Source organism: Brachionichthys hirsutus, chromosome 3, assembly GCF_040956055.1.
Source record: "Brachionichthys hirsutus isolate HB-005 chromosome 3, CSIRO-AGI_Bhir_v1, whole genome shotgun sequence".
NCBI lineage: Eukaryota > Metazoa > Chordata > Actinopteri > Lophiiformes > Brachionichthyidae > Brachionichthys > Brachionichthys hirsutus.
In genome coordinates this window covers 16,870,395-16,942,483 of record NC_090899.1, presented here as the reverse complement: position 1 = coordinate 16,942,483, position 72,089 = coordinate 16,870,395, and the positions used below count along the sequence as shown (strand labels likewise).

Below are 72,089 nucleotides of genomic sequence, written 5' to 3'. Positions count from 1 at the left end.
AGATGTCCCAATTGGGTCTTCTCTCCAAACGTTTCCGTTTCTTGGCGGAGCCAGGGTAAGTACACAGCGACTTTGCCTGTTATTTTAAAAATATGAATTAGAGCCACATGAAAAGACACCTGTGAATTTTAAACCAACTTTTCAGGTTTTCTTTTGACGATGTACAGAAACGTTTAGCTTTTTTTCAATGCAATTCTCGACTCATTGATGTCGCAACTTCACTCACCTTATGCCGAGACATGGCGCCCTCAGTCTCATCCTCCGATGATAGGGCTTTCTTCAGGTCAATGCCGCACTCCTCCCCTTCTTCCAGTTCCTCGTCCGTCTCGGAACACGTCGGCCTCCACATTGATTTGCTTATCTGAATCAAGGTGAAGACATTTGACAGTTTGAATCATTAAGCTCTGATGGTTTTCAGCATCTTTAAACTTAGGCCGGATCATACCAGTCTTTTCAGTCCAGGACGGGAAAAGGACCTTTTTCTTTTCAGCGTTTCCACTTTAACCATGACGCCGTCCTCCCCATCCTGGTCTTGAACGGTGAACCATTCTTCCGCCGAACCATCATCAGACGACGTCAGACTCTATTTTGAGGTAAGGTAAGTTTTAGTTTAGTGATTTTGAATTTAAAGTTTGAATAATGTGTGTAAGCACCGAATAGAATTATTTCTCTCACCATCAGGAAAGAATCAAGATCCGGAAGAGTCACATCCTGTTTGTAAAACATGTCAAAGGAATGTTTACAGCTCGGTCATATGCGGAAGCGTTAAAAATAGTCAAAACTCACCGTTGGTTGGCCCGAAGGTTCCTGTCGTGGCCGAAGCTGGTAGGTCCTTGCTGGCCTGACGGGCTCTTCTTCATCATCCACCTCCTCCTCCTCCTCGCTCACAATCTGTTTTAGGAAGCAATCAAGTGTATCAAGCTCCTTTTAGGGTCACATAATTGAGTTTGTGTCCTTAGCACTGCCGCTACTCATGTCTCACCTGCTGCTCTATCATCTTGCTGCCAGACTGCCTGTCCAGCTCCTCCTGGCCCGATGCCGAGTCCTCCTCCTCCTCAGGTACTAGAGCCTCAGAACGCCTTAAAGCCCTATTCCTTTTTCTGGTCCCCGCATAAGCGCTTATAGCGAACATGGCTAACTTTCGGCATTTGAAAGCCTCCTCCGCCGGGTCCTCCGCTGTGAAATGAAATGGGTAAAACAAATAAATACACACGAGTTGCAAGAGACCACAAGATTTACAGGTTCGGCATCGATTGAGCTTGCTTCAGGACCTTGATAAAAGCGTTTCGCCGTGTGCTCATCGTGGCACATGAAAGTGGCGACTTTTTTGTAGGTCTTGCCACCGAGCTGGCGCTTGGCCTGCAGGAATAAGAGTGACATAGAAACACGCACGTCATCAACTCTTCACCGCACCGTGTTGCTTTCCAAAAACCCATCTCGTAGGTACAAGTACGAGACACAACAGAACATGAAACGTTGTCTCACATAGGTCGCCATCGAGGACCGAAGCATATTGAACGTCGGGGCAGTCCCCAGACCCATGCCCTCCCAGGCGGCCTGGAAATATTCGGCAATCTTGTAGAGTGCCCCGCCGGTGGTGTTGTGGAAAAAGTTTTCCGACGCAGCTCCTCCCGCCACCGTTTCTCTCACTATTTGGTAGCGGCGGAACCAGGTGTATTCCGCCTGGTCGAGCGGTATGGCCGCCTCCCCGAAATAGCGCTGGGTCTTGTGCTGTCGGATCTAATAATTCGGGAGAGACGACGTCACACTCTGAGCGAGTCATCGAACAATCATGAACGCCGCTTTCATGACTTATTCTTTTTATTAAACAATATGTTTGCACAGAGGACAAAGCACTCGCTCATTGTGCTTTGTCCTCTGCGCTTCGCTGACCTCCTTCTTGGTCATGTTAATCATGACCCCCTTTCTGTGGCCGGTCGTGGCGACTAAATAGCCCCCCAGCAGTCCAAAAAAAGTTTTCAATACCACCCTGCCGTGCGGATTTTTCTCCAGGTCAGCTGCACAAACAGAGCGAGAAAGAACACTTTGTAGGTGCATGCGCCTATCAAATAAGGACTTGGCCCTACAATGCAAGGACCTGCGGAACGGGATCTTAACCTACAGTTTGAGCTTGTAAACATGGAACAAACGTCCTTTTTTTAAAATAGGATCAATATTCTCAGTAGTGATCATACCCAGTGTGGCACTGATGAGCTTTGGCGCCTTGTCGATGAACGCTGCGTGCTTCCTGACGCTGACCAGATTATCTGAAATATCAAATCGCATTTACTACATGGATCTTTCCTGCATTTAACCATGTGACGTTCATGTTTGTATGTCGGGTGTCGCACGTTAAACCTACCAGATTTAGCTCGCCTCACGCTTTGCTGGTGGCCGACCACATCGCGGTTGATGTCCCGAACACGCGCTTTCATTTCGACCAGCAGGGCGTTCAATGCTTTGGCGCCCAAGCGCACGCACGACGGCGACATGTCTTTGATGTACTTAATGAATGCAATCACATCCATTAAGTACATCCTCTGGGTTGTGGGCTTAAATTGCCTTTTCTGGAGATCTGCAATAAAGCTTGAAAGAGAACAGAAAGAAATAGTCATGCCGTCTACCCGACCGTAACATTGACGCTTCTCTTACAGTGCGACACTTACTGACGGACTCTGGAGTGGTCGGCCAGGAACAGCAGATTGATGTTTGGTGTCATCGTGTCCCCCATGAAAATCAGAAAAGCAATCACGTGATTTGCCCTCTGTCTTGCATTTTCGGCACCTTTCTTGGAGGGATTCACGCCTGCTGTGTGCTCCCGGAATTCCTCCACTAAAGTCACTGAAGAGGAAAGAATGTTTAGCACAGTCTTCATTCCTAAACGTTTGACATTGCACCACCGATTAATAACACATGTCTATCCTTCAAGTTCAATTCTAATACTGCGATTATAACATGAGGGTTTTGTCACCGTAGCCAGAAGCTTTGCTGGGGGAGACAGCCCGTCGTCTGCGCTGGTATTTCTTTATCTGGGGGAGGAAATAACCCAAAAATGCATATATAAAACTGACAACATTTAAGATGTACACCAGAGCAAGAACGCAATACTCACAGATGTTTGAATTTTGGTTGAGTGGAATTGCTCCTCATTCCGACTCCTCTCCTGCTCCAGGAGGGACTTTGTAACTTTCAGCTCGGCGGCCAGTAAGGCACACTTTTCGCACCCAGGTGCAGACGTCCTGTCTAAGGACCGCCTTGTCCCTTGCCCAGCCTGTGGGCGACCTCTGCGTGGGCCACAGGGAGCCCGGCTGGTCGAGGGCGTTTCGGCCTGGTCCGCTGTCCTTTTCCTCAGCAAGCGAGCCCGGCTGGTCGAGGGCGTTTCGGCCCGGTCCGCTGTCCTTTTCCTCAGCAAGCGAGCCCGGCTGGTCGAGGGAGGGCTTCGCGCGTCTGGTGTGCCCTCCATCAACTTCCTCACACCTTGATGAATTGTGCCTTCATCCACCCGGTCAATGTCAATGTCAGACACCATCGGTGGATTTGGCTTAGACGCACGTAGGAGGGCCAGCTCCCGAGTCGTAACCGCGTCCTTTGCAGATTTCAGGCGGCACGCAATTTCAGACTTCTGCAAAAGTGAAAGATCGCTCATTGATTTAGTCATTTCATTCTGCCTGACAAACTTTGAAATCGTGCACCCCATTTGGCATCGTGCTCGAATGTCTAGACACGACTCAACACAGAGAGACCAAGTTCTAATCCTTACCTCCATGTTGTGGACCCGTTTCAAGTGGTTGTCCAGCCTTTTTATTCTTTTGGCGCCACAATCCTTTTCGGGACAGTCCAGGCTTGCTTTGAAACTGTAAATTTAGAAGTACTTTATTCAGTGGAAGGAAATGCATGCAAGAATTGTGTAAATGCAATAAAACACATTTGTAAAAATCGATTATACATCACAGGGTAACACTTACTGACGATGGGCAAGCTGGCTCAAAAGAAGCAGCTCGATGTCATTTCTGACTCTCTCCGTTCCTCTCAGGTGCTGCATAATATCGGCATAAGATATGTGACAAATGGGACACTCATGTTCCCCCTTCACATATCTCTGTGGGAGAGTATTTACAGCGGAGCCCTTCTTCCCCGCTTTTTTCAGCGCCGACTCCACCTCCACCTCCTCGACCGAGTCGGAGCTCTCCTGCCCCGCCTCGCCCCAGTCCGATCCCTCTTCCTCCGCCTCTTCCACGTCGGAGCGCTCCGGCTCCACCTCCTGCTCCACCTCCTCGCCCGAGTCAGAGTCCTTCTGCCCCGCCTCTTCCACGTCGGAGCGCGCCTGCTCCACCTCCCGCTCCAGCTCCTCGTCCGAGTCGGAGCTCTCCTGCCCCGCCTCGTCCCAGTCCGATCCCTCTTCCTCCGCCTCTTCCACGTCGGAGCGCTCCGGCTCCACCTCCTGCTCCACCTCCTCGTCCGAGTCAGAGTCCTTCTGCCCCGCCTCTTCCACGTCGGAGCGCGCCCGCTCCACCTCCTGCTCCACCTCCTCGTCCGAGTCAGAGTCCTTCTGCCCCGCCTCTTCCACGTCGGAGCGCGCCTGCTCCACCTCCTGCTCCACCTCCTCGTCCGAGTCAGAGTCCTTCTGCCCCGCCTCTTCCACGTCGGAGCGCGCCTGCTCCACCTCCTGCTCCACCTCCTCGTCCGAGTCGGAGCTCTCCTGCCCCGCCTCGTCCCAGTCCGATCCCTCTTCCTCCGCCTCTTCCACGTCGGAGCGCTCCGGCTCCACCTCCTGCTCCACCTCCTCGTCCGAGTCAGAGTCCTTCTGCCCCGCCTCTTCCACGTCGGAGCGCGCCTGCTCCACCTCCTGCTCCACCCCCGAGTCAGAGTCCGGCTGCCCCGCCTCTTCCACGTCGGAGCGCGCCTGCTCCACCTCCTGCTCCACCTCCTCGTCCGAGTCCTGCTGCTCCGCCTCTGACTCTGAGTCAGAGCCCTCCTCCTCCTCCTCCTCGTCGGAGCCCTTCAGCTCCACCTCCACCTCAGCCTGATGTAGTTGTACACGGACCAAATAAATTAATGCTCTCCCAAGTCCAGTAGTAGATAATTGTAAAACAGTAGCGTGCATTACAGTACAAGTACAGTCACACAGTAGCGTGTATTACTAATACTTTCTAATACTTTATTAATCTGTCCCCTGGAGGGCAATTTGGCTTACAGCAGTTTGAGCTGCTGCTGGACGCGCCCGGGCAATGTGGGTGAAGTGCCTTGCCTAAGGACACAACGACAGTGTAAACATGCGCCTGAGCTGGGGATCGAAGCGCCAACCTCTCGATCATAGGACGACCCTCTCAACCACTGCGCCACCATCGCCCCTTTTTTTTTTTTTTTCTGTACAAGTGCAGTCAAACAGTAGCATGTATCACAGTGCAAGTACAGTCACACAGTAGCATGTATTACAGTACTAGTACAGTCAAACAGCAGCATGTATTGCAGTACAAGTGCAGTCAAACAGTAGCGTGTATTACAGTACTAGTACAGTCTAACAGTAGCATGTATTACAGTACTAGTACAGTCAAACAGCAGCATGTATTACAGTACTAGTACAGTCTAACAGTAGCATGTATTACAGTACAAGTGCAGTCAAACAGTAGCGTGTATTACAGTACTAGTACAGTCTAACAGTAGCGTGTATTACAGTCTAACAGTAGCATGTATTACAGTACAAGTGCAGTCAAACAGTAGCATGTATTACAGTACAAGTACAGTCTAACAGTAGCGCGTGTTACTTTTTTTCTTAAAGTGCAGTTTAGTAACGCTGACGTCATAAAACAGTAATTAACAGTAATGAACTTACCTGAAGCAAATTGTGTTCTTGAGTCTCTTCCATCTTTGAAGACATTATGCAAAAATATCGTGAGATATAAAGATTTGACTTTATTCGTCGCCGTGCGCTCCTCTCCAATCCAACACTCCGTCGTCGACACTCCTCTCCTCAAAATGGAATCCTGTGGCTTAATTAGCAAGGTGAAGTTGAGGGCTGCTCTGATTGGTTGAAGAATTGCGCGCATCCCCCTGATAGGAGGGATGCGTGTCAGGGGGATGCTTAGTCACGTGTTTATCTTATTACTTATGGGCTTAATTAGGCGCCAATATATCGCGCGTAATAGTCGTGTCCTGCGCTATAGCTGGCCGAGTCAGCGTTCAACTTGGACGTCGAAAAAGGTAAGTTTCACTTGCAGGGCATTGCCCATTCTCTCTGTCTTAAGACACACTGTATTAGGCTTTGTCGGAGTTCGTTTTTCGGGGCTTAATTATGCGCCACTACACCTATAACGCGAGTAATGACCGCTTAGGTGTGGCGTTAGGTTTCTATTTCAAGGTAAGGCAAAAGGTAAGTTTCACATTTCTTTTTTTTGTTATTATAAACTTTATTAAGAAAACTCACCAGTACAAACTCACTGAAAAGATACGAAACAATAGATTTCCTTCTATCTTGACCTCGGAAAATGATAACAGTGAGACATCGCCAATATGTTCCAAAAGGAAGGAAAGAAATTAGCAGGAAAATAAATAAACACAAAAATAAACACAAGAAGCAAAATAAAAAAATATATACATGAAAATACAACATAAAATTACAAGCAAGGGATATGGGAAAGGTTAAATTCTGATATAAATGTTTTCTTTTTTTTTGCCTGGGGATTATTTATTTGTTTTAGTATCTTCTGTAACAGGGAGAGCTCATTCTTTAGAGCAGGCCACGATGGGGGACACACATTGTATTAGGCTGTGTGTTCCACTCACACACACACACGTCTTTAACTTATTTTACTTACCTTTTGTGCACGATATACCGATCTCAAAGTTAAATAGTTTGACCTGTCCTGTATCTTTGTTTACGATGCCCATTCACACTTTGCCTTTTTCCTTCCCTCAGAGACAATGTTCGCTCCATGTCCAATTTGCCAAGCGCAAATATGTTTGATGAATCAGCATCTGAGGGTGATGCATCAAATCTTGAATCGCCAGGAGCGAAGTCACCTGGTACGGCCCGCCAGTTTGTCAGTGAACGTGCGGAAGGAGCCGTGCCCCATACAAGGTTGTCTCCGGGTGACTGCACGCCTTGACATCCACCTGACGAGGCACAGAGAGCTCCATGTGCATGAACAGCTGGAGCTTTTGGATGCTGTGAAGAGGAAGGTGGTCCTGAGAAGACTGGCCAATCTCCGAGCATCCCACCCGGCTATCCCCATGGTGACGTCTTTTGACGTCGAGGAAGACACAGGTAGAGTTGAAACTGTCAGAACAAGTGAGTGTGATTGAACACGCACACAGACACGGCACAGCGTCACAAACAGGCAGCACATAGTCACTATTAATAACTACTTTGTATCTACTACGTAGATACATTAGTTCATTGATGTTATATTTTATTGTTTTAGATTTACTAATGTTGTTGTTTCTGATCTCACCAGCACAGTCTGCAGTTTCCTTCGTATATGAGTCTGCAGTTTCCTTCGTATATGTCTGACTGTTTGATTTGTTGTGTGCGCAAATGCATATTAAATAGATACGACTCACTTTGCAGCTCGTCAAGCCGAAACGCCCTCGACCAGCCGGGCTCGCTTGGAGAGGAAAAGGTCAGCGGACCAGGCCGAAACGCCCTCGACCAGCCGGGCTCGCTTGGAGAGGAAAAGGTCAGCGGACCAGGCCGAAACGCCCTCGACCAGCCGGGCTCCTTGTGGCCCACGCAGAGGCCTCCCACAGGCTGGGCAAGGGACAAGGCGGTCCTTAGAAAGGACGTCTGCACCTGGGTGCGACAAGTGTGCCTTACTGGCTGCCGAGCTGCAGGTAACAAAGTCCCTCCTGGAGCAGGAGAGGAGTAGGAATGAGGAGCAATTCCACTCAACCAAAATTCAAACATCTGTGAGTATTGCGTTCTTGCTCTGGTGTACATCTTAAATGTTGTCAGTTTTATATATGCATTTTTGGGTTATTTCCTCCCCCAGATAAAGAAATACCAGCGCAGACGACGGGCTGTCTCCCCCAGCAAAGCTTCTGGCTACGGTGACAAAACCCTCATGTTGTAATCGCAGTATTAGAATTGAACTTGAAGGATAGACATGTGTTATTAATTGGTGGTCCAATGTCAAACGTTTAGGAATGAAGACTGTGCTAAACATTCTTTCCTCTTCAGTGACTTTGGTGGAGGAATTCAGAGAGCACACAGCGGGCGTGAATCCTTCCAAGAAAGGTGCAGAAAATGCAAGACAGACGGCAAATCACGTGATTGCTTTTCTGATTTTCATGGGGGACACTATAACACCCAACATCAATCTGCTGTTCCTGGCCGACCACTCCAGAGTCCGTCAGTAAGTGTCGCACTGTAAGAGAAGCGTCAATGTTAAGGTCGGGTAGACGGCATGACTATTTGTTTCTGTTCTCTTTCAAGCTTTATTCTAGATCTCCAGAAAAGGCAAATTAAGCCCACAACACAGAGGATGTACTTAATGGATGTGATTGCATTCATTAAATACATCAAAGACATGTCGCCGTCGTGCGTGCGCTTGGGCGCCAAAGCACTGAACGCCCTGCTGGTCGAAATCAAAACGCGTTTTTACGCAGAGGGTCGTGTCGAGGAAAGGCCGCGCTTATGATACGGCCTGAAAAGACAACTTATAGTTTGATGAACTGTATACTGTATTAAAATAGCATCCATAAATTAATACGTGTTTGGGCCAGCCGATGCCTTTAATGCAGGGGTGTCCAAATCTGGGCCGAGGCGTGGCGTCAGGTGTGCCATGTAATTATATATAGCCCGCGAGGCAATATAAAATTCACATCAGCGTTGTGGGGTAATAAATGTTAATGTTTTGGTGAGTTTTGTTAATAAAGTAATAAAAAATTATAGTAGAATACAACATTCACCGCTAATACTGAAATTCCCATAATGATCTGCTCTTATGTTAAAACTTTATGTTATTATTCTAAATTATTATTCTTTTATTTGATCCCTGTATAGCGAATTGCAGAGCCAGAAACCTCAACGGCTCAGGAGCGAGAGGACGCGGACGGCGAAGAGCAAGCTGCTACGGACGGCTCTGCGGAAGCGGTACCTAACCCTGTAGTTGAGCTTCCTCCAGTCCTGCAAAGACAGGTGTGACACTGCCTTAAAGAAAAAATGCAAGGAAGAAGCCATCAGCACTTAATGAAAAAAACTAAAATGTCTTCTACTTCTGGGCAAGAAGAGGATGATTCTGTAGAATGTATTGAGCTGCACATCACTCGGGGTTGGTAAGTGAAGTAAATAATGTCATAGGAAACATCGTTACCTCAAAGCTGCACGCTGCGCACAAAAAAAAAAAATCCAGCCTGAAGTAAATTATCATTCCTTTTTACACTGAACGGCAACGTGGAAGAAAATGTGCTTATTATTTTTTTTAGAATTGTTATTGTTATTGCTTTGCATTTATTAATAAAAGTTGCACAGACGTGATGTGGAGACAAAAATAATGATTTATAAACATGAGTTACACTTCATATTATTAAAGTATTCTGATTCTGATATTGTGTCAATCGCAAGAATGCTTTGGTTTTTTTTAATAAAAAAAAAGCCACAAGACGGATTCAAACCCTAACCTCCGCGATGAGGCGCATGACAGGGGGAGGCACCTGCGTCACCTCTTACAGGTCAACTTTTCAGCCAATCACAGCAGCCCACGGTTAAGCTATATAACGGCGGGGGGGAAGAGCTGTGTTACGGCGAAAAGAAATTCAACTATAGTTCAGGTAAGGTCCATTAGTTACCGTGTAACGTAAGATAACTGTCAATGACTATTTAAAGAACAAACTTTGCGCGCCTGCTAGGTTAACTAGGTACGTGCGTTTTTACGCACCGCCACGTAGCTTTCTCCTAGCTTCCACGCCTCGCGGGCACGCCTCGTCTAATCTAGGCGATATTTATATTTCTCTTTTCTTTTAAGCTTGTCTTGCCTCGAAGCGGGGCGTAGTTTTCTCGTAGCTACCACGCCGCAAGGCTAAAACACCTGCGTAGCACAGGTGTCATGATTATGATGAATATATTTATTCGATAGAATGTTAGAGTACAAGGACAGTAGCATGTATTACAGTACAAATACAGTCAAACATCCTGTCTAAGAGGAGCATTTCAAAAAAGCCCTTGCGGTCTTGTTTCCGTTGAAAGTCCTTAGTACATAGATCATGCGAAGTAATTATATATAGCCCGCCAGGCGCGCGCCCGCGGGCAATATAATGTGTGCGACGCAGGTGTTTTAGCTGGTCTATGATCAAGAGGTTGGCGGTTTGATTCACACGCTATAATCCAAAAACAGCACGTTGGCCGCTAATATTTCAAATCCCATAATGCTCTGCTCTTGTTTTGAATGTCTAAATTATTTTTCTTAATTATTATTCTTTTATTTGGTCGCTGTATAGAAAATTGAAGACATAAAAATGTTTTTTTTTTAAAAATGTTCAAGCTGAGGCGGTGGAGGAAAAGGTTCCTGCCCTTGACAGACAGGTGTGATGCTGCCTATATTTTCAGATGATGTAAGCCATCAGCACTTAATGAGTAAAACTGTAATATGTCTTCACATTTAAACAGATAAGCAGAACACACAACGACCTGACGCTTTTGGTTGCGGCTGCCCAACAAATGTCACCGGCCATTTTTGGGCCTCAAAATCTTGGGCCAACCCTGCTAAGAGAGGTGTGATGCTGATTAAATTTCAATATTCTGTAAGCCATCAGTGCTTGATGAGTAAAACTAATATGTCTTCAACTTGAAACAGGATGTCATTGAGGAAGAGGACCACACCGTGGAGATAGACCTCATTGAGGTTCACATGTCTCAGCATTGGTAAGTGAAGGTGCTTCATCAATGATTAAGGAATGTCATTACAAATGCACTGATGCGGTCTTCGGTCAGTGAAAATCTCTGGTGCGCACAAAAACAAAATCCAACCTGAAGCAACTAATCTTTACTTTTTTCACAGAACAGTTCCGTGGAAGAAAATGTGATCATTATTATTTTTGAATTGTTATTGCTTCGCATTTATTAATAAAAGTGCAAATTGAAAATCCATTGACTTTTGTCTGATTTATACATTGCAATGTTTAACTGGGGGCAAAAGGAGAGATAGTTTGGACATGTCCAGAGGAGACCGGTCGGAGGGTGCTGAGGACGGAAAAGCCAGTGAACTGGGCTTGCACAGACGTGACACGGAGACAAAAAGACTAATAATATGAAGTGTAAATAATGTTTATGAATCAAAGTATTCTGATTCTGAGATTGTGTCAATAGCAAGAATGTTAAGATTTTTTGAAATAAAAAAGGGAGGCCTCAAGTCGGATTCTAACACATGACCTCCGTGCTGCGGGGCAGACACTATGACCACTGTGCCGCCTGGTGTCAAGGGATACCAGAAAAGTACACACAGTAGCGTGTATTAGAGTACAAGTACAGTATAAGTACACAAAATAGAATGTATTACAGTACAAGTACACACCGTGGGGTCACTTTCGGGGCACGCAGAAGGTCGTGCCCGGTGTCAACGGATAGCTGACAGTACACACAATCACTCCCAGCACACGTGTCATGCGTTTCATGTGAACTTTGAGCAGGCCGGGTCAAAACGACACTTCCGGGCGGTCTGAGGTCAGCGGTGACCCGGAGGCCGGTTGGCACAGGGAGGCCCACTGCCTCATCTCGGTTTCCTCTGGAGCGATTGGGCTGAAATTTTAGTATGTTATTGTGCTCCTGAGGAAGACTAGGTCTGAGGTGGTTTGACCCCTCTCGGCCTTTTCGTATGCCCGTGGCGGGGCTTTGCTCTTTCAACTTTTTCATCCCACAGGACCCGCTAAACTCGACCTACGTAGATCCGACCGGGTTCAAACTTAATGCCCCGCCTAATGCCCCTGAACCAGATTCCAGAGTTTGGTGGAGCTGGCCCTCTGTGAAGGGCCCTTCCCGTACTGGAAGGGCCGGCGCCAGGCTTCATCACACGTGACCCCTGCGGGGTCGGGCCCCCAGCTCCCAAACCGTGACACTTTGACAGCTGAAATCGACAGGACGCGTTCCCCAGGCACCCTGCATGAGAATTGGGGGACTTGTTTTAAAATTTTGGGTGCCCGGGTCAACCGGCCACCTGAGGATGGTCTCGTGTGATGCTAGAGTCAGCCGGCATTTTTTGATGGATTTAAGAGTTTAGATTTTTCTTTCCCCTGGAGCGATTGGGCTGAATTTTTTATATGTTATTCTCTGGTGAAGGTGGAGTGGTTGTGCACTGGTTTGACCTCTCTCGGCCTTGTCGTTTGCCCGTGGCGGGCCGTTGAGCGTGGGATTTCCAGCCCATCGGGCCCGCTTAGCTCGGGCCCCGTGACTCCGATCGGGTTCAAACTTTCAGGGACCCCTCGCCCGAGGCCCCTGAACCGGAATCCAGAGTTTGGAGGCGTTGGCACGTAGCCAAAGCTACTTCCTGTACGGAAGGTGCCAGCGACACGCTTCCTCCAGATTCTGATTCCACACGTCAGGAGGACGCCCCAGTGCTGTCTTCAGGCCAGCAGCTGCATGCGAGGCCGAATGAGGCCCAAAAAGCAGACTGCACGCGGCGAGGTCAAAGGTGGTGGAAGGCCTCTAAGCCAGACATTTTGAGGCCGCGCCGACATTGTCCCTCTCACGTGAAAGCACACTGGCTCCGCTGGATCCGGCTCGACGAGCAGATGTCAGCCGATGCCTCGTTTGGCCCCGAAATCAGAGGTCACGTGCCCTAACGACGTGCTATGCTACATGTCACGACGCTAACTTGCCTTTTTCTTTTCCTACTGCGCGGCCGGGCCTTGTTGTACAGACACGGGAGTGGTACCATCGGATTCGTCTCGTTCCCCTGATGTGGATTGATTTGCTGTTTTCCCCGGTACGCGTTTTTAAAGCGCGGGGTGAACTGAGAGAGCGTTAGGCCCAAAGCCTGGGGCCGCTTCCGGTTCTTTGCTCGCCGCGCGGCCGCGCAACGTCGTAGCGCCGCGGGATCGCCACCATCGGATTCATCTCGATCCGCTGATGCGGTTTGACGTGCAGGTTGTCCGGGTTCTCCCTCGCAAAGTGGAACCTTCCTCCAAAACGGACAGGGGCAGGCTGCTAAAAGCCATGCATGCCCAGAAAGGTGCACTGCGCGGGGGGTACTTTTAGGGGCCAGTAGCATCGCTTTGGGGGCACCCAGAAGGTCTTGCCCGGTGTCAACGGATAGCTGACAGTACACACAATCAATCCCAGCACACGTCTCATGCGTTTCATGTGACCTTTGAGCAGGCCGAGTCAAAACGACCATTCCGTACGGTCTGAGGTCAGCGGTGACCCGGAGGCCGGTTGGCACAGGGGGCCCCACTGCCTCATCTCTGTTTCCTCTGGAGCGATTGGGCTGAAATTTTAGTATGTTATTCTACTCTTGAGGAAGACTAGGTCTGAGGTGGTTTGACCCCTCTCTGCCTTTTCGTTTGCCCGTGGCGGGGCATCCCACAGGACCCGCTAAACTCGGCCCACGTAGCTCCGACCGGGTTCAAAATTTCAGGGAGCCCCCGCCTAATGCCCCTGAACCAGATTGCAGAGTTTGGTGGAGCTGGCCCTTTGCGAAAGGCCCTTCCCGTACTGGACGGGCCGGCGCCAGGCTTCATCACACATGACCCCTGTGGGGTCGGGCCCCCAGCTCCTATTCTGTGTGTTAAAGTGTATTCTTACAAACACTCGTACTTCATTTGTGTATAACCAACTGTCTGTAATCTTGCTAGCATAGAATGGTTGTCCAGATTTTGTAGATCGTTCGTGCAGTACCGGACAGCTGTGGACGACCCGTCCTGCATGTGGACGACCTGTCCAGCCTTTGGATGACCCGCCCTGCTGTGGACCCCTCTTGCTGTTGAGAACCCGTCCAGCCTTGGAGTGCCCGTACAGTTCAATATTCTGTGCATTAAAGTTTATTCTTGCAAACACGTGTACTTCATTTGTGTATAACCAACTGTCTGTAATCTTGCTAGGATGTAATTATTGTCCAGATTATGGTTGGTAAGTCGAAGTCGTCGTGGGATTTTTACCCTGAAGGGCCCTGGTCCCAGATTTGTACCCTGCAGGGCACGTGTCGGAGAAAACTACCCCGCACGAAATATGACAATAATCCATATTTCTACTGTATGCAGTGACTCCACAATGCTTAGTTAACCCCCCCGGACCGTCAGCTGTTCGCGGGGACGTTGTCCCGAGGGACTGCGCTGGTTTGAAAATATTGTTTTTAATGTGCAAGTACTAGCGAGAACAGATAATGTACAAGATTGTCCTTAACGTGTACTTACGACCGCGGTATTACTGTATTTTTTTTGCTGTTGTGTCAATAAAAAATTATGATTTATGAATATGATCACGTCTCCCGCCTTCATGCATCCACGGCGCTACGATCAGTGTGAGCAGTTGGATCCACCTTATTTACATCAAGGAAATGAGTTAACATATTTTCAATAAAAAAATATTCAAAGTACAGTACAGATGTATTCATAACACGCACGGCGCAACGAGATCGTTTTTACAAGTACGGTATTTATGTATTTATTTCCCGTTTTTATGGAAACTAGTTACACATTGTCTACAATGTGTAACTAGTTTCCATAAAAGCACCAAATGAAGATCAGCAGATAGATTATTAATAAAATCACATTAAACGGTTGGGGGAGTTAGTGTATAATACTGCTCAATTGCACTTCCTGTGGCGAAGTTGAGTTTTTAATATTTTCATAAGATTTCATTAAAAAAAAATAATGATTCCAATAAGTTAGCATGTTTTGGGTCTGATACTGCAAAGGGGTCTTATGGAGAACGCGTGCTTCATACGCATTACTAATACGCATAATAACGTGTAAACAAAGATTCTTGAAAAAGGCCAGACTCAAATGACCCCTGGTGGACCGAATCAGCCACTGTTTTTAAAAGGTGGAAAGTGTCCACAGGGGAAGTGCTCCACATAGACAATGAATGGAGGCAAAAGACACCATAGTCAATGTAGCGAAGTTGAAACACTTTTGGTGTAAGTGGACGAGAAAAATAGCACTTTAGCGGTGCAAGTCCCCAACCCTCTAACCCGAACCCAACGGATTGAATGAAGCCGAGTGAACGCTGCCGCTGTTGTGCTGTGGAATGATCGTGTGGAGGGGGCCCAGGGTACCAACGACGGTAGCCTGGGCCTTTAACTTCGCGCCTGTCGTTTTTGGATTTGGCATGAATGGGATAAATGGGGGTTTCAAAGCTATGTCTTGTGAGACTGTGCGCTTGTGCAGGTCCGGCTGGATGACAAAATTCTAGAAACAAACAAACTTTTCTAAACCTAACCTGCCCGTGCCACAAGAGCAGCTTCCCCTCACCCAACATGCCATCCTAGGCTCCAGGGGGAGGAACATTTAAAGAGCATCTGGGCCAATCACCGGGCTGTATCATTTTGGCCAAGATCACACACAGGTGTGGCCACTCCCCTGATTATCTGACACTGAGGTGCCTCTTCCTTATATATATACGTTGTTTTGTCAGTCGTCCCCTTGTATGCCTCTGATGAAGCCACAAGAGTGGCGAAAAGTTGGGAAGTACTTTCAAATTGCTTTCGAGTCTTCATGATTTTACTGATTTTTTTTGACAAACAGGACACAAATCCTGCTTTTTGTTAAAACTTTTAATCCTTCCGAAAAAAAACTATTTACTCTCAAACTCCTTTTGGCACTCTGTTACACTTGACCTTTTAATACATAGGAAAAGACTGGGGCTTCAAAGCGGGTACAAAAACTCCTCAGACGACAGTGAATTCATTGCTTTTGCTGTCGGTGTGAAACTTAAGTTTTGAAGTACATTTGATTTTCTTATGGTTTAAAGCTGCATGTTACTCGCATGAGTGTGGAGTTTCCTTTTTTTAATTTTTAATTTATTTATTCATTCATTCTGATTTTCCTTTTATTCCGCATGTTACTCACATGAGTGTGACACGTGTGGAGCCCCCTCCTTTTTATTTTCTATTTATTGAGATTTCTCTTTTTTATCATTACTTCTTTTTCTTCATTTTTCCATCTTTGGAGTTTCTTGGCCAATGTGAGAGCCTCCAGTCTTGCTAATAGACACACAACGGACGGCCATTGTTTTGATATATATATGTTTTAGTTGGGAGCCGCAATCACTAAATTCCTTTTAAAACCTTTATTAAAAATCTAAGGTATTAAAAATGGAATAATAAGGAATACATCATTTTAAAACCTTTAAGAGCAGGTCTTGAAATTGGTTTTGGAATCTTTATTAAAATAAGGCTCCCAAAATGACAATGTGTTAATGGGGAAAATATCAGGAATTTGTTATCCCCCTCCCCTCTGTGTTTTTTGTTTTTTTTTGTTCTTTGTGCACGACTGCCTTTGGTATATAGACCATGGCCTTTAGAAGGTATAGACGGCATAAGGGACAGAGCGCTGTCCCAGTCCAAGACACCATGGTGCCTCTCGGAGACCAAACATCGGACGATAAATTGGAGAAACGCTATTTTAAACTGTTGCAAGCTGTCCATCATGCTGAAATTATTGAAAAACATCAATTGACTGGCGAATGCCCAATCGGAATGGTGAGACAGGTTACAAAACTGTCCTCCTTCATCAAACCCTCCTCTCCTAATGAGGAAACTCGGGAAAGAGTTAGGCAAAACACCAATCGATGGATGCAGGAAATGACCATCCTTAAACAACATTGTGACAGGGTGGTAGCACATGGTATTCGGGATCTCCCCCTGTTTAACCAACTAGCATTAGAGAAGGCTATTGCCTACGGCAAAGTGAGATATAGACATCGACTCACGACAACATCTATTGCAAGTTTAACGTCTCTGGTTGAGGAGTGGACAGATGCCTTGGAGACCGGATCCGAATCCTCTCTGAATTTGGTGAATGGGGGGGTGGGGGGGACTGGCCGCGGTTGGAGTCCAGGACCAGGCCGTGTAGTCACTTACCAACCGACCTTGGGCTTTGCCCCCGTCGGGCCAGCAACCCGCTTCCCATTTGGGCTGATGCACCTGAATGAGTCTAGCTCCTTTCTTGAGCTCTAATCTTAACCAGACCTCTTTCTCTGACCCTGACCTTAACCAGACCCCTTTCCTTGGCCCTAAACATAACCAGGCCCTCTTCCCTGGCCCTAAACCTAACCAGCCCCCCTTCCCTGGCCCTTTCCTCGGCCCTAACCCGACCCCTTTTCTTGGCCCTCTCCCTAGCCCTGGTCCGGCCTCTCTCCTTGGACCTGGCCACAACTCTAACCAGGCCTCTGTTCCTGACCCCAGTTCTGGCTCTGATCAGCGGCTGGTACTGGGTGAATGATCTTGGGCCGGAGTTGTGGCGGGGGGTGTTGGCTCTCGGGGGGGGGGGGGGGTTTGGTCGGGTTACTGGGGGGCCCTGGAGAGAGTGGGGACATCGGTCTGGGTAGATACCCGCAGCCCCATTCTTTACGAGTGGAGTTGAGCAAAGATGCTGTCCAAAACCATCATAGGCCTCGGTTTGACGCTTTAGGTATAGGGGGTCCAGTTTTCTTGCCCTTCTTTTGATCTAGGCACGATAGATGATTCAGCACCAGAGGTACAGCTTGACGAGAATACGGACGTTACACACATTGGAGCAGCTCCATCCAATGTGGTGGTATTCATGTCGGACTCCATCTCTTCCTCTTTGGGGGATGATGGCCCCATAAAGACAACAGGGGATGACCTGGAGGTCAGGGACAGTGATGAAAATGTGTCTCACTCAGAGGGGACCTCCCCTGTCCCATTGAATACACAGTCATCCCTCTCCTGGGGCAGTCTCCAAGATCCTCCGACTGGAACCAACCCGCCACCCAATGACCGCTAAAAAAATAAAACATTGGACATTGGAAGTGAGGGAGCCGGTCTTGATATTGGGGGAATCTAACTTGTCCAGAATTCCCTCTCATGGCTATCCAGTGGTCCAAATTGACAGCTTTCCTGAAGGCCAAATACACCATCTGAAGGGTGTTCTGGAGAAGTTGAAGCCCCATGCCTCCACTCAAAGTGGTGCTCTCGGTGGGTCTCAATAACTGCCTGAGAGAAAACATGTTTGAGACCGTCAAAAAACAGTCCAACAGCTGGTTGCTTTGACGCAAAGGGTTTTTCCCACTGCGCAGGTCTTTGTGCCTTTGATCCAGCACTCAAACAGACTCCCAAGCACTGATAGAGCAGACCAGTCTCTTTCCGGTGCAACAGTTTTGAACGTTGCATCTACTGGAGGCGCACCTCTTTAATGTAAGCCGTCATGACCCGGTGCATTGGACAGACAGGACGGCATCTGGTATCTTGGACTCATGGATGAGACGGCTAAACTAACAGTGGGGGGACTGACATCGCACACCCCCACACATTCTAATATACTTAATTTATCTCTCACTTATGAGTTGAATGAGGCAGAATACGCTCTTTTAGAGAAGGGCCTCTTTTTTTGTTCCGACGCCACTAAAGGTGGATAAAAATGAATTGAGGAGAGACCTACATGAATACCATAGACGTCTGAAATTATTGAACCATTTTAATCTAGAGCCATCTTAATAGACAAGGGCTCAAATATAGTTATTTTGGATCGTTCCCAGTATCTCAGAGGCCTGGAGAGAGCTAAACAACGCGTCTCATTACAGGCCCCTGATGCACTCGGTACAGCTGGATACAGAAGGACATCAGGAGAATTGTGGCCCGCTTGTACGAGGAAAAATACATCTCGGCCAAACAAAAGTACCATCTGTTTGGTCCGGATCTCCCCCGACCACAGAAGTTCTATCTCCTCCCTAAAATCCACAAGGACCCTAATACTTGGACGGTCCCACACGAGATTCCTCCTGGCCGACCAATTGTGTCGGATTACGGGAGTGAGTCATATGAAGTTGCAAAATTCATTGACTATTTTTAGAAACCCTTGTCTCATAAACATCCAAGCTATGTAAAGGATACGTATGAATTTGTTAATACAATCCAAACAATGCATATGCCACCTGGAGCACACTCAGTTGGGTCTCAAATCAATACGGCAGATCTTTGAAAAATATCCAGATGCAACCAGACCGGATGCGGACCTCCCGTCACTCTTGGAACAAAGCATGAGGATGTTCAGTTGGCCACAGGAGTACTCTTTAAAGCCTTGAGGGACAGAGGTTACAGCAGAACCTTTCTTCGGACGATTAAAGCGGAGGCGCAATGTGAACTTCTGAATAGATGGGATGATAGCACCAGAGTGGACAAAAATGAAAACATTGTCCCCCTGGTGACTTTTTTCTCCCCAGCCTCCGTCAAATTAAATACAGTTGCAAAAAACACTTTAAAAGCCTACAGGATGCTACAGACCTCTGACAGGATACCGAGTTACATCAGCATTTAAACGGAACAAAAATTTGAGTGACTTATTGGTGCACGCCTCTTTGAAAACAATAAACATATAAAAACAACTAAACAATGCACACTTCCGATCCATAAGCTACATCAATAACCGTTACATGGACTCAGGGGCTCCTGTTTGGCAGAGGTTCCAGCTGGAGTCCTCAAACCTGGTCTATGTAATCGAATGTAGTTTTTGCAAAAAAATATACGTAGGGCAGACAAAAAACCAACTGAAAGTCCGTCTGCAACAACATCTCAACCACGTGGATCAGCAGGATAAAGCAACAGAACTCTATGTGCATTTTAATTTACATGGGCGACAGAATCTGGTCGTTGCAGGCCTGGAGTCAGGAACAACTTGGTCGACAGCGCAGAGGATGGCAGCAGAAAGGCGTTGGATAAGGAAACTAAAAACCCAGGCGCCCAACGGATTGAATGAAGCCGAGTGAACGCTGCCGCTGTTGTGCTGTGGAATGATCATGTGGAGGGGGCCCAGGATACCATCGATGGTAGCCTGGGCCTTTGACTTCGAGCCTGTCATTTTTGGATTTGGCATGGATGGGATAAATGGGGTTTTCAAAGCTATGTCTTGTGAGCCTGTGCTCTTGTGCAGGTCCGGCTGGACGACAAAACTCTAAAACAAACAAACGTTTCTAACCCTAACCCGAACCCATTCTGGGTAACGGTGTACTTAGATAGCCGTAGCGACTTCCGTTGTAAACAAGCCATCGCTCGTCAAAACGGAGCTTTTATTGTTAGATTTTCTGAATTATCTCGATAATAAAGACGGTCCCTGTGTGTGTGTGTGTGTGTTGACTATACAGAAAACATAGTATTTATAGGTTTGTCACAACTAATGGACAATCAGTCGTCAAGTGCTGAATTCCATGATCGCATTCATCCCAGGTTGACTTTTTTTTTAAATACAACATTCTGACCAATTGTAAAAGCTCGCAGCGCCTGGTATTCCAAGTTAGTCTCCTGTACATGTACTAACCAGGCCCTTGCCTGCTTGGCTTCCAAGATCTGATGAGATTGGACTTTTTTTTTTTATCGTTATCAAAATTTCATATTTACATTTGTACAATATATACAGTGATAAAAAGATTGTGTAAGCACTTCATCGCGTACTCCAAACCGGCACCGAAATCATAAAATCATAAACACAGCAAAACATAAGGGTGAGTAGGCACGAGGCCCCTCACCAAATCATAAACTCAGGAAACATAATGGTGGACGTCTGTCCACCTCCCACCAAATCAAAACAAATCAATAAAACCTAACATCAGCAATTCATTCAAAATTAAATTTTAGTTCATCACCGTGTCCTCACAGTCCTCCTCACCATGTTCATAAACAGCTTCCAGACATCCGTTACATTATTTTTGTAGTGGGCCAGATTCCTCCTGAATTTGACGGCGTATCTCGCATGGCTCAGGACTAGGTTTAACAGATTGATGTTCTCCCCCTTCTTCTTCCCAGTCACTCCAAACAGCCACAACGCCTTCCACTCCATCTCCACCACATACCGTCCTCTCCAGCATCTGTCAATCATCTCCCTCATCCTCTCAAAATACCCCTGAAGCTCTCTGCATTCAACAAACTCATGCATACACGTTTCTACACTCACACTACACACATCACATTCTTTCTTCACATTCGCATCAAACCTACTAATTATTAAATTATTGAACACCCTCTTGTGACGTAAAAGAAAATCAGAATCCTCACATTCATGGCTGTTCCATTTCACCCTCAGGTTCTTCCATATTGTTTCCACCCTCACTTCGTTCACTACTCTCACCCACACTCTCTCCGCAGCCGGTCTCCTCACCTCATTGGCCCTCAAGCATTTATACACCATTCTCGTCTTGACATTCTCCAGCCTCACCCTCACCCACATACATCTCGATCTCTCCTTCTTCACACGCTCCAGCCTCCTCCTCAATCATTCTCACCCATTCGCACGGCATTCCACTCTTCATTCTCTCCATCACTCCTTCCGCCGTGCCCCGCCAAATCTCTCCCTCCCTTTCCCTCACCTCATCCACTATCACCTGTGCCCTCATGAACCCCGGTACATGTTCATAGACTATATCCCTGATCTTCCTAAACCCCGCCTTCCACATGACCCTGTTGTACATTGTGTTCCCCTTGTGTGTTATTTGTGGGTTAAAGAACAGTGGTTGCTCCCATACTTGCTTCACATTTGCACACTCATACTTCACAAACTCTCCCCATGCTGCCAGTACTTCCTTATAATACTCACTCACTCCATCCATCCTTGCCTTTTTCATCGCCATGTACACTCCACTCTCGCCGCACCCCCCGCATTTATTTATGGCCTCCCTTAGAAAAACCTTCCACCCGTGATCCCTACTCTTATCCAAGTATCTAATCACCGTTTTAACTCTCAGTGCCTTCACCTTATCCCGTAGATTAATCAGCTTCAATCCCCCGTCCTCATACTCGTTCTCCAGTACCTCTCTAGCTATCCTGACTCCCTTCCATCCCCACAGAAAATCTTTGACCAGCCCATCCGCCCCTCTCATCACCCTCTCCGGCACATCCAACACAGTCATCGCATACACAAATTTACTCAACGCATTCACAACAACCACTTTCCCCTCAGTTTCAACCCTCTCCTCTTCCAGAGCCCTAACGCTCTCCTAATGCTGTTTACTATCCCCTCGTACTGCATATCTCTCCCTACTCTATCTTCTATCCCTCGGTTGATCCCTAACACCCTGAAGTAATCCTTCCTCTCTATCAGCCCTATGTCCACCCTCCCTATCCTGTCTGCTCCTACATACATTATTTCTGACTTCTCAATATTGACCCTAGCCCCCGACGCCCTGCCATACAGTTCTACACTCCCCAGCACCTCTACCACGCGCTCCCTGTCCCTCACTGTAACCATTGTGTCGTCTGCATACTGGTACAATAAACTAATCTGTCCTCCTGGCACCTCTACACCCCTAATCTTGTCATTGTGCTGCATCAGCGCCACTAACGGTTCTGCCGACAATGCGTACAGCACAGCCGATAGCGGGCAGCCTTGCCTAACTGACCTCTTGTTAGGGATAAAGTCTCTAACATTGTGATATTAATTTACAAACGCATCGAAATGAATCAGGCAGAAGCACGGATCTTTTTTCTCTTGCACAGCCAAGACCGGGTGGTCTGGCGCGCTCCTCAAAACCAACTCCGTTCCGCTTTCCGGAACTGTTTATTTATCACCTTCGTAGCTCCACCTCTTGACCCAGTGACATCACAATACCTTTAGGGCGCAAACATCGCTGCCCACCAGATGGGACTGTTCTTTACCTAACAGTTACATTAAACAATATGAAAATAAGCAAAATAACTCTAACAGTCCCTCCTGTATTTTCATTGTAAAACTGTAACATTCTTCTGGTCTCTACAAAACATTCAGTGTTAACTAAACATGCTTGAACTAAACTATCAGAAAACAATCACAGAACAAAATCAATACAATCAAGATCAATACCTGAGTTATTACATTCAAGATCTGAGTTCTTACATTCAAGATCTGACCTGAATCAGGGAGGAAGGCGAAAAACCCGTAGTTTGCAGATTCCATCTTCATATAGCATACATCTTTCAAACGGGAAAATTCCTTCCACAATCCAGCTGCACCTGCGATTATCTTAACGACCCCCAATTCAGGCATTTTAACAATCCTCCTAATACAATGTCAAACATCTCATTCATAGTCAACAAGGAAAACAAACATGAAAAAACATAAAATCCAATCAGTACAAAAACAAACAACATTCATTTCCACAATCTAAATGTTACTGTCAAACCCTTTATTCACAAATCCTACGTTAGCGCATTACGGATATTTCTCCTAGTTTGAATTACTTTAATATTTTACCAGCATTATCTTTTCTATACTGTAATTTGAAAACAGTGACATGATTATTTTATCTTTATTGCTCCAAAGTTTTAACACATCTGGAACATTCTGAACTCTAAATTAAATTATTACAATGTCTATATCATGGATGGAGAACATGACTAATAGTTGAATAACTTTTACTGTCACTCTAATTTTGCTACATTTACTTACTCTAATGTTAACAATATCAAAAGTCATATGCCTATAAACCTTTATGTTGTTGTAGACTTATTACTTCTATTTTAGTATAATTGTTAACCTATCTTTCTATTAATTTCATGCCTATTGGAATATCAAATAGCAATGGTTTAGTTAAATTTAGTTTATGAATTTAAATCTACATCCTGCTCATTAGTGTTATTTGATCTATTTTAGGATTCTAATTGCATCGTACGCTTCTCCACTTAATCATAAATTTCTGACAGTTGCAATTAATATAGCATAACGATACCAGGTGTTGGTTAACTACTCCTATGAAACTCTCCTAATCTGCATAGATTACTTTATGACGTTCTTCTAGTCACACATCCCTAGACAAACATTCAAACAATTTACACTTTGGGAAATGCAAACTGTTCTCGGTGTTAAGTCAGTCTCGTTGTTGTCGTTCCTTGTCCATCAGCAAATCTTCTTGAAAGTGATTCAGCTTCACTGTCAGTGTTCTTGTCCTGCGTTACACTGTGAGGGTCTCTTCCTCACGGATCTTAAAATGAGTGTGATTCAATCTCTCACCACCTCTCTCTTATCAGACTTCCTGTCTGTATCTCTGGATCAGTTTGGCAGGAGACGTTTCCTTCTGCAGTGCAACGGATGGATTCAGGAGGAACTCTGGATGTTCCCGTCTCGTTGGTGTCGTCAGCATGACCCTGAGTGGTCCTCCGTTCCTCGGTCCGGACCGTCTGCTGCTTCCTGATGGTTTCCATGAAGACGCCGACACCAAACACGCTCTGTAGATTCGCCCTCCTGTCGGGACAAAGAAAAACTTCGGCAGATCATTTGCTCTCTGGACATCGTTCAGAAAAAGTGTGCTTCATCTATTCACTCAACGCTTCCTCTTCACCAAATCGATGTACTGCATCCATGGCTTTTGGTCTCTTCCGTGCATTGGCCAAACCTCATTTTAGCCTTCTCTACACTAGCCTAGCACTCTGATATACAGTGACATCTGATCTGCGTGTTGTTTCACATCTTACCACCTGATTCACAAAATCATTACCGTTATAACTAGTTATTATGGCTACTGGAACAGGATTTAGTGATTCTACACACATATACAGCAAACAATTTTTTTTTTAGTATTATTTTTATTCTTCCAGAGTAATTATTGATTTAATTACTGCTGTGCAATCCCTCCTGTTTGAACTATGAACGTAGTCCATGGTTCAAACTTGCTTCCATTAGTAAATCTAGTCTACTCTATCAGCATTAGTCTAACTTGTTTAATACAATGTCTCAAAATAATTCCTACTCTTACGTCACATTCACAACATATTATATACATCACTCAATTTGGGATGAAATAAGTTCAAAAGAGTTTCCATGTGCCTCTCACCCTATGCTTGTCTGAGATGCTCCTGTTGAGGGTGCCATGCGTTGGCTGGAAGGTTCATCGCCTCCAGTCCGTCAGGCTTCTCCTCTGCTGTTACTTGTCTGAGATGTTCCTTCGACCGTACAGCGCTTCCGTTGGCTGTCGTTTCTGCATCACAGCTTAGCAGTCTCTCCTGGTGTTCCTGGAGCTGCTATCTGCATTCGCAACTCAGAACAAAACACATTTCTTTATTGACACACGATAAAATCTTTGAACCTCTTCCTTCCTTCATTTCACGTTTCACTATTGAGAACCCATATGTTGACTGAGAGATTATCTGCTCCCAGTCCAGTCCGGGACCCTCCTGCTATGGTAGAAAAAGCAATAGCATTAAATTTACATGTTATATTCACAAATGTCAAGTCCCCAATTCACATCTGAATTGATTCAAGTCTGTCTCTAGTCGTCTCATCTTCCTTCAGTCTGAAGTCAGTCTTTAAACTCCGTCAATAGTTGTGATCTGTCTTACAGTCAAAAGTCTTTTTTACAGTGCGTGTGTTTGTGCAATTACCTGTCCGCCGTTGAATCAGCATCCATTATTTTAGATTTTATTTAGATAATCTAATTAAACTGTCTGTCTTTGATGACTCCCTGTGGCTCGCATTCCACAGAGTCATAAAGTGGGGGAATGATCTGGTACATCCCCATTCCTGTGTTTAGCTAAGCAAATGGTGGGGGACGAGTAGCTTCAAACGTGTCCCAAGACTGAGCAGACTTGAGAGGGCCCGTCTCATCTCCACTCAGCCATAAAAAGACAGGCATTCAGTCAGTCGTCCTCCTTGAACCCACCATTTTGTGATTTTACCTCCACTATGCTGATCTGGGATTTTCCTAAAAGGCATTAGATATTTTATTTTTAATTCTGTGCAAGCACTTTGATCTTGTCTTGGTCATCATCCTGGCGCTGTGGCCTGCCTGTGGCCTCCATGCAGTGCCATCCGATGCCATGTGGCATGTCTTTGTCTCTTGTCTGTCTTCACCATCCAGCATTCCTTTGTCTCCTCTTTTTTCTTCTCCTCAGCTTCATCTTCTTACATCTCCTTCAACCTTCTTTGTCTTCCAAAACTTTCTCAAACAAAAGGTGTCTCCAGAAAGATTTGCATAACAATGGCTGTGCCGTAGAGTCAGCTACGCTCTCACAGCACAGGCATGGTTCTGTCATGCTAATTTGGAATTCACAAAGACTTTTCCTGCTTAAACCTCCATTTTGTAGTTGTCCTGGCCTCCATCTTGGAGGTGCCATGTGGTCTTTTTCTCCATGCTGCTCCTTTGTCTCTTCTGAAACGCTCAGAACAATCTTTACACATCATATTTCTTACGTTACATTTCCAACACTTACCACATTCTGGTTTCTTTTCCTCAACTTAGCTGTTCTTCCACACATTCTCAATACTTTCCGTATACTCACCGGTTCCTGCTTCTTCCTTCTGACGTTCTTCTCCACTCCATCCAAGCGACCTTCTCAATCCTTCTTAAATCTCCTCCATCATTAAACATCCTCTCGTACTTTCATTACCAAAACATCACTTTTTCCTTCTTCTCTGCTAGAAATAATCTACTTACAAACAATCTACCTTCCTAGATGTTTATCTTCAACTGGGAAAGTTATCCCCCTTGCACGAATGTCCAGTCGAGGCCTGCAGAACTCACTGAGACATTCTGCAATCCAAGTTATCCTGTTGCTTACGATTTTTATTTTAGTTTTTTATAGCATGCCGTTTTATGTTACGGTTCCCCATGTGCTCCTCTGCTTAAAAGCATTCAAGCATCCATACATCCATACATACACCCACGTTACTTGTCGTTACACTCATGGCCAAATTACATTTTAGCACCCTACTTCACGGGTGGCAAGGTCTATTATTCGTCTTAATAGCCTACAGCCTGCTCTTGGAGCAAACCCAATTAAAGAATCCCTTTAAATTCTCGGCCTTATTACCGTTGTTGTGATAATAACCGGAAAACAGCTCGCACTTGGAGCAAACCCAATTAAAGAATCCCTTTAAATTCTCGGCCTTATTACCGTTGTTGTGATAATAACCGGATCCCAGGCAACGTTTAAAACGGAGCCCGCGCACGCATCGACATACGTGCTTCGCAACAGACAAAAACGCTCGCCGCGCGCGACCTCCATTCTCACTCGTTCACACACATAAACATCTTAAATCCTTACTTACCTTCGTCCATCGATGCGTATTTCCCGCTGTTCCTCCGTCACACGGATTTCCCGTCGGACCGAAACGTGAATGGGGCCTTCTCCGAGGACCCGCTGCGTTGTCGACTCACCATCGCCATGCCTGCGCAAAAACCGCGTGCGTCCGCACTCCTGCCGCACGTTCCGGACCGTGGATTCACGTGATATTGGATTCGCGGCTCGAGGACCAATAAATGTTAGGGATAAAGTCTCTAACATTGTGATATTAAATTTTAAACGCATCGAAATGAAGCAGGCAGAGGCACGGATGCTTTCTCTCTGACGCAGCCAAGACCGGGTGGTCTGGCGCGCTCCTCCAAACCAACTCCGTTCCGCTTTCCGGAACTGTTTATTTATCACCTTCGTAGCTCCACCTCTTGACCCAGTGACATCACAATACCTTTAGGGCGCAAACATCGCTGCCCACCAGATGGGACTGTTCTTTACCTAACAGTTACATTAAACAATATGAAAATAAGCAAAATAACTCTAACACCTCTCCAACCTAAATGTGCTTGTGACTATACCGTTAATCTTCACACCGCTCACTGCCCTGTCATACATCCTCCTTATCCATCCTATCATCCTATGCCCAACGCCTACTCTATCTAGCACCCTGTACAAATATGTGTGATCTACTCTATCAAATGCTTTGTTCAGATCTAAACTCAATATTATCCCTCCTTTGTCCCTCTTCATGTAGTCTATGGTGTCCCTGATGCTGCTGATCGTGTCTGCCATATCCCTACCCGGTATGCTATATGCCTGTGTGCTCCCCACCACTGTCCCTATCACCTCCTTTATCCTGCTCGCTAGAACCCTCGATAATATCTTGTAATCCCCATTTAACATGCTGAGTTGCCTGTAGTTCTCTAACCTGTCCCTACTCCCTTTCTTATAAATGATCGTCATTAGCCCTACCCTGTCGTCATACTTGGTGGCATCTCTCCCTGCTCTTCTATCCTCCTGAACAATCTATCTAGCACTGGCACTAATTCCTCCCTGAATTCTACATAAAATTCCCCTATTATTCCATCTATCCCTGGACTCTTATTCCTCCCCAAACCTGCTATCGCTGCCTCTATCTCTCCTGTCCCTATCTCTCCCTCACACAATTCCCTATGATCTTCACTCAGCCTAACCTTCACCTGCTCCCGTACCTGTTCCATGCTTGCCTCATCTGCCTCTTCTTTCCTGAACAATTCCCTATAAAATTCCTCAACCCTTTCAGCTATCCCTACAAAGTCTGTTATTTACTCCCCGTCCTTTCCCTCAACCTGTTCTATGTAATTTCTCTTCTGTCTCGTCCTTTCCATCCAAGTACCCTGTTGCCCTCTCTCCCTCAATTATGTGTTTCGCCCTACTCCTTACCATGGCTCCCAAACATTTCCTCCGTTCCATCTCCTTCAGTTCACTTTTAATCCTCACATACTCCCCTACATCTCGCCCTATCTCTGTCTGCTCTCTCCATCTCCCTAATCAGTTCGTCCTTTAATCTCCTTTTCCTCCCTCTCGCTAGCCTGTTCTTATCCCTGTTATAACCAATGCTGATCTTCTTTATCTCCTCCTTCAGTCTCTCCCACCACCTCCCCACATCCTCCTCATACATCTTCTCACCCTTTCTCAATCGTATACAATCTCTCACACGCTCCTTATACTTTTCATCCTTCAACATCATTCCATTCATACACCAGACTCCTCCCCCTCTCCTCCCACGTCCCCGCCCCAAGCTAAAACCCAACACCATGTGATCGCTCAGTGCATTCATTTTATACTCAATTTTCCTGATTTCCTCTTCTATGCTCCTTGTGCACAGTACAAAGTCTATCCTGCTCTGCCTCAACCCACCTTTCACCACCTGTGCCTTCGAAAACTCCCTCCCCTTCGGGTTCCTCTCCCTCCACACATCAACCAGATCATTCACTCTCATCACTTCATTCAGCACACCTCTCGTGGAATCACTCTTGAATTCTGCACTCGCACACGCATTCAGTCTCCCCCTCCACACATTACATCACCCACAATCATACAATTATCTCCACACATCCCTCCCAGCCTCTCAAAAAAAGCCCTCCTCACTTTCTCCTCATTCGGCACGTACACATTCACCAGACGCCTGACGTCCTTCATGTTGTCCTCGCCGCTGTCCGTTACTTCTGAAGCCTCAGTGTGACCGGCCCCTTCCTTGTCCTGTGGGGTGGACCTCGCACTCATCGGTGTCCTCCTCCCCACTCCTCCGGCTTTCACACCGCTGCGCCGCTCCTCCGTCTCCAGCGCGCCATCGCGCTCCGCGCCCTCAACTGCTCCGCCGTCTGCTCCTTCCCCATTCTCCGCTCCTCCATCTCCGCCTCCTCTTCTCCCTCTCTCCTCTCCTCTGCTCCTCCGTCCGTCCGCTCCCGCCGCCTTCTCCGTCCGTCCAGCCCCCTCGCGTTGCCGCTCCTCCACTCGCTCCGCCGCCTTCTCCGTCTCCGCTCACGTCTCCTTCCTCCTCCATCGGCTCCATTCCTACTCCTTCGTCGCTCTCCCCTGCCGAATGCTCCTCCGCGCTTCCTTTCTCCGCGTCTCTTTTTTCTTTCTCTCCCTCTCGCCGCCCCCTCTCCTCGCCACGGTCCCGTGCGTAATGTCCGTTCTGGGGGCAGTCCCTGAAGATGTGCCCCGGCTTGATGCAAAGTCTGCACACCCGTGTCTGTCGGTCGTGTATCACCCTGAAGTGCTCTGTGCCCCCCCGCGTGTTGAATTTGTAGAATACGGCAGCGATCTCACTTCCTCGGTGAACCTGACCTGGAGGAAGAGTGTGCCGTCCACCACCTCTGTTCCCGGTCACATCCTCCGCTTGATCGCGGACACCGGCTTCACCCCCCACTCCGTCAGCTTGTCCCGTATTTGCTGGTCCGTGACGTACACCGGTAGGTTCAGAAAGGACACCACCATCTCGCTGCTGTTGATCTCCTGTCCCGTCACCGTCGTGCTGCCGCACATGATCCCATCCATTAAACAGTTCTTCCCCTCCACCGTCGCCATCGTGAGCTCAAACCTTTCAGGCCCCCTCTGCCGACACCTCGCACTCACTGCTCACTGTCTTCAGTAAGTCCATCACCGTGACACCCTCCTCTCCCTCCACAATCACGAGCACCGTCAGTTCTCTGTGAAATCGCTCCTCACCAGCTGTTTGTCCATTACGCGTGCTATTGTCTGCGTTTCGGTTCTCACCCATGTTTCAGTCCGTGTTGTAACCTCCCCTAACACCAGCTGGTGCCAGGGGGGGCGAAAACAAAAAAATCCGCTGTAAATCCAGAAAAGTGCGCCAAAAATGAGGAAACTCAGGTGACCCAGCGCCCCGTCACTCCGCTCGCTCGCACACACTCACACCCCCTATGCTGCGCATGCGCACTCGGGCATTCTCAGCCAGGTATGGCCGTGAGCTGGAGGACTATACAGAAAACATAGTATTTATAGATTTGTCACAATTTTCACAACTTCTGCAAGAAATACGACTTTATTTGACCAGACAACTAGTGTACAATCAGTCGTCAAGTGCTGAATTCCATGATCGCATTCATTCCAGGTTGATTTGTTTTTCAAATACAAAATTCTGACTAATTGTAAAAGCTCACGGGACCTGGTATTCCAAGTGAGTCTCCTGTACATGTACTAACCAGGCCCTTGCCTGATTGGTTTCCAAGGTCTGATGAGATTGGGCATTCTCAGCCAGGTATGGCCGTGAGCTGGAGGACTATACATAAAACATAGTATTTATAGATATAGCTCTCCGTCCGGGACCCCCATGGAGCCAACCCAGAAACCTCCGTGATCCCGCCTCGCAAAGCGCTTGGGGTCCGAGGCCGGAGGAGGGCGCGTGAGAGAGGACCCCGCCTCGCAAAGCGCTCTCCGTCCGGGACCTCCATGGAGCCAAAGCGCTCTCCGTCCGGGACTCCCATGGAACCAACCCGCTGTCCGAAAGAGCCGCTCAGGGTCCGAGGCCGGAGGAGGGCACGTCAGAGAGGACCCCGCCTCGCAAAGCGCTCTCCGTCCGGGACCCCCATGGAGCCAACCCAGAAACCTCCGTGATCCCGCCTCGCAAAGCGCTTGGGGTCCGAGGCCGGAGGAGGGCGCGTGAGAGAGGACCCCGCCTCGCAAAGCGCTCTCCGTCCGGGACCTCCATGGAGCCAAAGCGCTCTCCGTCCGGGACTCCCATGGAACCAACCCGCTGTCCGAAAGAGCCGCTCAGGGTCCGAGGCCGGAGGAGGGCACGTCAGAGAGGACCCCGCCTCGCAAAGCGCTCTCCGTCCGGGACCCCCATGGAGCCAACCCAGAAACCTCCTTGATCCGGTGGCCCCCAGCCATCGTCAGTGGTCTGCAACCATCAATCAACATTCACATTGTAAATTCTGATTTGGTGGATCTGTCATCATTCGCTCTCTGTCCGTGACCCCCATGGAGCCAACCCGCTGTCCGAAGGAGCCGCTCGGGGTCCGAGGCCGGAGGAGAGCGCGTCGGGAAAAACCTCCGACATTGCATGTCCTTTAGTCAGCATCTGCCAGCAGAAGCTTGTTCTGACAGTTTCAACTAGTTTGCAGGTCATTTTTCTTCTTTCAGTCTGAACACTGCAGTAACATGTCCTTTTGTCAGCATCTGCCAGAAGAAGCTTGTTCTGACAGTCTCAACTTGTTTTGAGGTCATTTGGCTGATTTCAGTCTGAAAAATGCAGTAGCATGTCTTTTTGTCAGGCTCTGCCAGAAGAAGGTTGTTCTGACAGTTTCAACTTGTTTGCAGGTCATTTTTCTTCTTTCAGTCTGAACACTGCAGTAACATGTCCTTTTGTCAGCATCTGCTGGAAGAAGCTCGTTCTGACAGTTTCAACTTGTTTTGATGTCATGTTTCTTCTTTCAGTCTGAACACTGCAGTAACATGTCCTTTTGTCAGCATCTGCTGGAAGAAGCGCGTTCTGACAGTTTCAACTTGTTTTGAGGTCATATTTCTTCTTTCAGTCTGAAAAATGCAGCAGCATGTTCTTTAGTCAGCATCTGCCAGAAGAAGCTTGTTCTGACAGTTTCAACTTGTTTTCAGGTCATTTTACTGATTTCAGTCTGAACACTGCAGTAACATCTTCTGACAGAGGAAGACTCTGCCAGTAGATTTTGATTTTAACAGAGAGACAGTCCGCCTCCGTGGTGCGAGCGGGCAGCAAAACAACAACAAACGGAATGGATCGAGTTTACGCCACCGACCTTAAAAACAGACGAGGACGAATCGTAAAAATGAAAAAGTAATTCGTTACACTACTCGTTACTGGTAAAAAGTAATATTATTTAAGTTACTAGTTAGTTTCCCAACGCTGTGTATAATTTCCAAAAATCACACAGAAGGTCTCTCGCCAAGCGCATCCGGCCAGACAGCGTCTCCTGTCCGTCTGGAAAACTCTTCAGTCATAAAAAAATAAATAAAAAAATTAATAAAATTTTTTTTTTTTAATAAATAAATTTAAAAATAAATAAATAAACAATTAATTTAAAGTTATATTGCACCAGATCAGAACAGACAGTTGTCTCACTTTACAGGTATAGGCAGCCCTTCTGCAAGAGGAGAAGGTTGTTCTGTCAGTTTCAACTTGTTTTCAGGTCATTTTACTTCTTTCAGTCTGAACACTGCAGTAGCATGTCCTTTTGTCAGCATCTGCTGGAAGAAGCTCATTCTGACAGTTTCAACTTGTTTTGATGTCATTTTTCTTCTTTCAGTCTGAAAAATGCAGTAGCATGTCCTTTAGTCAGCATCTACCAGAAGAAGCTTGTTCTGACAGTTTCAATTTGTTTACAGGTCATTTTATTGATTTAAGTCTGAAAACTACAGAAGCATGTCCTTTAGTCAGCATCTGCCAGAAGAAGCTTGTTCTGACAGTTTCAACTCTACCTGTGTCTTCCTCGATGTCAAAAGACGTCACCATGGGGATAGCCGGGTGGGATGCTCTGAGATTGGCCAGTCTTCTCAGGACCACCTTCCTCTTCACAGCATCCAAAAGCTCCAGCTGTTCATGCACAGGGAGCTCTCTGTGCCTCGTCAGGTGGATGTCAAGGCGTGAAGTCACCAGAAGACAAACTTGTATGGGGCACGGCTCCTTTCGCACGTTCACGGACAAACTGGCGAGCCGCACCAGGTGATTTCGCTCCTGGCGATTCAAGATTCTATGCTTCACCCTCAGATGCTGATTCATTAAACAGATTTGCGCTTGGCAAATGGGACATGGAGTAAACATTGTCTCTGAGGGAAGGAAAAAGGCAAAGTGTGAATGGGCATCATAAACAAAGATATAGGACAGGTCAAACTATTTAACTTTGAGATCGGTATATCATGCACAAAAGGTAAGTAAAATAAGTTAAAGACGTGTGTGTGTGAGTGGAACACACAGCCTAATACAGTGTGTGTCCCCCATCATGGCCTGCTCTAAAGAATGAGCTCTCCCTGTTACAGAAGATACTAAAACAAATCAATAATCCCCAGGCAAAAAAAAGAAAACATTTATATCAGAATTTAACCTTTCCCATATCCCTTGCTTGTAATTTTATGTTGTATTTTCATGTATATATTTTTTTATTTTGCTTCTTGTGTTTATTTATTTTCCTGCTAATTTCTTTCCTTCCTTTTGGAACATATTGGTGATGTCTCACTGTTATCATTTTCCGAGGTCAAGATAGAAGGAAATCTATTGTTTTGTATCTTTTCAGTGAGTTTGTACTGGTGAGTTTTCTTAAGTTTATAATAAAAAAAAGAAAAGTGAAACTTACCTTTTACGATGTCCAAGTTGAAATAGAAACCTAATGCCACACTTTTTTGAATTGCAATATAGGCCAGCAAGCAACCTAAGCGGTCATTACTCGCGTTATAGGTGTAGTGGCGCATAATTAAGCCCGGAAAAGTTTTTTAAAAAAACGAACTCCAACAAAGCCTAATAGTGTGTATTGTTAAGACAGAAAGAATGGTCAATGCCCTGCAAGTAAAACTTACCTTTTACGATGTCCAAGTTGAACGAGTAAGGCCAGCTATAGCGCACTACACGACTATTACGCGTGATATAGTGGCGCCTAATTAAGCCCATAAGTAATAAGATAAACACGTGACTAAGCATCCCCCTGACACGCATCCCTCCTATCAGGGGGATGCGCGCAATTCTTCAACCAATCAGAGCAGCCCTCAACTTTACCTTGTTAATTAAGCGACAGGATTCCATTTTGAGGAGTGGAGTGTCGCGGACGGAGTGTTGGAGTGGAGAGAAGCGCACTACAGCGAATAAAGTCAAATCTTTATATCTCACGATATTTTTGCATAATTTCTTCAAAGATGGAAGAGACTCAAGAACCCAATTTGCTTCAGGTAAGTTCATTACTGTTAATTACTGTTTTATGACGTCAGCGTTACTAAACTGCACTTTAAGAAAAAAAGTAATACACGCTACTGTTAGACTGTACTTGTACGGTAATACATGCTACTGTTTGACTGCACTTGTACTGTAATACAAGCTACTGTGTGACTGTACTTGTACTGTAATACACGCTACTGTGTGACTGTACTTGTACTGTAATACGCGCTACTGTGTGACTGTACTTGTACTGTAATACACGCTACTGTGTGACTGTACTTGTACTGTAATACACGCTACTGCGTGACTGTACTTGTACTGTAATACATGCTACCGTGTGACTGTACTTGTACTGTAATACACGCTACTGTTTTACAATTATCTACTACTGGACTTGGGAGAGCATTCATTTATTTGGTCCATGTGGAGGTGGAGCTGAAGGGCTCCGACTCGGAGGAGGAGGGCTCAGAGGAGGAGGTGGAGCAGGCGCGCTCCGAATCAGAGGAGGAGAGCTCCGAATCAGAGGCGGGCTCTGACTCAGAGTCAGAGGACTGGGACGAGGCGGGGCAGGAGAGCTCCGACTCGGTCGAGGAGGTGGAGGTGGAGTCGGAGCTGGAAACGGCGGGGAAGAAGGGCTCCGCTGTAAATACTCTCCCACAGAGATATGTGAAGGGGGAACATGAGTGTCCCATTTGTCACATTTCTTATGCTGATGTTATGCAGCACCTGAGAGGAACGGAGAGAGTCAGAAATGACATCGAGCTGCTTCTTTTGAGCCAGCTTGCCCATCGTCAGTAAGTATTACCCTGTGATGTATAAGCCTACAATCGATTTTTACAAATGTGTTTTATTGCATTTACACAATTCTTGCATGCATTTCCTTCCACTGAATAAAGTACTTCTAAATTTACAGTTTCAAAGCAAGCCTGGACTGTCCCGAAAAGGATTGTGGCGCCAAAAGAATAAAAAGGCTGGACAACCACTTGAAACGGGTCCACAACATGGAGGTAAGGATTAGAACTTGGTCTCTCTGTGTTGAGTCGTGTCTAGACATTCGAGCATGATGCCAAATGGGGTGCACGATTTCAAAGTTTGTCAGGCAGAATGAAATGACTAAATCAATGAGCAATCTTTCACTTTTGCAGAAGTCTGAAATTGCGTGCCGCGTGAAATCTGCCAAGGACGCGGTTACGACTCGGGAGCTGGCCCTCCTACGTGCGTCAAAGCCGAATCCACCAATGGTGTCTCACATTGACATTGACCGGGTGGATGAAGGCACAATTCAGCAAGGTGTGAGGAAGTTGATGGAGGGCACACCAGCTGTACTACGCACACCAGACGCGCGAAGCCCTCCCTCGACCAGCCGGGCTCGCTTGGAGAGGAAAAGGTCAGCGGATCAGGCCGAAACGCCCTCGACCAGCCGGGCTCGCTTGGAGAGGAAAAGGTCAGCGGATCAGGCCGAAACGCCCTCGACCAGCCGGGCTCGCTTGGAGAGGAAAAGGTCAGCGGATCAGGCCGAAACGCCCTCGACCAGCCGGGCTCGCTTGGAGAGGAAAAGGTCAGCGGACCAGGCCGAAACGCCCTCGACCAGCCGGGCTCGCTTGGAGAGGAAAAGGTCAGCGGACCAGGCCGAAACGCCCTCGACCAGCCGGGCTCGCTTGGAGAGGGAAAGGTCAGCGGACCAGGCCGAAACGCCCTCGACCAGCCGGGCTCCCTGTGGCCCACGCAGAGGCCTCCCACAGGCTGGGCAAGGGACAAGGCGGTCCTTAGAAAGGACGTCTGCACCTGGGTGCGACAAGTGTGCCTTACTGGCTGCCGAGCTGCAGGTAACAAAGTCCCTCCTGGAGCAGGAGAGGAGTAGGAATGAGGAGCAATTCCACTCAACCAAAATTCAAACATCTGTGAGTATTGCGTTCTTGCTCTGGTGTACATCTTAAATGTTGTCAGTTTTATATATGCATTTTTGGGTTATTTCCTCCCCCAGATAAAGAAATACCAGCGCAGACGACGGGCTGTCTCCCCCAGCAAAGCTTCTGGCTACGGTGACAAAACCCTCATGTTGTAATCGCAGTATTAGAATTGAACTTGAAGGATAGACATGTGTTATTAATTGGTGGTCCAATGTCAAACGTTTAGGAATGAAGACTGTGCTAAACATTCTTTCCTCTTCAGTGACTTTGGTGGAGGAATTCAGGGAGCACACAGCGGGCGTGAATCCCTCCAAGAAAGGTGCAGAAAATGCAAGACAGACGGCAAATCACGTGATTGCTTTTCTGATTTTCATGGGGGACACTATAACACCCAACATCAATCTGCTGTTCCTGGCCGACCACTCCAGAGTCCGTCAGTAAGTGTCGCACTGTAAGAGAAGCGTCAATGTTACGGTCGGGTAGACGGCATGACTATTTGTTTCTGTTCTCTTTCAAGCTTTATTCTAGATCTCCAGAAAAGGCAATTTAAGCCCACAACCCAGAGGATGTTGTATTGGCAATAGAATAATTGCTAAGCATAATGACAATTATATAATTGATAATTGCAAAAGCAATCAAGTAATCATTAAGTGGAGATTAAACAATGTTAAGTAACTGATCTACAGGGACGGTTAGTCGGACAATAACTGTCTGCAGAGGTTCCCATTCACGCTTCACCGAAAGGCCTTCGTGTGCGGCGGAGTTTTCGTGATAAACAGTTCTGGACTGCGTCTCCGTGTTTGACACTTAGTCTCCGTGTCTGACACTTAGAAATTATGACTTCCTCCCACATTGTTACTTAGAATTTCCCTTGTATAAACACCTGCCTGCTGTTCCAAGAACCAAAGAATGTGTGCCTATATAAGCGAGATGTGCTCACTGCCCTTGGCTTCAGTCGGACAACCGGTGCTCTGCTTGTATGACTGAAGCCCCAAGGCCTTGGTAAAATAATTAAAGACCAATCTTACATAATCATGTGTCTTTATTATACAATTATTCAAAGTAACAGAAAACTGCCAACACAACTTGGTGTCAGAAGTGGGATTCCCTGGCTGGTCGCCGGAGTCTGGGTGAACAGTGAAGGCCGCCAGATCTGTAGCAGATCTGCCTCTGAGTCCGATCAGTGTTACGGGGAGAGGACTGTTCACGCTGACTTCTGGTCGTCACCACGGGTCTAAATAAAAGAAAAAGGAAGCCTCCAACGATTTACTGGTAAGAAAAATTTAATGTTTACACTTGTTAACTGCTTTCCATTTTTCCTCATAATAATTGCTAGGGTATTGATGTCCAGACGAGACGCCGGTGTTTCAGGACTCCAAGTGATAAGTCCCCCGGGGCCTCTGAGTGAGAAAGGGGAAACGTTAGCAAGATCGCTACGCACACAAAGTGGTAGCTGGATGTTAGAGGCACAGCTCGCCCGAGGTATTCTGATTAGGTACTGAATATCTGGCCGAGGCAACCGCCGGAGACGGGATCTTCAGGCGGCAGACAAATGAAGGATTCTGATGATCAGGTGGTCTGGACATCACCAATAATGTCGACATGCAAAGGAAATACGGTAAGGAAAGTGCTAACTGTTTCCCACATTTTGTATCTCGGTATGGCTTCCCGAACACTGGGAGCCTGAGTAGTTGCCAGCTGGCCGTTTTAAGAAGTAAGGTTGACCTGGAGAAAACTGTACTACTCCAGAGGAATTCAGTAAAGACTGCTGAATTAGCTGCATGGGAGGAACGTAATAAATGCCTTAAGATGTGGGAGACAGAGAGCCGCCTCCGTACTGAAAAAGGGAAACCAAAGGAAACATGGAAAGCAGAAATTAAAGTGAATGATCAGGTAGCCAGTATAACCGAGGTAACCCCTAATCAAATCAATCTCGATTTTAAACCTGCAGTCTCCGTTCCCCCACCTTGTTCTAATAACAATCCCTTTCTTCCTCTCCTCTCTTCTCATCTCTATCTGAGTTTGGCACTCGCGGGTCCCTCTGGACCGGCACCGATGGAGGACTGGGCCCCACCTCCGCGCCACCAAAGGCCGACAGCACCTCCGTCCACGGCTGCTCCACCGCCCCGTCTGCATCCTCCACCTGGTCTGCGACCCCCCCCCCCCCCCTTCAAGCCTACGTTCACACCAGTCTCATCGGGAGATGGGCTAATAATAGACTGACTCCTTGCGTGTGTGCGTCACGCCAAACATGCTGAAGCACAAGAAACTGAAGAAAAAAAAGAAGAAAAAAGACAGGGGGGAGCTGCATCTGCTTTGACCACACTGGATGTCCTGCAGTCGTCTAACGCTACACTGACCACCATGCTCCAGACCAACATGCCTCCTTCAAGGGGACGCGGACCCCGGAGGGGCCCTCCTTTCAGTGATAACAGAAAGAGGGACTTCACCCCTTTTCCCCCTCCGGCCCATGGCTCTGATGTCTGCTTCCTCTGTGGAAACTTGGACACTGGGCTGCTGACTGCCCCCAACAACGGTGGAATGAAAGGCGGAATGGTCGCCAATGGTTCCGAGGTGATGGTTTAGGCCGTGGTGGACGTGGGGGTGGCCCGGGCTCCTTCGCTGCTGGCTCCGACTGACTGACCGTCGAACAGCCCTCGGACAGTGAGATGCACACACACACACACACATTAGCATTGCCGGTTAAACCACAGGCACCTGCGAATGCTACTGGTGATGTTCATAACCCTTTTTAAGACATGCAGCTTATCAAACTTTGCCCTCAATTAATTACTTTTCTTGTTAATGACGTCGCTGTTCCCTTCCTTGTCGATTCTGGTGCCACGCCTCAAGAGGAGAGATAGTGGCACAAATATCTATGTGCCTTTAATCATAATAATAATAATAATAATAATACTAATACTAATAATTAATAAAAAAAAAGAATGTGTATTCTGTTGGAAGCCATTACTCCTGTGATTGTTATTCTCTTACTGTTTGCTTCCTGCGCTTTACCATGTCTCAGATCTATGTTACAAAAGATGATAGCATGCTAGGCTCAGAGGTTCGAGTCGGTTGATGTAATATGGTATAATATTATGTGATAAACGTGATAAATGTCTAAAAATGGGAAGCAGAAAGTTGATTCAGAAATATTAAGTCAATATGCAGGAACTAATTGTTTTCCTTTGCTCCACAAACTGCTCCACTGTGCTGGAGTTTGGCCCCCGCGGGTCACTCTGTTCCAGCCACTGGGGGTTGGGTGCCTCCTCCCACCGCCCACGGCCAGAAGACATCAATCACCATCACCATCAGACCAGAGGTCCCCGTCCACCTCAGGGTGCACTCCACTGAGGGTCCAATGCCCCCCCCCACCAGCCCACACTGCTCACTCGAGCATGATAGGTGGGGCTAACAACAGACTGACCGATTGAATGCACCACGTCAAACAAGAAGAAGAAGAAGAAAGAGATGAAGAAAAAAGACTTTCCTCCAAAGAGCATGCAACGCTCGATTTCTCAAGGCAGCGTGCCTCCCGTGAGAGGACGTCCCGTGGGAGACATCGTCAGGAACGAGGAAGAGAACATGCTCTGATCCGTTGGAGGAGCAAAGACCCAGGCGTATGCTTCAATGGTGAACAGAGGGGACGCTGGATGAGGGAGTGACCGGAACCACTGAGGGACCGACGGAAGATACGGGGTGATCAACAGCGGTGTCGTGGGGGGGGCGGGGGTCCCTCCTTCTCTGTGGCTGGCTCGGATTGACTGACTGACGGATCGCCCTCCGGTTCACGTGAGATGCAAACACAAACACACACACAGCTCAACTGATGTTTAAACTTAATGATACAAAGAGATATGAGCTCAAACAGCAGCAATACACGTTAAAACACAAAGCTTGTGAACAGCATCCTATTGTTCAGTTATTGATGAATGGGATTCATGTTTTATGTTTAGATGATTCTGATGCTGTGACACACAAACCTCTATCTAAGCTGTGATAAATGTTTTAGACTTAGAGTATCACAGAGTTTTTACTTATTCTTTATGTTCTGATGATTTTTGTTTGGTCATGATCTCATGACGCCTTCTTTAAAACAACTTTTTGTGATTCTAATGGCTTCGCCATGACGCGCATGCGCCCCGACTGTCCTGACCACGGCTCTGATGCTGTGCCTCCTGACCTTTCTGACCCTTCCTGTTTGTTGACTGATGTCTCTCTGATGGTTGCACGTTCTTCGTTTGTATACAACTGGTCTTTGAATGAACCTGATGATCGGATCTGGTTGAACTCTGTCATGCCCTTTATTGGCACGTCTCATTGTGTCATGTCCGCCTCTGCCCTACATTGCACCACACACGTGACTCATGGTCCGGACCTAGACTTTGAAATTTTTTTTTAATGTTGCTGTCATTTCTGACATGCTTCCTGTGACTGATGTGTTCTTTAATTCTATGTTCACCGCGGTTGTGGTGAATCTCAATCCTGTTCAGCTACAATTTTTTTGGTGTCGCCTTTTCTTTTCCTCACATCTCGGTGTCAAGACATGGGAGCCTTTGCTGGAAGGACTTGGGCCTCTTTGTGGACACTGCTGTGGCGGCTGCTGACTGGTCGGCCCCTAATGCCAGTGGTGCCCGTTTCTCCGCCTCCTGCCGAACGTTCGGGTTCCCTTTGTCTGTCTGTCTCTTCTCTGAGGACATGCTCTCCACAGCTGTTTCTCCTTCTCCTGTGCTCCTCTGCCCTGCTGTGGATCCTCGGAGTGTGTCTCCCCTCCTCTCTCGAGTTCCCCCCTCACTCTGGGCTGTCCATAAACATGACGTCGGCCTGATAAGGAACTGTCAGCCTGTCTCCCTCATCCCTAAATCCTCTTTCCACACCGGGCGTCGCCTGCGAGGGCCTCCCTTGTTAATGTAGTTTGGCTCGGCCCTGATGAGATGCCGTGCCTCCCTCGGAACCTGTTTTTGCCCTATGCTACATTGACCCATGGGTTTGACCATGTGTCAAAGGGGAGGATGTGTTGCTTTCGAATTTGGTTGAAGCACAAAGAAACACGAAGTGCTTCAGCGATGGAGAAGATGATTCTCTCTGACAATGGTTCAACAATGACTAACAAAATGCTTTCAGAACTCAGTGACAGACTCAAGTTGGACCTGAAAACACACTGCAGTTACCAGGCGCACTCTGGTGGCGCTGTAGAACAAAACAACGCCACACTGAACGAAGTTATGTTGGAATTATCCTGGATTAAATGTTTACCTTTGGTACTGATGCAATTACAGATGAGAACTAAACCACAGCATAATCCGTCGTCGCCAATTGAGGTGTGGTTTGGACGACCTCCAACCACTGGACTGGTTCCTATGGCCAAGCACACTGTGTGATGATGCACTGACCCAATACTGCATGAATCTGACGCAGGTACTGACTGAGACCAAAGAGAGAGGACGTGTCGTCTTGCCAGCAGCAGCAGCAGATGCTCCTGCCTGAACATCGGATCCAGAGACTTCGTGCGGGTAAAGAACACCCGACGAAAGTCCTGGACACACCAACAGTGGCGGGATCCCTTCTAAGTTCAGCTGACGACCCACACGGCTGAAAAGTGACCCGTCAACACACACTCCTGACCGAAGAAGCTGTGCCAGAAATAAAGAGTGATTGGTGAATAAAAACGCATCACTCCACCAACCCCTCAACACACGCTCCTGATGGAAGAAAAGAGTGATTGGTGAATAAAAACGCATCACTCCACCGACCCCTGTGCACACCATCCTTCCTGATGCCGCTGCTTTTCGACCTCCTGCCCCTGCTCATCGCTCTCACCAACTTCGCTGGGCCGGAGAGGGACAGCACTACGAAGATACAGGACATTATAATCATCATTTCATGCATAACTCCTGGTGCCGTTGTTCTGCCATTCGAGAATGATGAGTTTTGCCTACATGTTTGAATTGTCTATGGTTCGCAGAGACTGCAACTATTTTGTATGGTGTATGATATCTCACTGCTTTTGGTTCTCTGTCTTATCTTCTTCATTTTTAGTGATCACTTTTTGATGTGATCAAAGGGGGAAATTGTATTGGCAATAGAATAATTACTAAGCATAATGACAATTATATAATTGATAATTGGAACCCTGCATGTTCTCTCCAATCTGGAATAACCCTGACTTTCAGGCTAGTAATCAACCTTTCCATGTAGGTATGTGGGAACAGAAGGGAATCTCTTTCGTGTGCGGCAGAGTTTTCGTGATAAACAGTTCTGGACTGCGTCTCCGTGTTTGACACTTAGAAATTATGACTTCCTCCCACACTGTTACTTAGAATTTCCCTTGTATAAACACCTGCCTGCTGTTCCAAGAACCAAAGAATGTGCGCCTATATAAGCGAGATGTGCTCACTGCCCTTGGCTTCAGTCGGACAACCGGTGTTCTGCTTGTATGACTGAAGCCCCAAGGCCTTGGTAAAATAATTAAAGACCAATCTTACATAATCATGTGTCTTTATTATACAATTATTCAAAGTAACAGAATACTGCCAACACAATGTACTTAATGGATGTGATAGCATTCATTAAGTACATCAAAGACATGTCGCCGTCGTGCGTGCGCTTGGGCGCCAAAGCATTGAACGCCCTGCTGGTCGAAATCAAAGCGCGTGTTCGGGACATCAACCGCGAAGTGGTCGGCCACCAGCAAAGCGTGAGGCGAGCTAAATCTGGTAGGTTTAACATGCGACACTGGACATACAAACATTAACATCACATGGTTAAATGCAGGAAAGATCCATGTAGTAAATGCGATTTGATATTTCAGATAATCTGGTCAGCGTCAGAAAGCACGCAGCGTTCATTGATAAGGTGCCAAAGCTCATCAATGCCACACTGGGTATGATCACTACTGAGAATATTGATCCTATTTAAAAAAAAGGATGTTTGTTCCATGTTTACAAGCTCAAACTTTAGGTTAAGATCCCGTTCCGCAGGTCCTTACATTGTAGGGCCGAGTCCTTACTTGATAGGCGCATGCACCTACAACGTGTTCTTTCTCTCTCTGTTTGTGCAGCTGACCTGGAGAAAAATCCGCACAGCAGGGTGGGATTAAAAACTTTTTTTGGACTGCTGGGGGGCTATTTAGTCACTACGACCGGCCACAGAAAGGGCGTCATGATCAATATGACCAAGAAGGAGGTCAGCGAAGCGCAAAGGACGAAGCAGAATGAGCGAGTCATCCGTGTAAGTGCAAACATTTTCTTTAATAAAAAAAATAAGTAATGAAAGCGGCATTCATAATTGTTCGATGACTTGCTCAGAGTGTGACGTCGTCTCTCCTGAATTATTAGATCCAACAGCACAAGAACCAGCGCTATTTTGGGGAGGCGTCCATACCACTTGACCAGGTGGAATATACGTGGTTCCGCCGCGGGAGGAGCTGCGGCAGAAAACTTTTTCCACAACACCACCGGCGGGGCCCTCTACAAGATTGCCGAATATTTCCAGGCCGCCTGGGAGAGCATGGGTCTGGGGACTGCCCCGACGTTCAACATGCTTCGATCCTCGATGGCAACTTATGTGAGACAATTTTTCATGTTCTTTTGTGTCTCGTACTTGTACCTACGAAATGGGTTTTTGGAAAGCAACATGGTGCAGTGAAAAGTTAATGACGTGTGTGTTTCTATGTCACTCTTATTCCTGCAGGCCAAGCGCCAGCTCGGTGGAAAGACCTATAAAAAAGTCGCCACTTTCATGTGCCACGATGAGCACACGGCGAAACGCTTTTATCAATCGATGCCGAACCTGTAAATCTTGTGGTCTCTTGCAACTCGTGTGTATTTATTTGTTTTACCCATTTCATTTCACAGCGGAGGACCCGGCGGAGGAGGCTTTCAAATGCCGAAAATTAGCCATGTTTGCTATAAGCGCTTATGCGGGGACCAGAAAAAGGCATAGGGCTTTAAGGCGTTCTGAGGCTCTAGTACCTGAGGAGGAGGAGGACTCAGCATCAGGCCAGGAGGAGCTGGACAGGCAGTCTGGCAGCAAGATGATAGAGCAGCAGGTGAGACATGAGTAGCGGCAGTGCTAAGGACACAAACTCAATTATGTGACCCTAAAAGGAGCTTGATACACTTGATTGCTTCCTAAAACAGATTGTGAGCGAGGAGGAGGAGGAGGTGGATGATGAAGAAGAACCCGTCAGGCCAGCAAGGACCTACCAGCTTCGGCCACGACAGGAACCTTCGGGCCAACCAACGGTGAGTTTTGACTATTTTTAATGCTTCCGCATATGACCGAGCTGTAAACATTCCTTTGACATGTTTTACAAACAGGATGTGACTTCACCGAGAGTGGATACTTTACTGGTGGTGAGGCAAATAATTCTATTCGGCGCTTACACACATTTATTCAAGCTTTAAATTCAAAATCACTAAACTAAAACTTACCTTACCTAAACCTAGTTTCTGATATCATCATCTGACGATTGTACGGATGATGAATGGCACCCGCCAAAAAAACATGCGGGACCACCAAAAAAGACGGGGCTTTAAGAGGTTCTGAGGAGGAAGAGGAGGACGACTCAGCATCGGCCAGGAGGAGCTGGAGTCTGGCAGCAGGACGCCTCCGATGGAGCAGCGGGTGAGACATGAGTAGCGGCAGTGCTAAGGACACAAACTCAATTATGTGACCCTAAAAGGAGCTTGATACACTTCATTGCTTCCTAAAACAGATTGTGAGCGAGGAGGAGGAGGAGGATGAAGAAGTAGAACCTGTCCGACCACATCAGGAACCTTCACAAATGGTGAGTTTGGAATATTATTGATACTTCTGCATATGACTGAGCTGTAAACATGCCTTTGACATGCTTCACAAACAGGATGTGACTCTTCCAGATCTGGATTCTTTCCTGATGGTGAGAGAAATAATTATATTCGGTGCTTACACACATTATTCAAACTTTAAATTCAAAATCACTAAACTAAAACTTACCTTACCTAAAAATAGAGTCTGACGTCATCTGATGATGGTTCGGCGGATCAATGGTTCACCGTTCAAGACAAGGATGGGGAGGACGGCGCCATGGTTAAAGTGGAAACCCTGAAAAGAAAAAAGTCTTTTTCCCGTCCTGGACTGAAAAGACTGGTATGATCCGGCCTAAGTTTAAAGATGCTGAAAACCATCAGAGCTTAATGATTCAAACTGTCAAATGTCTTCACCTTGATTCAGATAAGCAAATCAATGTGGAGGCCGACGTGTTCCGAGACGGACGAGGAACCGGAAGAAGGGGAGGAGTGCGGCATTGACCTGAAGAAAGCCCTATCATCGGAGGATGAGACTGAGGGCGCCATGTCTCGGCATAAGGTGAGTGAAGTTGCGACATCAATGAGTAGAGAATTGCATTGAAAAAAAGCTAAACGTTTCTGTACATCGTCAAAAGAAAACCTGAAAAGTTGGTTTAAAATTCACAGGTGTCTTTTCATGTGGCTCTAATTCATATTTTTAAAATAACAGGCTAAGTCGCTGTGTACATACCCAGGCTCCGCCAAGAAACGGAAACGTTTGGAGAGAAGACCCAATTGGGACATCTCCTCCAGCAATGAGGATTAGTGTATTTTAGTATGCTGTTATGTGTGTGTGTGTGTGTGTGCTTAATAAAAGTTGTTCTTGCAAATACTTGTACTGCATTTGTCTATGATCTTTACATTGAAATGTTTAACTGCGGCTTAAAGAGGAACAGTGATGGTTAAACGTTTTGCAGACTAGGTCAGAGGGAAAAGACTTTGATGGTTTGGACATGTGCAGAGGATAGCTCGGGTGCCGCGTAGGTAGGAGGATGCTGACGATGGAACTGCCAGGGAACAGGGCTTCCACCGAAGACGCACCGAAATCCTGCCGGAGTTCCATGATGACCCAGGAGGACGTCGGCAGGGACGTTCCGAGGGGGAGACGTCAAGAGAGAAGGCGGTGATGTGGAGACAAAAAATAATAATAATAACAATAAACAGTATTTACACTTCATATTATTAAAGTATGATTCTGAGTGTGTCAATTGCAAGAATGTTCTGATTTTTTAAAATAATTCAAGATTCAAGATTCAAGATACTTTATCTATCCAAAAGATAGATTATCCTATCTTTTCAGCCAATCAGCCCGGTGATTATCTGTTTTAAAGGTGGGTGGGGATTTCCGCGCAGTCCAGTCGTGGAGAGAAGAGCGAAAAGAGAAGACAACGGATCAGCATCAGCATCGGCAGAATCTTCATTGAAGTTAAACATGAACAAAAAAAAACGGTTATCTTCAGGTAAGGACCCTTAGTTAACGTTCTACTATTCTGAGATAGACCGATGACCGATTTCTGCAACTAAAGACGAGAGACACGTGCGTTTTTACGCAGCTAATGGCGGCCCATGTGTAGGCAAGATGCGTTTATGATGCGCCATGAAAGAGAACTTATAGTTTAACTGTATAACTGTATTAAAATAGCATTCAGAAAATATTAAGTGTTTGCCTGGGCCATGGGCTAATCTGGCGTGCCGTGTAATTATATTTTGCCCACGAGGCAATATAAAATTCATACCAGCAATGGGCCGTATGTAAATGTTTCAGTGCTTTTTATTAATAAAGTAAAAAAACAAACAAACAGCACATTTGCCGCAAATATTAAAAATCTCATAAAGCTCTGCTCTTTTTTTGAAGCTTTGGATTATTCTTATAAATTCTTATAAATTTATTGTGTCCGGGCCTCAGAACGCAGGACCGGCAGAGGCCGCGCCACAGCCGGCAGCGGAGGCGGAGGCTCCCCTCGCAGCATCACCTGATGCGAAGGCAGCGCCTCAGCTGGCAACACCGGAGGGTCAAGGGCCGGAGGAGCAGTCTGGCAGCAAGACGCTGCTGTCAGACAAGCAGGTGAGACATGAGCGGCTGCAGTGCTAAGAGCAAAGACTTTATTATGTGACCCTAAAAGGAGCTTGATACACTTACTTGATTGCCCCTTAAAACAGACGGTGAGCGAGGAAGCTTTACATTCAAAATCAGTAAACTAAATCTTACCTTACCTAAAATTAGTTGCGGACAGCATCTGACGCTGATGGCTGTGATGACACTGATAGCTGTGATGACACTGATAGCTCTGATGAGGGTCAGACTGGGAGACTACTTCTCAGGGGGCCAAAAGAAAAAAGAGTAAAGACTGTCATTCCTGCCCTGGAAAGACAGGTGTGATACTGCCGAAATTTAAAGATGCTGGAAGGCATCAGCGCTTAATGAGTAAAACTGTAAAATGTCTTTTCCTTCAAACAGCTGTGCAAAACAATTTGTGGACCCACGCCTTGTGTGTCGGCAGATGACACTGGGGAAGGGGAGGATGACACTGATGAAATCGATGAGGTCACCATGTCTCAGCAATGGTAAGTGAAGTGCCTTCATTAATGAGTAAAGAATTGCATTGGAAACAACGTTTCCTCAAAACCGCACGCGTGCGCTGATGCGGTCTTCGGGCAGCGAAAATCTTGGATGCGCACAACAACAAAATCCATCCTGAAGTAATTAACTATTACTTTTTTTCACAGAGGCTGCATGGAGGAAAACAAGGTTCCGGAAATAAGCAATGTTCATCACTTGACCAAGCTTCCAGATTGACAACATGTTTCAGTTTGCTGCTGTGTGTGTGTGCTTAATAAAAGTTGTTCTTGCAAATACTTGTACTGCATTTGTCTATGATCTTTACATTGAAATGTTTAACTGCGGGCAAAAAGAGGGACAGTGATGGTTAAACGTTTTGCAGACTAGGTCAGAGGGAAAAGACTTTGATGGTTTGGAGGTTGCTGAGGATGGAACTGCCAGGGGACAGGGCTAGCACAGAAGATGCACCGGAATACAGACCGAGTTCCATGATGGCCCGGGAGGACGTCCGCAGGGACGCTCTGAGGGGGAGACATCAAGAGAGAAGGCGGTGACGTGGAGACAAAAAGAATAATAATAATAAACAGTATTTACACTTCATATTATTAAAGTATTCTGATTCTGATATTGTGCGCGAACCCTGCGACATTATGGGTAACGGTGTCTTGGAATGAGACTTGAGACATCCTTTATCCATGAAATTCCCTTCCAGGTAAAAATCCACGTGTCCAGCCCCTTACACATATAAATCCACATGTCTAAAATGTGCTTTCATATAAGTCAGACGGCAAAACCGTAAGACGTCTGTCAATAAGCAATATTTGAATGTACACAGACAGTATAACACATCTAAAGTCCAATTTTGTGCCCCCGAGGTCAAAGGTCACGTTTAATAACGCCACAATATGCTCCCTTCCGGTTTTTGGCACTTCGCGAATCCGTCCCTCGTCGTAGAGACACGGGACCACCACCATCGGATTCGTCTCCTCTTGCTGCTTGATGTGCTGTTTTGCTGAGGTGGATTGACCCCTCTCGGCCTTGTCGTTTGCCCGTGGCGGGGCTTTGCTCTTTCAACTTTTTCATCCCACAGGACCCGCTAAACTCGGCCCCCGTAGCTCCGACCGGGTTCAAACTTTCAGGGAGCCCCCCCGCCTAATGGCCCTGAACCAGATTCCAGAGTTTGGTGGAGCTGGCCCTTTGCGAAGGGCCCTTCCCGTACTGGACGGGCCTGCGCCAGGCTTCATCACACATGACCCCTGCGGGGTCGGGCCCCCACACTGTAACAAAAAAACTCTTGTTTCAACTCAAAAAAACAATTCCAAGGGCTGCCAAGAAATTTTACATTCAATCAATTGCAGGCGTGCAGTATACCTGATTAGAATTTCTTAATTGAGTCAACTCAAAAGCAGTTGTTAGGTTAATGTAAGAATTTAAATCAACTTAAACTCTTTTCTCATTTGAAAGAATTCATATTTATAATTTGATTTAACTGCACAAGACATTTGTCTTAAATTACAATATCTTGTTTACCTCAATGCAGCAATTAACCTAATTAACATATATTAATTGAGTAAACTCTTTGATTTGTGTCATCTTAACCCCCTTTAATAATTAACTCAATGTCTATTGATGGAGACAATATTCGGTAGCAATTAACCCAATTTACTTACATTCATTGATAAAACTCTATAGACCAGTTTAAAATCTTTTTTTGCGGTTTAACCTTATTTATTAAGCAAGTAAAATTATTAATTTAGTGTTTATATTAATAAATCTGTCATTTTCATTAATTTAATTCAAGTTAACTCACATATCTTTAAGTGCTCTAAAATAGTCAAATGCAGATGAAGCAGACATAAGTTCAAATTGCAATAACTGTTTATTACTTTTTTTTTAAAGAACAGGCTGTAGTTCTGCCAAACAAACAGGGCGGCACTGAATAGGCACTAACTCAGATACAGTATTACTGAAACGGCCTTTCAAAAATCCATTACCCGAACTTAAGTGCCTTTTATTCTCCATTCTGATTGGGTAATCGTCTCAAAAACAAACAAACTCTTACACTAAACTAACAAAAGTGTGACATTGTGCAAAATTATATATTATAGAGCACAAAGAAACAAAACAACATCCTGCTTTGACATTCAAATGACAACACAAGCCAGGTGTTAAATGAGAACAGTCTTACATTTTCTGGCGCAGGAGTTTGTTCCTCACCCCATGCACGACAGAGGAGCACTGCCCACCTCCAATGTTCATGAACACCTTTTGAATGAGCTCAAATGTGTGCTTCAGTCCTTTTGGATAGTCAATGTTCAAGCAGTACAGGAGACCCACAAGCATTGCAACTCCTCTTGGAAAGTCCAGATCAGTCAGCATGACCGCTTCCTCAAGGATGACCGGGACCGCTACATCAAGGGTATCAGGTCCATCTTTGACCAGGATCAGGCTGACTTTTACCCCTTTGCAGAAGCCCTCCCTAGCATCAGTGGCCTGCAAAACAAAAACAGAGTTTTAAAATGAGGTTTTAGGCAATATTTTGCTTTTTAGAATGATGTAAAAGCAATGTCTATGAATCAATTTGGAATACAATCAGCCTTTCAAAAATTGTTGGATAAATGATTATAGTATTGTTATAGGTCTGAAACAGAATAGCTCATATCTATGATGCAAACAATTAATAAATGTTTTTTGAATGATCAAACAGTCCAGATATATGAATAAATTAAGTCACTATGGGCTATTGAATATACTATTAGCATTCCCAAGGACTAGTGCAGGCCATGTTCGGTCACAATTTGTCATTTAAACCAAAAGAAGAAGAAATTTCACAGATGTTTTAATTTAATGCTTTAAAGGGCTTAAATTTGGAATCATAAACATAACTTTTTTATGATTTAGGACCCCACAGCCACCCTGGAAAGGAACAGACAATGCAATTTCAGTGTAAAAAAATAAATCATGTTTGAGGATCTCTGTGTGTGTGCGCGTGTGTGTTGTTTAGTGTCGGGGTGTGTGTGCTGTTGAGTGTCGGTGTGTGTGTGCGTGAGTGTGTTGGTCGTCCTCATGGCAATGTTGGATGCCGAGGGTTGACACTTGTCGTCTTCTGCGTTGCAAAAGCAATAGCCCCTTACGCCTAGGATAGGCGCTCGGGCCTAAAAAGAAAGAAGAAGAATAAAGAATTTTTGCAAAAACAATATAACTTTATTTCTGAGTATGCGATTTCTACACAAAATACATTTTCGGAATGGTCTCGACGAGGGCTACGCGTCTGTGGGGGCACACAGACACACACAAACACGAGTTGACTAGCTGCGCTCGTCAACTCGTGTTTGTGTGTGTTGTTTAGTGTCGGGGTGTGTGTGGGTGCTGTTGAGTGTCGTGTGTGTGGGCGTGGGTGTGTTGCTCGTCCTCAACAGCATGGCAAAGTTGGATGCCGAGGGTTGACGAGCTGCGCTCGTCAACAATATAACAATATAACTTTTTTTCTGAGTATGCGATTTCTACACAAAATACATTTTTCGGAATGGTCTTGACGAGGGCTACGCGTCTGTGGGGGCACACAGACACACACAAACACGAGTTGACTAGCTGCGCTCGTCAACTCGTGTTTGTGTGTGTTGTTTAGTGTCGGGGTGTGTGTGGGTGCTGTTGAGTGTCGTGTGTGTGGGCGTGGGTGTGTTGGTCATCCTCAACAGCATGGCAAAGTTGGATGCCGAGGGTTGACGAGCTGCGCTCGTCAACAATATAACAATATAACTTTTTTTCTGAGTATGCGATTTCTACACAAAATACATTTTTCGGAATGGTCTTGACGAGGGCTACGCGTTTGTATGTGTGTTGTTTAGTGTCAGGGTGTGTGCTGTTGAGTGTCGGTGTGTGTGTGCGTGAGTGTGTCGGTCGTGGGTGTGTTGGTCGCCCGGTGGTTGACCGCTCCATGTCTCTTAGATTCTTTCAAACTTCTTTCAAACTGCAAAAGAAAAGAAGAAAGGCGACAACGTTTTGATCCTGTAGAATTCTAGAAAGGTTGAATTTATTACATCAGGATCAGAAGCTCAAAAATTGAAGCTATTGTTGATTTGCTTTGCGTATTTTTGTAAGGTAGGAAAGTTATTTCCATGTTCCAACAGTATGATGGACCACAGGGGGGCGGGGGGGATATGTGACGTCACCGCACAACCTCCCAAGCTGGCAACCCGGAGAGTACGGTGATAGGAACCGCATTACCCACAATGCCCCGGTACCCACAATGCATTGTGGGAATATCGGATCAGCGAGCAACGGGTGTCGTTGGGATCCACCGGTTGGGTTGCTTTTGTACGCAATAAATAGGTTGAATAAACAAGAATAAAAGTTCCTTTTTTCCACAACTTTCCCGAAGTGCGTCCGTGCGTAAAGCTGCTTCCACAGTGCGTCGTGTGAACGTGGAGTAATAAACACGGTGTCCCACCGGCGAACGTGGAACCGTTGGACCGCTCGACTCACCGAGTTCACTCAAAGTTCGTGAATCTAACTCATGAAATATACAAACGTGATCTCCGTTTATGGCAAATATACACAGAACTCTGTCTAAAATAGCATTAGCATAGCTAACAAGTAGCTGAAATGAGAGTACCGGACAGTAACCGACACCAACTGAATGACATCATCTCGACTCGGTACCGCTGAATCCAGATTTATCTCCTCAAATGCTTCAACCCAATCGTCCGGTGGCTTCAGCAGATGTTAGAATAGAATAGAATAGAACAGAACAGAATAAAACCGAGAATTACCGGCGCTTTTAACAGAGGTAGAATCTACCGGATCGTGTAACGTACCTCAGCACGTCCTCCTTAAGCGACTGCTCTGTCTGAAGTCTGGACACGAATGACTCTCCTCGCTATGAGGAGCACAGGGGGGCGGGGGGCTGTGTGACGTCACCACACAATCTCCCAAGATGCACCACGGCGCCTGGAACGAACCATTGTATGTGTAGAGGGTGCCTTTATCGTCAATAATGCTGCTACCTAATAACACTGTTTATTAAACGCAAAACCAACCAGTGTGTTTTTACTACATGCCTTTTGAGCTACTACATAGAGTTGAATAAATGATTTCATCAAACGATCAACACGTTTTATTTTTTAAATGGATCGGAAGTCCTGCGTGTTTCTCGGATCAGCGCCGGCATCGTTCAGGATTCACCAAAAGCACAATGTTATCGTCATCTTGAACCATTCGCGTGCGCGTATAGCGCCTTGTTCAAGGGCGCCTCGGCAGTGCTCTGGATGCAGACTGGCCCCTCTCCAGTCAGCAGAGCTGGGACTCGAGCCGCTTCCCCGCCCAGGGCCCGAGCCACCGAGCCACCGAGCCACTGCCTGAGCCGGACTTGTTGCTTTAGACGGGGGGGCGTTGTGTGGTTTGCATTCGGCGCAGCAAGCTGCCTCTTTGTTTGTCTGCTGTGTTTAACTACAGAAACGGAGGAAGCTGTCCCGGATCCAGCACAGCGTCCTCCTGATGCTGCTGGGTCTTCTGCTCTTATTATTTGGACTGCTCTGCTCACCTAGCATCAGGTAACACACACACACACAGTGATAAATGCATGTCTGTGCTTGTGTGTTTACTAGATTTCACTAGTGGATGAGCTGTGTTTGATGATTAAATATGAAAAGGCTTGTTTACGCTGTTCTTTGTATCTATGCTAAGTGTCAGAATTGAGCCTCTTGGAATTTTGAACAAAATAAATCCTGTACATATTTGTGTGGTTTGTGGCGCCTTGATATTCGTTTTATACTATACGATCACATGAAGACAATTTGTATTTTGCCTCTTTGTACAGAGAATTGCGTGTCATGTTGGAGATTTGGACATGCAGCTGTGCAGATTTACATTTATGTTTTTCTGTTGTTCTGACCAGAATAAATGCAACGAGTAGACGCTGTCAGACTACTGTCCTGCATCACCGCCACCAGCCTGCAATCCATACACGTTACATCAGTGGCGGGCGGTGCATTTTACACCTAGGCCTTCAGTGAAGTCCTACTTAGTCCGACTTGAATAAATACCCCTCATAATACCATCATTTATGACACCACGGCTTTAGAAATAATGTACAAACACACACTTACGCACTACAGGGTGTTGCATCACCTCAATTGTGTACAACACAGGATATTTTTTACAGAGCATTTAAAAATCATCAATAAACTGCATCAGCAATTAAAACTTATCACTATACGTGGTACTATCAGAGTTATAAATAAAAGGGAATTTAACATTATTTGTCCAAAACGTTTTAAAGTCCACCATGAATATAGGCAAGCTTTAAATTGCAAACTTGCTGTTTAATATAAGAAAGACCGCAACAAAACGGCCACATTTGTCTCGTTGTGTACTTCCACTACAATCACACAGCTGCACCGGCGCGCCACATTATTTACCGTAATTGCTGAACTATTATGCGCACCTGTGAAAAAGCCGCACCCACTGAATTAAAAAAAAAATATATTTTGTACTAAAATAAGCCGCACATATTCGTAAGCCGCAAGTGCATTGAGACAAATGATATTTAACGGAACACGGCTCGTAACGATATCCGCAGCAGGTCTCCAAGGTGAACAGCGTCTGGCATGTTAGATCAAGGGAAGTCGGCAAATCAGATCCGTAACTTCGGGATAAGGATTGGCTCTAAGGGCTGGGTCGGTCGGGCTGGGGTGCGAAGCGGGGCTGGGCTCGAGCCGCGGCTGGGGGAGCAGTCGCCCCGTCGCCCTCCGCTCTCCGCCCGTCGGAGGCTGCGCGGCGCGCGCGCCCGCCTGGCGGGGTGTCCCCGTCCCCCTTGCCCCTCATCCTCCGTCTGCGGGAGCGTGGTGCGGCAGGGGTGGGGACGCCCGGGAGGTTGAGGGGCGGGTTCCTTCCCCGCGGGGCGGCGCGTCCGACGCCGCGTAGCGGATGGCGGACAGGCGGCGGGGACCGGGTACGGCGGTCCGGCGGCGTCGACTCTGGATGCGCGCCGGGCCCTTCTCGCGGATCTCCCCAGCTACGGCGGGGCTTTCCCTCCGGGCGGGCGTTAATTTTGTAACGAAAATAAATAGGCTTTAACGAAACACGGCTCGTAACAAAAGTGGGAAAATATACGTAAATTTGCCGTGTCGTTGCATAAACCGCAAGGTTCAAAATATTGGAAAAAAGTAGCGGCTTGTACACCGGGAATTACGGTACACACATTGTATTTACAGTATATCTGTGATTTTATTTCGTCATCATGTTAAATAAATAAAATGTTGGTACTCACCAAAACAGCTGTCCCCCAAAACAGTTATTTGAAAACAAAATCCATTCTCCTTTCTTAAAGTTCCTAAATCCAGTGTTGCTCCAAACATTAAATCGATCCCTTGCAAACAAAAGGCATTCCCAGCAGAACAATTTGCTGCGACTCTCGGAAGCTGTAAGCCAAAAGTTTGAAGCCTGGAAGTGGCGTACAAATGCTTTCCCCACCTGGGACAGGTTAGCTAGCTAGCTAGCTTGGACAACGTCGGCTCACGAGAGCTAGCTTCTCTGTAAAAGTCCGTCTTGAAAATGGCCTTTCAAGAATATCCACAACCAAATCCACACTTTCCCCTCCTTCACCCATTGTGGGTTAAAACGCAAGAATAGTTGTGGTTTTATTTTCGGTCGGTCGCGCCGTACCGGTGTGCATTAATTGATGACGCAATATGCATAGCGCTGCCCTCTCACACGGAGTATCCAATCACAGGCAGGAAGGCCTTACTTTCACCAACTCGTGATCTGATTGGCTATCGCAACTGTCTATCAACTCTAAGAGCCGATCACAGGACGCGTTATTGACTTGTCACGTGAGACAAGCAGGAAGGACTTGTTTCACCAACTCGTGATCTGATTGGCTATTGCAACTGTCTATCAACTCAACTCTACGAGCCCGTTCACTCACACAACACAGACGGCAAGCAGCTGCTGATTCTGAAGGTCTCGGACGGATAGTATTTGCCACTGGTACTATGAAATCCGCCTGGCAACACAAGCTAGCTGAATTCTGATTGGATAAAAACTCTCACCTAAAAATACATCACTGGAATATAATATGACATGAATGTGAAGAATATATATATATATACATAAAATTAAATTGATTTTATCATAAATATGATCATGTATTCTTGATTTCTGGTTATGTTAGGCAAGCAGAGAAGGCCTTGCAGGCCCTGACCGCCCACCACTGCGTTACATAAGCTAGCGTGTTTGTACAAGCAGATCCAGGCTCAGCGGAGTAGCTCGATCTGCTTCTCGTGGAGGCTCTACTGCTCGGCTTCAGACGTGCTGACCCTCGGCCTGTCTTCCTGTTCACTGTGTGTGTATGTGTGTGTGTGTGTGATTAGGGTTGGACGACTGGCTGGAGCTGAATGAGAGCTTCCTGAGGACCGTTCATCCGGATGTGAAGTCTGCGTTGGGTCAAGCTGTGGCAGGACCACATGTGGGGCCAGCTCTGAGCCTCGATTCAGGTCCAGATTCTGAGGCCAAGCCCAGAGAACCAGACGCCCCCCTATGTGTCATCTATAAGTGTACCAAGTTACAAGTTGATGAGACATTTGCTTGTGTGTATACTTATGCTGATTGTAAACTTCTGATGCTCACTGTAGCGGAGCCATAGCGGCCGTTTCTGGAATGAAACCGGAAATGTCCCAAACTCCATTTATATCTATGGGCAAATTCCAAATCGAATTATCGCGAGAACGGTATGTTGTAGAGACTTGGAAACATAATTCAGCCACGCTGAACACGCTGGTCCAAACCGCGTCTCTTTAAGACCTTCCCTTCCCGAGATATGGCAAAAATAAAGCTTTGCACGCCTGTAACGTCTACACCGTAAATCACATCAATCTGTCCGTCACCTCAGTTATAGGCCTATGTGTCATCTATAAGTGTACCGAGTTACAAGTTGTTAAGACATTTGTTTGTGTGCATATTTATGCTTATTGTCAACTTCAGACGCTCACTGAAGCGGCCGCGTTCGCCCTCCTGTGGCTGTTTCTGGAATAACACCGGAAATGTTTCAAACAAAGATTTGGAGAGCAAGGGCAAAAACATATTGAACGTTGAATTTTAGATCATCCATCATCAGAATTAATGCATCTAAGCCTTTTCAGGTGGAAGGGAGGGTTACAGTACGGCGAGGAAGATGGGCGTGACTGGGTGAAAGGAGTATGCAAGGCTTGCAGGAATGAAGGTAATAATCACAAGGAGGTCATGGCTTTAGATGATCTTTCGGGTACAAGCCTTCAAACCAGAAGTGGTTAATGCATGTGTCAGCAGCCTGCTGTCTCCTGTTTCCTCATGCACTATTCAAAAGGCCAGATCTGACTTTTGACTCCAAACACGCAAGGAACTATTTTGTTCAACATCACCAATATTACAATACTTTCCCAATAAGATTTCTTCATGGATCATGGAACAGATTGAATGATTGCAGTGAACAATTACTTTTTCCCAACATGTACAAAGAACCTTTTTTCGGATAAACTATATAAAAATGTGAACCTCAAGTGCTTGGGAATTGGCTAACTAGTCCTTTCAAAAAAGTGTTTTTTTTATTAAAAATAGTGAATTTAATGGCTAAAACCTTACATCTCAAGTAAAGTAACAAGACTGCATACTGTGAGATTTAAATAACATTTCTAGATTAACATGTCTCAAAACATTTGAATTATTCAACATTTTTCTAGCAATGTTTCTTCCTAAGAGAAATCAATATTTTAAATCTGTTAACAGAGTTAACTACAGTTAAAATTTGAAAACATTACTTAGCCCGTGAACAATTCTTCATTGGGCACACAGGATAGTATACGTGAGGTTGTACAATATATATTATGTGTCCTATCATTGGTTAAGTACATTGACTTGTTTCACTTTTCACTCAGGATTATTTAAGCATTCATGTAACTTTAACATCCTGAACTTATGGCTGGTGTCTCCTTACTGGGCCACAAAAACCCAAGCACAGCTTTCTGGGCATTCATTACATGACAATCATAACATTTATGAGCTATTATCCAATCAGAATATGATACTTGTATTTAATGTATTAGTATTTTCACTAACAAGCCATTGTCTGAAGGAATTGAGTGTCATCTAATTAATGCACTGTGTGCCTTTGACTGTTGTCAAGGAGCAGTGTGAGTGTGTGTGTGCTTGTGCATGCGTACGTGCACACACACACACAAGAAAGAGAGTGTATCCTGACTCCTTCACAGAACCTTCCCAAATGCAGCCACTTCACAGGGAGTTATTCATTGTAGGAGAGGAGGCAGGTGTGAAAAAAGGACGACTAACTGTAGAAAAAGCACTAAAATATATAAAAGAGATTTTTTTAAATGCCCCCAAGGAGGAAAAATAATGCTGCAATCAAGGTTGAGGATGGTAAGCTATTAATTTATTTTAAATATCCTTGGGATAACAAGGATATAGATTCATCCCATTAAATAATGGCGTATGTTTTGGGGTTTTTCACAGTTGAGATGGAGGTTGATGCTGTTGTGGAAAGTGGAAGTGAGGGTGAGTCACCATCTTTTGTCAGTCAAACAGCTGCATGAATATTTGCCATTTTATGGTATGAAGTAAACATTTCTATAAATTCCATCTTCTACATAATCTATGTGGATTATCTAATATCCCATTACTAATTTAGTGTGAGTATCATCACTATTGGATAACTGATCAATGCTGATCTAAAGTGCACATTTGTCTCAGATGAAGCCCGGAGGAGAACTAAAAACAGACGAGTCAAACTACAACGAAAACCCAAAATGGTCAGTGATGATGAGGAGAATGAGACACCAAGGAAAAAAGGACCAAAGAAAAGGTCAAAGACAGTGACAAAGACAATGAGGAAGACAGACGGCGTGTGAAGAGCAAAACCTCCAGGAGGAAATCAAAGAATGAGGAGAGTGATGAGGACGGAGAAGATCAACAGAAGAAAAAAAAGCAAGGGAAAGGGAATAAAGTCGTGCAGAAAAAAGGACGTGTTAACGGAAAAGAGGTAATAAAGGATAAAGTTGGTGAAAAAGACAAGAAAAAGAAGAATGGAAAGTTGAGCAGGTGTAGTATCCTCTGACCTACCTGCATGCTCCACACACACCTGTATGGGCGTTTTGCCTATTTAGACCCCTGACAGCTTGATGATGTGAAACTATAGGCAGGGGGATAAAGCTAGAGTCATACGATGAAATTATAGGAAAAAGTGGTTGAGGCTAGACTAAGGACACAAGTAAGTATTTGTGAGCAGCAGTATGGCTTTATGCTGAGTACAGACAGTACCACAGACGCAATGTTAGCATTGAGGCTAGCAATGGAGAAGTACAGGAAAGGTCAGAAGGAGCTGCATTGTTTCTTTGTAGATCTAGAGAAAGCCTATGACAGGGTGTCCAGAGAGGAACTGTGGTACAGAGGTGGCATGCACCAGAGATCAGCCTTTTTGGTTGCCATGGTGATGGATAGACTAACAGATGAGATGAGACAGGAAGCTCCTCTGAATATGATGTTTGCAGATGACATTGTGATCCGGAGTGAGAGCAGGGAGCAGGTAGAGGATGTAGGGTTTTACCAAACCCTCTTCCGGTTCTTGTTCTCCGTAGTGGGTGCGTATTCAATGAGGAGAATGTGGGTTAAGATTAAGGCATTTATATAATTAACAGATCAGTACAATTAGTTCGGATATCAGCGCTGAGGTTCGATCCTGTTTCGTGTATGTGTCTCAGGTCCGAACAAAAGGGCCGTTCTTTGCTTCTGTGTCTTCATATATCCATGAGTCCGTCCCCTGAAGGGGTGGGGATTGTGCCCCAGCCAATCTAAGCCCATGCTTATCTGTGTTGTGTGTGACATCACTGGTGTGATGCGTTCATTTGAAATCAGTCATTACAAATCCAAACTAAATGTGGCGTGTTCCTAGTGGTGTCGGCGGGTAATCACGTTGTGGAATTCCCTACAACTAGAATCTAGAGAAGTGGAGATCTGCTCTAGAAAAGAGAGGAATGAATGATTGAATATCTAGGAAGAATGTGTTACGAACTGAAGGCTGAGTATGGACCCCAAAATGCAGAGACAGAAGCATAGGGAAAAGTTCAAACAGTTTAATTAAATAAATACGAAGAAACAATTTCACAAGGGTCAGAAAGCACAAAAAACTCAGTGCTACGACCGGGATCAATTAACTAAACTAATGCCTCTGAAGTCTTCAGAAATGAGTGGAAACAAGTCTTTTTCTAGCAAAACCTCGTTTTTACAATCGAACCCCTTTTCTGATTGTTATATGTTGTTGTCACTATTGGTGTATTGGTCATATATCTCTCCCTTTATCAGCTCTACTTCTTCCTCTGAATCTGATGAAGAATCCCTCTCAGAGGGAGAGATGGAAGCCCTGAAGGATCAGGTAGAGGAGAAGAAGAAACTGATCACTACATTAAGGAACCAACCCTGGCGTATGAAGAGGAGACTCGTACTGCTCAAGTAAAATCCAAAATAGTGGCCACTACTTCTACCTGACGTTTATGATTACTGTCATGTTTCTGCATTTTAGTCTTTATCTTTGTTGGAATATTTTGATTTTGTTCACTGTCTATTTCTTACAAACACTTTCCTACCATCACTGATGTCATGTACACCTGATGTCGACCCTGAACTATTAAAACTGTTTCCTTGCTGCATTGGTTCTTTATCAGTGGTATGATGGTAATCAAAACTAGATTGTCAAATTTAGATTGTAAATATAAAAAAAATATGTTTACTGAGGATTCATCTCAAATCAAACCAAAGCTTTTAAGATAACTGTGCTCTGATCCTCAAAGTCTTTTTGCTGGATCATGCCTGGGATTGTTTGATTCATCTAATTTGCTGACAAATGTAATTCCACAGAGATAAATGCAATTTGGAGACTTCAAAATGTGAAACATTAGATCAAAACATACTAGTAATGTTTCCGTTCATCCTCCCTCTGCAAACATAAGACACAAGAAGCTGTTCTATAATAATCTAGGAAACATAATCATAAACCCATGTGACCAGATTAAACCTTCCTTGCCAGATCTGGCTGGGCTGGGAATTGTGTAGGCTTAAGAGTTTGCTCTTTTCGTATATTTTTCTGTGTACATACCACTGTAAGAAAAGGAACCTGATAAGCCCTTTGACTTTTTCATGAGCTTGACACTGTTGTGGCCAACTGACCTGCTGCTTGCCAAGTCTTTCTCTTGGAATACAGAATGTACCATCAATCAGTCAGTCATCCCAAACGTGTCCTTTCTACATCCTGCGACCACTAACTAATTCATTCATATGTCATATTTTGATCGTTTCTCTGCTTGGTCTAACAGGGAGTCTCAGGAGTTTGTTGAAAAGTTTGAAGGAGCTCTTGGCAAAGGAAAAGGCCGGAGGCTATATGCATTCAAAGTCATGATGTCAAAGGTAATTTGATGGTTGTGTAACTGGTGGATCCCAAGATGCAGAGACCAAAATCACTAAATACAGTCTTTAATAAGCAAAATGGAAATCCATGGTGAGAATGCTGCCTCCCCGAGCCGGTCCCCAATAAGTGGTGGAAGATGGTTGAATTAAATTTTGCCCTCCTTGTTCATAGGAGATTGGGTGGATCTTCCTAACCTACCGGTACACAAAACTTTTCTGAAAGACATTTTAAATCAGAAAAACAAACAAAGAAAGATGACACACATCTTGGACATGATAATCAAAAACTCCAGGAAGACTGATATCCAATACTATTTTTAAATAATGTTGTTAAAACCCTATTTAATCTGTAATCTTAACTGGTATTTTAACAACATAAATTGGTATTTCAAAATGATTTCAATCACTTCGAGGTCCTTGTACTTTTAGGGACTCAATAGCTCTTTGGAATAATTTCATGATTCTTCTAAATTGTTTATTGTGTCTTTAAACAAGTCACCATCTTTATAATTTTTTGGAGAACACTGTTAGTAGATATTTCACCCTCAAGTAAATAAGTAAGTACGGTAAGATATAATAACTAATCTATAATTTTTTTAATTTCAGAAATGTATCAAATTTAAGCGTGATTTTGAGAACTTCAAAACTGCCTGCATACCCTGGGAGAGGAAGATAAAGGAAGTAGAAAGTTGGTAATGACATTACCTGAAAAAGTATTACTGAGCCTATTCTCACTATTTCTGATACTTTATATTTCTAATTATAGGTCATTTTGGATCATCTGTGGCATCTTACTTTATTTTTCTGAGATGGATGTACGGCCTGAATCTGGTACTGTTTGGGTTTATGTTTGGCCTGGTGATGTTACCTGAGGTACGGCCAGCCTTGGAATACATGATAATACTTGATGCCAGACACTGTTGGTGTTGAGCTTTTCCGCCTGTCTTTAGATTCTTATGGGTCTTCCCTATGGCTCCATTCCAAGGAAAACTGTGCCGAGAGAGGAGCAACCCACAGCCATGGACAACGCTGTGCTCTTTGACTTTGGGGTGAGGATCTGTCTTTAACAATTTATAATTAAATAAGAATTAAACAATAACAATAAAACCAGCTAAATGGTATCTGAACAGGATGGATGATTTCTACAACTATTTATACAGAACAGACATAGCGGTATTACCCCACAGATGAGCTTTCAACACCGATATTTAAGATAAATGAATCTGTTTCGGTGGAAAATTGGGATTATTTTCTACTCTCCGGTTCCTTCCACCATCAGATAGGGACCATCTGTCTCTGTAACCATAACATCTTTCCCAAGGACAGGTCGCAGTGCTCTTAAGTGTCATTGTGATGTGTATTTGCAAGTTTGAATATTTATTTGTAATTTACAGGGCTACTGCAAGTACTCCTTTTTATTTTATGGGTACTACAACAATGAACGCACAATTGGGGTCCTGCAGTTCAGACTCCCCCTGTCATACCTTTTGGTGGGCGTTGGGATCTTTGGATATAGCCTGATGGTTGTCATAAGAACGTAAGACAAGATGCACTAGTGTAAGCAGGGAAACTAATTGCTGTGCATGCAGAAAGAGTTGATTTTCCTGGAGTTTTTTCTGCTCATTCTCTTCTCAGGATGGCCCGTAATGCAAATGAAGGGGGAGATGGGGCAGAGGAGGGAGAGTTCACCTTCAGCTGGAAGATGTTCACCAGCTGGGACTATCTGATAGGAAACCCTGAGACAGCAGACAATAAGTATGCCTCCATTACCACCAGCTTCAAGGTGAGTAGGTGTCTTATGTTGCATTCATGTTGGGGGGAATGAGCTCTGTGTCACGGCCAGCAATGGTTTCCCTCTAATTTCCCATAAAAACATTCTAAAGTTCACGATCAGAAAACTTTTGGTGCATCAATTAATTGCAATTTTGCACCACTGAAGGAATCCATCGTGGATGAACAGGAGAACCAGAAAGATGAGAACATCCATCTCCGGCGCTTCCTGAGGGTTCTGGCAAACTTTCTGATCACAGCATGCCTTGGAGGCAGTGGATACCTTATCTACTTTGTGGTGAAACGTTCTCAGGAGTTTGCAAAGACAAACAATGAAAATCTGTCATGGTTTGAACAAAATGAGGCAAGTTAGACAATTCAATTTTCGCTACCTTTTACTCTTTAGCAAAGCTATGTTAAGATTATTATTCCAGAAGAAAATGAGGAGCTGTGAATTTTCATGAGATCACTAAGATCACTAATGCAGCCTTATGGGTAGTACGGGTAGTGTGGGAGGACATGAGAGTGGCTGGTGTTGGGGAGGACGATGCAAAGTAGTCGTAGTAGTAGCAAAGATTAGATCGCTAACCCTCTTCTTTTGTCTCATTGTTAAGGTTGAGTTTGTGATGTCACTGCTGGGGCTGGTTTGTCCTCCTCTGTTTGAGACCATTGCAGAATTGGAAGATTATCACCCCCGTATTGCCCTCAAGTGGCAGCTGGGACGAATATTTGCTCTTTTCCTGGGGAATCTTTACACCTTCCTCTTTGCCCTGTTTGATGAGGTCAATGCCAAGGTATGAGAGATATGTTTCTTCTTGTTGCTAAACAGATGGGGTACCTTGCCTTTAGGCTATTTCTATTATGTTTCTATGGTAACAACTGCCGCTAAGACATTTGCTGTGTTTTGTCCGGCACCTGATATATTATATGATGTGTTTTAATTGATTCTTAATTATTTTAAATCAAAATGGTTGCATTGCATCTGTTCATTTTTTTAATATCATCATAATCAAGACCTGCAGAAGAAGAAACTTTCAGGTAGACAGACAGACAGCTTAGATGGAGGAGAGGATGGACAAATATCAGTTGACAAGGACTATGAATCGCTGCATGAATAAATGGATAATAAGGTGGCACTGTGGCGCAGTGAGTAGCACTGTTGCCCCACACGTCCTGGGTTCAAATCCACTTGGGGTTGTTCTGTGCAGTTTGTATGTTCTCCAGGTTCACTGGCTTCCTCCAACCACCAAAATCATGCAATTTAGGTGAATTGGTCACTTCAAATTTTCTTGAATGTTTGTCTATCTGTGGCTCTGCGATGAGCTGCGACTCATCCGGGGTGTTGGAACTGGTGTGAGATCATGCTTTGATCTGCTTTCTGTTCTTCAGCTGGAGAGTGAGAAGTTGATCAAGAATGCCACTGAGTGGACTTTCAATGAGTACTATACCAACTACAGCTCTTTCTTCAACACGACAGATGTTCCTCCTCCAGCTGTGCACCCCGCCGACGTCATTCGAGGACCCTGCTGGGAGACAGCAGTGGGAAGGGTCAGTCTAGATGCTGTATAATATTCAGAAATGTTTGTGGCCACGGGAGAAATATATTTTCTGGACAGAATTGTTCATATTCCCCAAACCTCCATTGTGAGCCGCTGTTTGACAATTCTGTGTCCCATAGCCCCCACCTCTCCTATAACGAAACGTTTTCAAGCGGTTGTCCTTGATCACATGAATAGATTTTCAAGGCCTCTCACAATTTGCAGCAACAGTATGAGAGTAGATTATGTTTATTTGTCTACAGCCTACACAGCAGCTACACAGTTTTATTCACACTTCATACTTCTGACTGTAGGTACAGTCAGGCATCCTATCCCAGAACAGCATTTTCCAGAGGACATGCTCTGGTTTGTCGACTTCCTGAGTTAACTGTCGGTTGAAAAATTGGACCGTTTGTCAAAACACAACAATGTTGGGAAGATACAAGAGTTAGAAGGAATAAGCCGGTGGTCTTCCCACAGATGGGCCCCAGATTGAGGAGTAGCCGAATCAGTTTGCTCTGGGAAGTTTGTTCCCTGATTGACTTTTTTGATCACCTTAGTTGCCATACTATCGCCAGACAGGTATTTGTCAAGAACACAGCCCAAATAGGTTTTTTCTTTGCTGGAGATTACTGTATTGTACCACTGAGAGTGGTAAGCCTTCACTTCGGGCCCCAGGGCAGACACGGCGTCCCGCCTCCAGCCAGCCCCCCACCAATGCAAGAGTCACATCAGCCTCCTGCTGCTGCTTCAGCTGCTCAGTGGTCAGCGGGAGCCATCCTTCTCCATCGTTGGAGGGGCTGGCGCTGGCCACGCTGAGTGTCATCTGGCTCTGTTCCTCCTGCCGCCGGCAGTAGCGACACTATACCGCTGCACATGGACGCCGGGAGAGCGCATCAACGTTGCCGTGAAGTCCCCCCCCCCCCCCCCCCCCCGGTGCTGGATGTCGAAGTCATATCCCTGGAGGACCTCCAGCCAGCGGGCCACCTGGTCTTCAGGGTTTAGAAGTGACGCAGTAGTTCTTCTCTGCTCTGCTCAGCGCTTGACTGAAGTAGGCCACCACATGCTCTCCTTCTTCCCCCTGCTGGGAGAGTACAGCCCCGACGCCGACGTTGCTAGCATCTGTGTCCACAATAAAGGGCAGCTGAGCATTGGGGTACGCCAACACTGGGGTTTCAGTGAGAGTTCTCTTGAGTTGGGCAAAGGCGGCTGCGCATTTGTCGTCCCAGTTGAACGGCTGGCCCTTGTTGGTGAGGCGGTGCAGTGGGTCGGCAATGGTGGCAAAGCCCTGGACGAACCGCCGGTAATACAAAGCCAGTCCCAGGAAGCTCCGCAGCTCATTGACATTGGCTGGGGTTGGCCATTCTTGAACTGCAGCCACCTTCGCTGGGTTAGTAGCCACACCACGAGCGCTAACCACATGGCCCAAGAACTCCGTCTCCCTGGACAGCAGATGACATTTAGCAGGGTTCAGTCGCAACCCGGCCTGGCGAATGGCAGCAAAAACCTCACCCAGGTTGGCCAGGGCTCCGTCGAAGTCAGTGGCATGCACCAGCAGGTCATCAAGGTACACCACACAACGACTCCGCAGCACATAGCTGGTGCGTTGCAGAGTCCAAACGGCATGACACGGAACTGCCATAGCCCCTGGCCGATGGTAAAGGCAGTCTTTGGTCTTGCTTCGGGGGCCAGCTCCACCTGCCAATAGCCACTGCGGAGATCAAGGGAACTGAACCAGCTGGACCCAGTGATGTAGTCGAGGGCGTCATCGATGCGAGGGAGTGGGTAGGAGTCTTTCTTGGTGACTGCATTGAGGTGCCGGTAGTCTACGCTCATTCTTCTTCCTCACCAAGACAACCGGGGCAGCCCATGGACTATTTGATGGCTCGATCACACCAGCAGTAAGCATCTCACGGACCATTTCCTCCGCCGTCTGCCATCTCAAAAGGGCCAGCCGATGAGGTCGTAGGCGAATGGGTTGAACATCACCCGTCTCAATGGTGTGCTGGAGCAGGCCAGTCTGCTTACAGTCCTTATCTTTGGCAGCAAAAATGTCTTTGTAGCCATCGAGGAGGTGTTTCAGCTGCTGGTGCTGCTGGGGATTTAGGCCATCGCTGCTGCGTAGCCATAGCTGGTATATGGCCTCGGTTGTCTCTGTAGATGGGGCGACAGTTGACTCTGTGGTCAGTTCTGGGGCAGGTTGGGGTTGTGCCAGGCTGCTGGCTGCAGCTGATTGGTGGCGCCTCCTCGGTCGGTTCCCACTCTCTCGGCCAGCCTGGAGCTCCATGGTCTCTCCGCCAAGGGTGACAGCCTTCCCTACCACGTCGACCTGGGCTCCCCAGCGGTTCAGCAGGTCCAGGCCGATGATACACTGGTTGAGCCAGAACTCATGGATCACCTCCTGGTCTCCGACCCTCACTGTCAGCCGCCTGCTTCCCCCCCATGACAACTGTTTCCCCTGTCACTGTGTTCAGCTTGGTGTCGGTTGGCGTCCATGCAGTGGGAGGTAAGACGAGAGTGTCGGTGCCTACCAGGGAGATGGTGGACCCCGTGTCCATCAAGGCTTGGCAGGGCTGTCCATCAAGCCAGCAGTTCAGATACAGTCCTTTGGTATGGCCACAGCTGCCCACCAGCGTGCATCTACCTTGGAGGGGGTATGGAGGTCGGAGTGGCAGTCCCCTCATTGAGCCACTCCGCTGTCGTTTCCCGCCTGTCTGGCCTTTGGAGCAGAAGCAGGACAATCCCGTGCGATGTGACCAACCTCATCACACCGGTAGCAGCGGTAGTCTGCGGCAACGGTGCCCAGGTTCTCCCCTTCCTGGCGGTGTCGGTTGGCCAGCTGCTCTCTGCCCTGGTCAGCGAAAAGCCGCTGTCCAAACCGCCTCTGTAGTGCAGTTGTCAAGGTGTGGAGGTCCTGCTGCTCCACTGGGGCGAGATCAAGGAGCACTTGCACCGCCTTCCCCTCCAACGCTAGGGCCAGGTGAACAGCGGCTTCTTCATCACTCCAGCCACTGTACGATGCTGCTAGTTAGACTTGGGCAATGAAGGGCATTGGCGGCGTCATCCCACTGTATTTGGGCAGCTTGACTGACGTCTTAGCAGTGGTGGGCGGTCAGGGCCTGCAAGGCCTTCTCTGCTTGCCTAACATAACCAGAAATCAAGAATACATGATCATATTTATGATCAAATCAATTTAATTTTATGTATATATATATATATTCTTCACATTCATGTCATTTTATATTCCAATGATGTATTTTTAGGTGAGAGTTTTTATCCAATCAGAATTCAGCTAGCTTGTGTTGCCAGGCGTATTTCATAGTACCAGTGGAAAATACTATCCATCCGAGACCTTCTGAATCTGCGCTGCTTGCCGTCTGTGTTGTGTCAGTGAACGGGCTCGTAGAGTTGAGTTGATAGACAGTTGCGATAGCCAATCAGATCACGAGTTGGTGAAAGTAAGGCCTTCCTGCCTGTGATTGGATACTCCGTGTGAGAGGGCAGCGCTATGCATATTGCGTCATCAACTGCACACCTGCACGCCTGTACGGCGCGACCGTCCGAAAATAAAACCACAACTATTCTTGCGTTTTTAACCCACAATGGCCGAAGGAGTGGAAAGTGTGGATTTGGTTGTGGATATTCTTGAAAGGCCATTTTCAAGACGGACTTTTACAGAGAAGCTAGCTCTCGTGAGCCGACGTCGTCCAAGCTAGCTAGCTAGCTAACCTGTCCCAGGTGGGGAAAGCATTTGTACGCCACTTCCAGGCTTCAAACCTTTGGCTTACAGCTTCCGAGAGTCGCAGCAAATTGTTCTGCTGGGAATGCCTTTTGTTTGCAAGGGATTGATTTAATGTTTGGAGCAACACTGGATTTAGGAACTTTAAGAAAGGAGAATGGATTTTGTTTTCAAATAACTGTTTTGGGGGACAGCTGTTTTGGTGAGTACCAACATTTTATTTATTTAACATGATGACGAAATAAAATCACAGATATACTGTAAATGCAATGTGTGTAAATAATGTGGCGCGCCGGTGCAGTTGTGTGATTGTAGTGGAAGTACACAACGAGACAAATGTGGCCGTTTTGTTGCGGTCTTTCTTATATTAAACTGCCAGTTTGCAATTTAAAGCTTGCCTATATTCATGGTGGACTTTAAAACGTTTTGGACAAATAATGTTAAATTCCCTTTTATTTATAACTTTGATAGTACCACGTATAGTGATAAGTTTTAATTGCTGATGCAGTTTACTGATTTTTAAATGCTCCGGAAAAAATATCCCGTGTTGTACACGATTGAGGTGATGCAACACCCGGTAGTGCGTAAGTGTGTGTTTGTACATTATTTCTAAAGCCGTGGTGTCATAAATGACGGTATTACGAGGGGTATTTATTCAAGTCGGACTAAGTTGGACTTCACTGAAGGCCGAGGTGTAAAATGCACCGCCCGCCACTGCGTCTTAGAGTCTCTTGTAGTAACTCACCCAGCCACGAGGGGGCGATGGCGCTCCAGCGCGCCGGTCGCAGCGGCCTGCTCAGCCAGCAGGGGGCGCTGACGCCTCGGTGCACTGGAGCCATCAGGAAGTCGGTCCGTCTTCAGCGTGGCTCTGAATGCCCGCCCAAGTTCGTTGATCTCCACCCCCATAAATTAAAAAAAAATTAAAAATAAATAAATAAATAATTTAATTAATTTTAAGTTATATTGCACCAGATCAGAACAGACAGCTGTCTCACTTTACAGGTATAGGCAGCCCTTCTGCAAGAGGAGAAGGTTGTTCTGCCAGTTTCAACTTGTTTTCAGGTCATTTTTCTTCTTTCAGTCTGAAAAATGCAGTAACATGTCCTTTTGTCAGCATCTGCTGGAAGAAGCTTGTTCTGACAGTTTCAACTTGTTTACAGGTCATTTTACTAATTCCAGTCTGAAATCTGCAGTAACATGTCCAATTTAGTTTTTGTTTTTGATTAGGTTCCGGTGTGTGCCGCTGTGGGCCTTCACACAATTTTACTATGTTCGCATAATGATAATAAAGTATCTTGAATCTTGAATCTTCTGTCAGCACCGGCCGGAAGACGCTTGTTCTGACAGTTTCAACCACTCATAATGTAAGAAGTGTGCCCCAGTGGCGGTTCTAGACTCAGACCCTTAGGGGGCTCAGTCCCCAGAGATAGGACAGATGTTTGAGTGTGACATGATTTTCGTGGTTGCCATGACAGCGTGAAGTGCAGCGTGAAGACAGCGTAAAAATGCCGGTGCTACAGCCAGATAACCTCCTGCCATCTGCACACTACTAAGTTAATATGGTAGGTTGTTTCACAATGACCAAACATTTTCAATGATAATAAATAAAATAAAAAAATAATAATAATAAAAATGAAATAAAAAGAATAATTAATTAATTTTATGAATTTTAAGTTATATTGCATCAGATCAGAACAGACAGCAGAGAGTCGTCTCACTTTACAGGTAACAGGAGTGAAAGACCAGAAGGGAAAGACAGAAACCAACTTGACATACAAGAGTAAGCACTTTGGCGACAGGCAAGGAAAAACTTCCACATTTCAGGCCTTGGACAGAACCTAAGGGTGCACGATTGGACAAAGTAGACGGGGAAGTCCCGCCCTCTCTCGTGTTTTTTTTTTTTTGAGTGCGCAGTTGCGGCTGGAGGGAAGGTTGCTTTGCTCTGGCCTAAATCATAAATGTTACACAACGCTAGTCGTTTTTAACAAACACAAAGTCGCTGGGGATCAGTAAAGTCTCCGGATCAGTTCAGAACAACGGAATGAGAAACTATCGCGCTGCTGAACAGCTGATTCTCCGCTCTGCGCTGGACTGTGTTAAAGCACCGTGGAGCTGCAGGGAGAAGTCGTATCAGTTACCGGTGATACGTAGCTGGTTCTGAAAAAAATATTAAAGAATTATAACGCATATTTAGTTAATGAAATCTACACACAGCGGTACATATTTCACCACTTTTAGTTTTTCTGGTAACTGAGCTTCCCCTGCAGAGCAACTTGGGGTGCGCGCTGTACTTCCTCTACTGGAGATGTACCGTGTAGCATCACTACGTACAGCTGATCCTGCCTTTGCTCCGCCGAAAGGAACCGAGACCCTCCTTTTCAGGCGGACTTTTTTGATCCTCTCCAGAGTCCGGATGCGCGTTCCCACTGGCCTAAACGGAGCGGATTATCCGAGGAAAGGAACTCTGGTCAGTTTAAAAGGGAGCAAAGAGCGGCAGTGTGAAAGCACCTTAGACTCCCTCACCAGCAGTGTTGGGCAAGTTACTTAAGATCAGTAATATATTACTTATTACTAGTTACTTGCTGGAAAAAGTAATATCATTACTTTACTTATTACTCCCTGCCAAAACTAACTAGTTACTTATTACTTTAAGTTACTTTTTTCTTCTCACCCTCAATAATTGCATCATTTCTCCCCTAAAGTCTTACTTTGCATGTTCAACATTAGCGGTTGTTTCTTCTCTTTTCTACATTGGAGTTAAACCAACAATGAGAAGTTACAAACAGGTTCCTGAACACATAACATGATGAGTCCGTCTGAGTCAATCTGGACCCTCATTTGAATAAATTGCTGTCTCAATGAAACCACATCTGGACTCAAACTGATAACAAAACACACTTTTTGAACAACTTCAGTTGTTTATTAAAGCAGACAAGCTCAAAGTGCTGCTGGGCCATGAGTCCAATGAGCGCTGGTGCATTTCAATGCAATATGCACATTAATGTAATAAGAATAACAAGAAAAACATTGCTTCTGTCCGTCTTATTGTTATAGCCAATCATTGAACGGATTCCACTCTGAAGCGGAGACATATGGACGCACTAGCGCTGATGTTTTGATTTTAAGGGAGAGACAGTCCGCTTCCGTGGAGCGAGCGGGCAGCAAAACAACACCAAACGGAATGGATCGAGTTTACACCACCGACCTTAAAAACAGACGAGGACGAATCGTTTCCGTATCAGGCCGGAGTGAAAAAAGTAATATATTACTTTTGAAAAAAAAAGTAAATGTGACAAAGTAAAAATTAAAATGTAATTCGTGACACTACTCGTTACTGGTAAAAAGTAATATTATTTAAGTTACCTATAGTTTCCCAACACTGTGTATAATTTCCAAAAATCACACGGAAGGTCTCTTGCCAATCACATCCGGTCAGACAGCATCTCCTGTCCGTCTGGAAAACTCTTCATTTATAAAAAAAATAATAATTATAATAATTATAAAAAATAATAATAATAATAATAACAATAAAAAAATAATAATAATAATTAAAAAAATAAAAAAATAATTAAATTAATTTTAAGTTATATTGCACCAGATCAGAACAGACAGTCGTCTCACTTTACAGGTATAGGCAGCCCAGACTTCCCTCTCCCCCGCCACTTCTTCGAGCTCTTGCGGGGGATCACGAGGCGTTCCCAGGCCAGCCAAGAGACATAGTCTCTCCAGCGTGTCCTGGGGCTTCCCCGTGGTCTCCTACCGGTGGGACATGCCCTGAACACCTCACCAGAGAGGCGTCCAGGAGGCATCTTG

At 45.9% G+C, this 72,089-nt stretch overlaps 1 protein-coding gene and 1 pseudogene across 1 annotated transcript; one reads left to right on the top strand and one right to left on the bottom strand.

Moving 5' to 3' along the window:
• Window positions 1-30,738: 30,738 nt before the first annotated feature.
• LOC137917859 (5S ribosomal RNA) lies at window positions 30,739-30,857 on the bottom strand (annotated as a pseudogene).
• A 27,290-nt stretch (window positions 30,858-58,147) lies between these two features.
• On the top strand, window positions 58,148-64,695 carry LOC137917797 (transmembrane channel-like protein 2-B). Its single transcript, XM_068760531.1, is given in 15 exon segments — window positions 58,148-58,193; window positions 58,287-58,328; window positions 58,524-58,634; window positions 58,637-58,871; window positions 60,132-60,278; window positions 61,139-61,229; window positions 61,836-61,917; window positions 61,996-62,102; window positions 62,180-62,278; window positions 62,624-62,766; window positions 62,865-63,012; window positions 63,169-63,363; window positions 63,614-63,793; window positions 64,389-64,547; window positions 64,678-64,695. Coding segments are annotated over 15 exon segments (1,803 nt in total).
• Window positions 64,696-72,089: the final 7,394 nt, after the last annotated feature.